General features: G+C 40.6%; 1 protein-coding gene across 1 annotated transcript; it reads right to left on the bottom strand.

Annotated features, from left to right (window-relative positions):
* Nucleotides 1-7,067: 7,067 nt before the first annotated feature.
* Nucleotides 7,068-40,522, bottom strand: PDGFD (platelet derived growth factor D; the record flags this gene model as incomplete). The annotated part of the gene is made up of 5 exons (XM_010153587.1): nt 7,068-7,269; nt 12,164-12,223; nt 35,444-35,485; nt 36,135-36,315; nt 40,318-40,522. Coding segments are annotated over 5 exons (690 nt in total), but the record flags the coding sequence as incomplete, so codon positions are not given.
* Nucleotides 40,523-59,167: the final 18,645 nt, after the last annotated feature.

The raw sequence follows: 59,167 nt of genomic DNA, 5'->3' as shown, positions 1-59,167 counted from the left end.
TTGTGGCCCTTGTCTGGACACGCTCTGGATACGCTCAAGGATGAGATGATCCAGAGATGATGAGATGAGCTGATGAGATGATCCAGCCCTTGTAACCAAATTATTCTATTAATCTATGATTGATACTAAATTGCCATGATGCCTATATGTCTTCTGTCCTTCCTGAAAGGGTATTAACATCACTATCCATGCGGGCAGATAAGGTTTGAAAGTCTGACTTTGATCTGTTATGAAGTCAATGTGGATGTGTGGAACCAGATTTCAGCATGACACCAGACTACGCTGAGGAGAGGCCACATTAAGAATCACCTGTATGCAGACAGAATATAAGGCTTAGCTCCTCAAAGGTGTTAAAATACGTAATTCTCACTCAAGACACTTGCCCATATTATATAGGGAACAGGAGCACAGACTTCTCAGCAACTGACCACCCTTCCCTGGATGTCAAGCAGAAACCTACATCTCCTCGGGTCTCTAACCAAAGGCATGCAAACCAGTGCCAATTTTGTGAAAATGTCTAATTCTCATGTTCTTTTTGGCACCTACAGAGATGTACTCATGAAAGGGGCCTGCATTTCATAGCTTGCCCTTGTTAATATTCATCAGAAAATGATAGAATTGCAGTGTGGTTGGAGTATTGTGTCAAGTGGGCATCCAGAGCTCAGTTCTATATCTTTTTTCATATGTGTCTTACAGTTCAAAACAAATGTTGTTGTGCTGCTGTTTTGACAATTAGCTTTTAATAAATCCACCTACAGAGCATGGAATACCTCAGAGAACTATGAATGTATTGAACCCTTTCTCCTCACCATTCATGCTCTACTGACATAAAGGTGTGTGCCCGGGCACTGTCAGGTAAAGCAGAGGTATGGTACAAGCAGTCCAAGACATCCAGAGCAGTGCTGAGGCTGACTGAAGCTATAGCGTGGTTGAACATGTGTTGGAAAACGCAGTTCCATACATATGATAAACAGTCACATCTTCTACTGGTTAAACCACTTAAATGCACTGATACTGATGAAATTTTTCTTCTCCATACCGAATGATGACCAATCCCTGGTGCTTTTAGTCTTCAACACATATGGCTGATGGTTTTCACTGTTTCACTGCACATGCTTAATGACACCACAATAAGCACTTTGTTAAATTTACCTGAAAACTTTGGGAACTGTCCAAGTTTTTATTCTGGGAGCTGGGGAGAAAACTCTACAATTTGGATTTACTGCAGAATCACAATGCCAAGACAAACCTCCTCAATACAGCAACTATTATTTTAGAGGAACAAGAGATCAGAATTTCAGTGGGATTATAGCTATCCACAGGAAGCAAGGTTCACAATATATAGGTTTATTATAGACTGGCAAACCAATTATCAGCTGTAGTATGGGTCAAGTAGCAAAAGCAGACCAAACCATCAGTGTTGTAAATAGACAGAGCTTCATTGAAATCAGTGGAATTGAAAAGCTTATTCCAGTGATAAATAATATGCTGCACATTTCACTAGCCTTTTAAAAAAGGTTTTAGTAAGAAAAGCTTTCGCTGCAGTGACTGATAATAGTGTCACATAAAGCATGAGGGAAAACCTTATTTGTCACAGAGGGGGAAGAGTACAGATGTAGATCTGAATTAGATTGTGAAATGAATGAATGTGTGTGGTTTGCATGCAACAGACAACTAAGTTCTCAACTGAAGAACATAGCTGAACTATAGCTCAACTGAAAAGAAATATCCTGTTTTTTCAGCACAAGGAATACTCTAAATTAGCAGCTATTTTAGAAGGTATTCCATCTACCTGGAATATTGCCATTTGCTGTTACTGAGCGGGCATTCAGCATTTCTGATGCCTGCACTCCCTGTCTAGTGCGCTGAAACGTGCTGGCAGCCATCCCAGAACCTTTCAAGCAAGAGTACATGGATGTTTGCAGTAATTTATTGGCCACTGTTTGCAAACCCCTGAGAAATTACATTCCTGAGTTAAAATTTTAACTTCTTGCTAGACCACTGTAAGTAGTGACAATTAAAAACTATTATAAGGACATGACGAAACTTGCCTGATCTTGGGAATCTGTTTGGCAATGGAGAGCAGAAACATTCCATGAAGACTTGTGGTCTCATATTGCTGCTCCCCTTCCAGAGAGCAGTGTGGCTATGTCAGCAAGTGCTTATTTAACTGGTAAAGCTGTCATTGCAGACAGATGTTATTGTAAGAATGTCCCACCTGATTAATTTCTTCTGATAGCCAAAGGCTTCTTGCATACTATTTCCAAAAAGGAAATTGATCTCAGAGGCGTGTGTAGTCTTGCTAATTACCAGAATGTACCTATCTACATGTGTTCCTGATTCCTAGGTTTATTTGTGGGGGGGGGGGAACACCAAAAAAAAACCCCACAAAAAGCCAAAAACAAAAAACCCACCCGCCAAAACAAAATAAAACAAAGCAAACCAAAAATACCAAACAAACCCCCAAAAACCCCTCATTCCTTTTTAAAGATGACCCCTTTCTCTAGGTACTATCCCCCAGACATTTGAATCCACTTCTGTCTTCAATGATGAGAAACAGTGAACTCTTTCCTTCTCATTACTTTCTTCATTTGTACACAAGCCATTTCACAGGCAGAGGTCTTTTTTAAAATTATAAAGCCTTTTTCAATGGCATGTAAAACTTCAGAGTGAACAACAAAAGATAAATGCAAACAACCATATGGGAAAAGTTAAAAAATGTTTAATTGATGGTTGGAACTGTTTACATCAGTATCTCTGAGGAGCTCTTCTAATATCAAGCAGATACATTGACACTTTCAAAAACTTAAACTGTAGGATGAAGAGGTTTCCTTCAAACATGCCTGGATGCTCCTTATGATTCTCTAAAAGAATAGAAACCTATTTGTCTGGAAGATCAAAATAATTGTAAAGTATGCCTGTTTCCTTTTTTATATCTACCTGTGATCTTGTTAAGAACAGTATTTAACAACCCAATAGCCAGTGATATCCTGTTAGAGATGCTCTATATTTGTAATAGCCAAATCACTACGACACTGAGATCAGCTACAACATATTACTGCAATGCAAAAGGAATTCCTTAAAATTATATAATTTATTTGGTATGATCTGCTTTTTTTTCCTAAGTCTAGGATGAGCTTAAGGCTGAATATTCAGACTTTCAGAGTTTCTAAAATATAGCAATGGTTAGCAAACTTTTTGAGTATATTTACAACTGCTGCAAAGGTTATTTGAAACATCTACTTGTCATATTTTCATGTAGGAGGTGTACACTGTAGTTTATAGCTTTTACAAGGCCACTCATTTAAGGATTTGAAAATGTGAATGCTGAGTGTTCCCCTTTCTTTTCTCTCCTTTTCTGCCAGCCTGGGGTTCACAGTGATTCTATAATTAACTTTTACTGGAGTGTTTAACAGCATACCTCACTGAACATATGTAGAATTAAATTTCAAACCTTGTGTTTTTATTGGCGAGACACACCTGATACCAGTACCTCACTTCATTGGTGTAAATAGAAAGAAATATATTTAACTCTATAATAGAGTTGTATCAGTGTTGTAGAGGTGTGAGATCAGATTCTGTAGATGGAATGGAGTTATCATACATATAGATTTAATCAACATACACTCCATCTTTAAGGCTCTTGCGGAGGCATCCAGGGAGGGATCAATCTGTACATATGTATAAATACATGATAGGTGGGAGTAAAGAACACAGAGCCAGAGTCGTCTCTGAAAGGACAGGAGGTACTGGACTCAAACTTTAACACATGGAAACCTACTCATATTTTAAAAATACCAGCACCTTTTTTTCTGTTTCTTCAGGGGGTGATCAGACACAGGTTATCCAGAGAGGTTGTGTAGTCTCCATCCTTGGAGATGTACAAAACATGTCTGGACATCGTCCCAAGGAACCTGCTATTGATGATCGTGCCTTGAGCAGGGGGGTTGGACTAGACAAACTGCTGAGCTGCCTTCCCACTTCTTCCGGTCTGATTCTGTGAGTTTTAGCTATGCTAAAATACGGTACTCCTTATTTCCTTGACCCTGATCTTTATCTTTGCAGATTATTGATTGCCAAATTAAGAAAACATACCATTTAGATATCATTTATCAACTATACCTGTTATCAGAATTGGTATTCAGCAACACTACCTCTAAAGCTCAATTTTGTGGCAAAGTTTGGTATGGGCAAAGAGTCGGATAGCAGCGAAACCATTAGTGATTCATTTCTACCATTTATGTAACGTGTTCTGAAAAGGCTGTGAAAGACAGGCAGAGATTACATCAAATTGTTCTTATCTGCCTCAGGGCTGTTCTAACTAAGAATAAAAAATAAACCCTAAACTGGAAGCAGAAACAGATAGATATCTGAAATAAATGATGATATAATCTATTGCTTTCTTTGCTGCAAGGTTATCCCGGTGCCTATAAACATTCCTCAGAGATCCACAGTGTCTGTGTTTAAAAACCACCAAGCATTTCTAATTTAAGGATTTGTTAAAGCTATTCCCTACTCCTGACATCATTCAAGAACAAGCCTTTAATCTTGTCATAAGCTTATGACTAAATAAAAATTCTTAACTGATTTTTTAAAGGGTTTGATTGTGGTGAAGTACTTCTGTCCAGAGGGCTGCTAACAGTCAGGGAATTTGGCTTTTAGCTTGAAGACAAAAGAAAAGCTTTTTTTCTTATTCCTGTAACCAAAGCAACAACAAAAACCCTATTAAAATAAATCAAGTGTTAAAATAATACCTGGAAAACTCTTTATGTTTTTTACATTGTTTTGCTAAGCAAGAAGCTGAAATTAATTTATACTAAATGTAACTCAACTCGTGTGTTGAGTGTTTGGATCTCTGGGCCTACAAGGAAGCTGAGGGGGACTTTTTTTTCCTGAAGTGACAGACAAGGGGTAATGGCTTTAAATTGAAAGCAGGGAGATTTGGATTAGATAGCAGGAGGAAATTCTTCCCAGAGAGGGAGGTGAAGCACTGGCACAGGTTGCCCAGAGGGGCTGTGGCTGCCCCATCCCTGGAGGTGTTCGGGGCCAGGATGGATGGGGCTTGGGGCTGCCTGGTGGTCTGGTGGGGTGTCTCCCTGCCTATGGCAGGGGGTTGGAACTATAGGATCTTTGGGGTCCCTTCCAACTCAAACAATTGTAAATGAAGAAACATTTACACATCTGAATTTTCCAAGCACTATCAGATCTGATTGACACCTCTAGCCTACAAGGCCAGCATTAATAAAGCGAAATGCTGTATTATTTATCAATGTGGTCATTTAAATATATGGGGTACTAGGCCAAATATGATCTGAGAATTAAATTAAAACTGGAGAGCAAAACCAGTACAGAAGCCAGGTTTCTAATCAGTTTATATTAAAATCAAAACAGACCTTTTATTTCTTTTATATACATGTCTATTGGTGTCAAATCCAGCCTGGGAATAAGAAACTCACAGATCATGTTTCACAGACCCCTAAATGAGATCAAACTCTACCTGACAAGTGACGCAATGGCAATTAGTTGACATTTTTCACAAAACAGGTTGCCTGAAATTTTTGACATGCCAAAAGGGAATGAAGTAAAGAGGTTTAGTTTTCACTGGATGGGTGTTCAGGGCTTTATCACAGATTCTTTTGAAGTGCTGAGCCCAAAACCAGATACAGGCAACATGTCTTGGAAACTGTGCACGAAGTTGGCTGTGTATCTACTAATACATTGTATGTGCCTGAGGTCATTCTCCTGCACAAAGGAAAACGGCCATGGGATAGACCACATCCCTACCATTTACCTCTTACACTCCAAGGCAAGGTGGCCATGTGCAAACTACCCACCAGGAATGGCAGCTGGCCTCTGCCAACTCCTGATTCATGCCCAGCACCTGGGAGAATGACACTTGGCCTAGGCCAAAACTAAGCAGAGGCCAGACTGCCAATTTAGCAATATGGTGATTGGATTTCAGGGCCTGGGAACACTCCTTGATGTTATTTTCCCTAATACAGATGCGGCCGTATATCCCTTTTAAGATCAAAGCCTCATCATTTGACGATGACATATAGCATTGAATTAAAATCCTCTCTCCCTGCTTAGCACTGGCTTAATCTGGGGGTGGTGGGATTTGAGATGCAAATAAATGGTGGAATGCACAGAATCAGAACTGTGATTTGGTCATTATAATTTTAAAGTTATAAAAAAGATTGCATAAGAGTAGATAACTTGGAAATGGAAGACAATATTAACAAGAGAACTCAAAATATTTTACTCCAGGTCTTCTGTGAAACTACAGCAACTGACATCTTGGAGAACCCTAACAGACCTCCGAGATCTGTCCTTCGACATAAAGAGCAATTTCATCAGGCCCTTCAGTGCACGGTTACCCCAGAGCATGACTGTCTCTTCTAAACAGTGTTTCTTTAGCATTATGGGTTTGTTCTACTAGCTTAACATCCCTTTGCTTTACCATTTGGTGGATGGTTTGAACTAACAGAAGGAAACAAGAAACGTAACCCAGAAATGTGTGCTTTGCTCAATTACAGAAAAAGATGTTAAACCATAATATGTACTTGCCAACATAATGAAAAACAGAGAGATGTTCACATCCTGAAAAAACAGCTGCACATACAGGTGTCTGCACCAGATGCTTCTCTAAGCACAATGTGATAAAAGTGATTATTTCTCACTCAACAGAGTACAATCCTTAAGCAGGGTATTTAAAGGAGGATGATAGTGCAGGTGATTAGGAGCCCCATGCCTTACACACAAAGCAATGTTTAAGAGGGTGAAGCTGAGAACCATCTGTCCTTTACACAGGGGCCTAAGTTTCTGTATCTGAATTCATAATAACGATGGGCAGTTTTCAGTCAGATTTATCAGGCAAGATCCTACTCAGTCAGAAAATGATTAAGGACTAAATGACTTATTCCTGTTTTAATAGGTGGTACCTTGCCCTGTGACTCCAGCAGGAACACGGGCATGAGAATCTAATACCTGACCAATGGACATTTCTATGAGGAGTGAAGAAATAGCCTGGTCTTGTCCCAGAGTATGTATAAAGTATCTTTGCCTACCTTTGGACTTCCTGTCATGGTAGCTTCTGCCTCGATAATGGTGGCCACTGTCTGTGTACAAATTCTCAAGATCTTCTTGCCAGGAGTCAGGGTTAAAATGTTTGAGCAGATCCTCCACCGTGTCAAACGCAGCAATGGTCTGATCCAGTGCTTCTGCCGTGAGCGTAGGGTCAGTCACTGATGGAGAGGGATAGGATACCCCCTAAGAGTGACATACATCTCAGTGTATTTGGAATAAATTGCAGCACCATTTAAAACATTTGAAAACAGTTATTGAGAAACGAGTCTCATTATTGACTGAAACAGCTACTTTGGGCCATCTTTCCAAGTCCTTACACGGGCGAGGCTTTGTTATGCCTGTGTTTTCTTTTTGCAAGGAGAAAAGACACTAAGGAACTCTCAAGCAAATCCTGGATGAGACGCAGTGAGTGGAAGCACCGCCACTGATGGACTGTCAACATGCACACCCACTCCTCAAAGGGGATGACAGTTTGCACATATACAAAAATGCAATGGAAATGTCTTTTTCAACCAGTGATGGCCATGACCACAGAATGCAGGTGCTTTTTAGTGCTGAGGTGATGCCTTCACAGCTCTGCCAGTTCTGTTGGTAAATCCGTAATACGCAGATCAGAAGCAACAGCAGAGAAAGACAAAGGCAACAAGTCCACTAGACTGTCTTTCCCTGGTCAATTTGGACAACAAATTTGGCTTGGTTAAAGACTTGAAAAGATGGTCCTTTATTCCCAAGAATTAAATGTATTATGAAACACCAATGAATGCTAATTCTCCCACCCTTTTACCAAAAATACAAGTTATTAAGCAAATGAGAGAAAATGCGATATTTGAATCTCAGCAATGTAACAATGAATACTGCGATTACCAACATAGTAATATCCTCACCATTATATCACAATACTGAAAGGAATATTATTTCCCACAAGAAAGGGCCAAGTACCATTCTCTGAGTGTATTTCATTCCCATTGAAGTTATGGCACAACTTGACTTTGACAGAAAGATTGCAGCAGTTTCATTTTTACTGGAGAGGACTTTAAACATTTTTAATAATCATTATTTAAAATCACAATAATCACTACTCTGATATCAATTTTTGCTTTGTCCAAGCACAAAGGGTAATAGTATGTGTAAAATATGTAGAAGACAAAATACTGATGCAGGTCTGTTATTTTCTGCAGGACCACAATAAAAATACCTGATTTTATCCAACAAGAATCATAATATAGAATCATAGAATCATTTGGATTGGAAGGGACCTTAAAGACCATCTAGTTCCAACTCCCCTGCCACGGGCAGGGACACCTTCCACTAGGCCAGGTTGCTCAAAGCCTCATCCAGCCTGGCCTTGAACACTTCCAGGGATGGGGCATCCACAGCTTCTCTGGGCAACCCATCCCAGTCCCTCCACAGCCTCTCTGTGAAGAACTTCTTCCTGATATCTAATCTAAACCTTCCCACTTTCAATTTAAACCCATTACCCCTTGTCTTATCACTACAGGCCCTGATATAGCACAGAAGTTGTTTGGATTTTGGTCTTATAAGTTAAAACATTGGGAGAAAAACCCTAGAAACCCCCTTGAAATAAAGAAAAACCTCATGAAAACCCAGGTCTGAAGTAATTTAGCAAAAAAATTAACAGCTCCCCAAAATATTTTTTTTGCCTCCTCCAAGTAAATTCATATGTTAAACTATTTATCTTTGTGATTAAATTCACTCAGTTGGGTAGTAGTGGAAAGGTGAACTCATTTGAGTATAGTTATTCACTTTTTTGCAGAATTGTGTCCTTCAATGCTCTCTGAAACAGTTTTAAAGTATATATGTCTTTCAAAATACATTTGTCTTTAATGGTAAGTTATATCACAAAAGTAACAATCCTTGATATTTTACTGCATATCTGCTGAAATTATGGGCAGTCCAAATCATTAAAAACAAGAAAGAAGAAATAGCGAACGTTACAATATTGCAGTCAAGAGAGCACAGCTGCGCTTTACTGCTTATCACCAAGAGGACAAGAAGTGTCAGAGGGCCCACTTGTGACTGCAATGCCTCTACAATGCAGTGCTAAATAAGACACAGTGCAGATGGCTGTAAAAATTCATGACCCACTAGAAGAGAAGGCATACCTCAAAGCACCTCTCCTGACTTCTAAGTGGCTTGGAATAACGACTGTCAGATAGACGGGAGCCCCGGGTGTTAAAAATCTCACGCCAGTAGAGTGAGACCAGCATTTTTATCTAAAACAATGCTGCAGGAGAGACTGGGCGGTGGGTGGGCATCACACGGTGTACTAAGGCAGGCTCTGAGGTTACAAAAGAAAAATGCACCCAAATGCTACTTGCTTACCGAGGAGAGCTCAGTGGGGCTCATGGCTCATATGTGACAGCAGCCACAGAGGGAAATGTCAGCCTCGACTACCTTTCAGAAGTGAGGGAGATGCTGTGAGGATGCCGAAGAAAACAGCAGCATAAAAATCAGGCCATAGATGTGTGGCTTAGAAAATGAGAGGGTTTTTTTCAAATGTTCAACTCTGCATTTTATTACAGAACTGCAGGTCAGGCTGTGAATTTGCAGCGCATTTCAAATTCATACAGGCTGCAGGGATTCCCCATTTTCTTTTCATATAAAAGCTCCTACTCAAGAGATTTGTGCAACCTCATTCACACACAGAAGAAAGCTTAACTTTCTCTCAGTGACAGCCAAGTCAAGAGGAATTATTTCAACAGCTCAGATAACCCACTGGCAGTGACATCATGTGACAGGCCCAAATGCAACTTCAAAGCTGCCAACCCAACTGCCTCTCTTTCGTCCTGCCAAGAACAGTACTAGCTTTCGAAGAGCTTGTGCTCGTCATAATCTGGCTTCTGAGATCGCATCCGAAGAAAGGACAAGAGGAAGAGTGAAATGCAAGAAGCAAGAGCGAAGCTTTGCTGGTTACAAATGGTGTTCCTCATGGCTCAGTACTGGGGCCAGTTCTCTTTAATATCTTTATTGATGATCTGGATGAGGGAATCAAGTGCACCCTCAGCAAGTTTGCAGATGACACCACTGACATGCTTGAGGGTAGGAAGGATCTACAGAGGGATCTGGACAGGCTGGATTGATTGGCTGAGGCCAACTGCATGAAGTTCAACAAGGCCAAGTGCCGGGTCCTGCACGTGGGCCGCAACAACCCCCTGCAAACTTTATGAGAAAAAAAAAACAAACCCAAAATATGGTTCTGTGATATGATCTCAGACAAAGAAGAATAAATTTTCTCACCCCCAATTTTTCATTTTTAGAGTTGTAATGTACCCAGATCTTCAAAGGAGTGAGTCTCTAGGTTGCCTGTGGGTTTGAGGGGCAAAACGTAGATCTGCCATGCCTACTGAGCATCAGCAGAACAGTATGTGATCTTGTCAGCCATGGACAGGTCTGAGTTTGTTTTTCTGCTTCTCAGGACCACAGCAGAATCCCTGAAGCTGTCTCCTGAAAAATTTGGGTCCTCAGACTTTTTCCTTGGTGCTTTTGGGAAAAATTACTTAACCTCCCTATCTTATTTTCCCTGAGGATAAGAAAGGGCAAGTGGGTGCAATGTATGCTCAGTAGAAAAAGTTATGTTTAATTAGATAGTGGATAGCATGGGAAAACGGATGAAACTGGGGTACTATTTGTGGTTTAGCTCTAGGTTTCTGCGTGACCTTGAGCATCAAGGGCTACTGTAATATGGGTACTGAACTTTCTCACCTGTGATACATTAACAACAAATTTCAGAAACAAATAGATGTGAAAGACAAATAACAGGTTTCTTTTCAATATTAAAAAAATACTGGATTATTGTTGGCATATTGTGCACTTTAGGATGCTAAGGAGGAGAACTAACATGGCGTTTACCATATACTTGATCTCATCTTCACAGTTACCTGATGAGGGAGCCCTAAGCTTACATTTTCAATCATCAGCCTACCATATTTTTAAACAAAATATTCTAGTACATAGATTTTTTTCCCAGCACCATATTAGAATGAAAAATGAGTTTATATCTTTCAGTAAACGAGTGTTTCAACATCTCCGGCTTGGCACATCCAGTTGATCTCAGCCATGATAACATTACTACTCAGGACTTTCAGCACAATTAGTTCAAGGCTATCAATGCATTGTAAAATGAAGCGCAAGTGTAATTTACAAACTCAAGTGTAAGCACAAGTGAGAGTGGCTTAACCTCTTTTAATTTCAGCATTACAAAATTTTCTCTGTACCCACTAACTGCCTTGGACACTAATCAGTGGAATTTATCCATATTCTATTTACTGCTCCTCCACTGGCAACTCTTGGCAGCTACTGTAACAAAGGGGCCATCACAAAACCTTCTTCCATGAATGCTCCAAACTTTTTCCTCATTGGTTTCAAGTCTGCTTTTCAGTGCTTATACTCATCTCATGTTTTAAAACAGTTTATAAGAGAACTCCACATATTATAAATTCTGATGCTACACTGCCATTACCCACAATGTGGACCCAAAATACAACTGTAATTGGGACATTTAACTGGGACATAATTGGGAAAAGAGGTGACAGTTTTTTGGACAATGACAGAAATGTTAATGACAGGAAAAATAAGATTTTATACTGGATTACTTGTTTTCTCTTTTTTTTTTTCCCAAGTCAAATTTCATTGCTGAATATGGAGACTTTAGAGATACTATTACAGACACTTAAAAAAATCTCAGTATTGACAAAGAAAAGCTAGATCCATTTTCCTGATGGTGTGTTTTAAGTATAATCATTTACTTAGGTCAAGATATTTTACAACTGAAAATTGTAAGGAGTTTGTACCTTCCATTTTCATCTTGACAGGATGAGTTTGAAAACAAGATATGTTTACCAATAGCTGTCTCATGCTTACAACACCTGATGGCATATCCTCAGTCTTTTTTCCTTAAAAACACACTGGTTGATTCCAGTAGGAGTTGGATAAACACTTATTTCATCCTCTGCCAAAGGTGAATACATGGTTTCTCTGTGCAGACACCACTTTAGTGAGCTGGATTCAAGCCATCCTATCAATTCATCCATGGGCAAAATAGTAACAAATTACTTACTGAAATAGAGCTTGTGACTGACTCCCAGTTGGTTTCTGAGGCTGCATGCTGGAAATCATCCTAAGGGGAAGAACCCACAGGAAAAACCACCATTAAGGCAATGTCCTAGGTTAACTGCAGAACCAAAAAAATGTCTCCATATTCAACACCTGTCACCTTTTTCAACGCTCTTGCATGCAAGAGGCCCTTGCGATGCACCATTCCTAAATAACGCTATTTGCATTCAGGTTCCTCCCTTTTTATTGTTTATAAACTAGCTCTTTCCAAGCTTGCTGGGGCAAGATAAGTATTATTATCTGTACTGTGATATACACTGCTTGCATAGCAGGACCTAATCTGGTCAAGTCCACTCCATTTATCTTCCAACATAAATATCAAACAGCACCTCTGTATGTCTACAATCAGAGTATTAAGCTGTTCCCCAAACTGATCTGTTCTGGAAAGAATGTGGACATGCTAATACCCTGGTACTATTTAGCCAAGGTGAAAAGTAGGGTAATCTAATCCATTTGAAATGTAGTCCTAACATGACTGTACTGCTTTCAGTGCTTGCACTGAAGAGGACTTGCTCATCTGTGCAGAGCACTGAATGGACTGTGTCCTTTACATCAAGAAACACAGCCACAGTACATTCATATCAGAATTTTCATCACACAAAACCTGTGAGCATTTATGAATAATTTGAGCACAGGGATGGGATTCATCTCATCTACTTCTGGACATAACAAAGCAAACATCTAAGCTAGTCTCTCTTGTTTCCATATACAGTCAATAAAACTAGCATTTTTAGGGTGCAAATCATCTGATCAATTTCAAAAGCTGAATTTGGGATTAAATGCTTTTTTTCTCTTCATTCGTAAAGGGAGCCTGGGAGGACTAACTTAAACACACAGGTCAAAATTGCAGATATTGACATGTGGCCACCTGAATCCCAATCCACTTGTCTAACCAGTGATGGGCAATCATTACCTAAATAATGAAGAAGCCATTTCCTTAGTCTTCTGGCAGTTTTATTCATTTCTAACTGGAATAATTAAACCATGAAAAATGGGAAAAAAGGCAGCATTACAGAATGGTTATTAAACACAAACATGCAGTGAATAGCTAATGATTGCCATGAATATGCAGGTAAGGAAATTGGAGTGAAATGTCAGCATACCAAGATTTTAATTTCTAATAACAGAATTTATAATGAAAGGATTTAAAGAATATGGATCAATGCCTGGGCTCACCATTTTTCACTGACTAAGTATGTGCTATGCATTTTTAAAGTTGGCAACTGAAAGGGAGAATGGAAGGGTAGCTGCTCAGCTGCTGCTGTCTAGACTCAATGCCGCATTGGATCATATATTCAATTATTTCTTAGGAATAGAAATGAAAAAATTGATCACATAATCTGCTAATTCATCAATAAAATTCTACTTTAATCAAGAAGGAAGAGGACCACTTTCAGATCCATACTCAATACACGTGGTATTTTATTATTTTTCATTTGCTATAGAAAAATATTGAAACGTGTCAAAAGTCCTAAGATTGTTTATTCAACACTGTTAGTGTTTCTTCCTTAAAGTGTTCCTTTCTCTCAAATTTGAGGCAGCAAAACTGCATTCAGTTCTGCAATACTTAAGATTGGTAGAAGTTAAGACACCCCATCACAGTACAGGGATACTAAGTGGCCACTGAAACTGCAGGGCTATTAAAACTTTAATAATTAAAGTGGTCATTTTCTTCCAGGAATACAAAAGCAGAACATTATTGGTAAAATTTTTTAATGCAGTTCTTTTTTATAAACAGTAAGGAGATCTGCAAATGCTATGATCAGGTCCTAAATAATTCAGGACCAGGGGGCTACCTTGGCCACGTTCTCTACACATTTGGTTGCCTAGTTCTTGACAAACCATGATTTAAAATACAGAAAAATGGATTTGAAAAGCTCATGGATCCTCTGGTAATGGTTGCCAGTTGCAAAACTTGGAAATAATTTCCTCTCTGTCATTAGCTTCCATTTAGCACTTCCAGAAAAAAGTGGCATTGAGTTCTGAGGCATTATTATGAAACAGGAACAATCTGCCTCACTGAATGTCTGGAGAAGACCAGAGACAAGGAATAATTTTGTGTTTGAAGTGATGGTGCCCTTGTATTATCTAATTGTAGATATCAAAACTGTTTCTTTAGTCTATGATTCTTTGAGGTGGTTGATGCCAGGGAACCCCTCCAAAATGCTGAGATAGACGTGAACCACCTGCTTCTTGGATCTCAAACCTGATGACTACACATTTTGACTCTGTGATTATATTTCATCTGCATAAACTATTCACAACTATATGGCTTTGTTCCACCATCACTCAAGGCAGCTGCAGTCATTCTGGGCTTCTTGGAGCTTTCAACCTCTACAGTTTGAGGATTATTATTATCTATGGCTCCTGCTTGCAGCTATTTCAAGCAATAATATCAAAGTGGTTCTCATCATTACAAAACACTGTCCTCCTTTCTCACCATTGTCCCTAGCAGAACCTGAATGACAAAGCTATTTTTCATTGCTTTCTCTTCAGTTCATACTACCTTGTTTATGTGAATTTGCATATTATCACTTGGCTATTGTTTCCTTCATGAGTTCAAATGACATTAAAGTCGAAACATTTAAAAAAAATTACATCTTTTTTAACTGAATACTGGAAAAATGGGGTGGCAATAATTTGACTACATCACCCTGACAACAGTGCTTTTATTTTTGTATGTGTGCCATGGTAACATAACAGCATTACATGAGACTTCAGCAAAGCACTGCATTAACTGTTCTACAAGCAGCAAAAATACAGGCAAAGCAACAGCGCTACCAATCACCTTCTGATAGCAGCTACTTATATTGAAGAAAACTACTTCCATACCTCAACTTCCAAAACGGCACCTCAGCAAGACAAATCCTGAGTCAGTCCTTAGAGTTAAATATGTATGGACATTGATATATTGTTCTTGGCTCTGTTTCAAACGAAGATAAGCTACTCTTTCCTTCCAGGCTGACTTTGTCTATAACCTGTCTCCCACCACCGATCTCCAGTAAGTGACAAGGAGTCACAGGGAATACTCTCTGTTTCACCTAGGGCTTTCACAAGTGGAGATTGTGAGGCAAAATCACTGCTATCAAGGATGTATGAGGCTGCAGAGCCAGACAGCACTGGTTACTGAGGGAGATGCTTTGCAGCCTGGAGATCCATGACCTTGCAGCATCACAGGCTCCGCTGGGCTCATGCCATGGGGTTTGGCAAGGTCAGTAGGAACAGGGAAGAATCAGGAAGAAACCAGGGATGAGGCTGGGAAGCTTGCTAGTTTGAGAAGCATGTTGTCCTTGACTCACTTTGCTGTACCACAAATATGGCAAAACATGAGTCCTCCCAGCCATGCCAAATCACTGCCAGCTCCTCAAATTAAAAGCAAGAAGCCCTTTCTACCATTTCTGTGATTATTCTTTTTTTACATACTTTATCACTCTAGGTTAGTTCTTCGTCATTTTGGTGCTTGTATGAGGCATGACGTCTGGGATAGGCAGTAAATGCCATGGGATGGGTACAAAACACCAGCAGCTCTCTCCAGTGAAAAGAAGCATCCCCATATCTCTGTAAGATCCTCTTTAGACTCTTCCTCCTAATCTACAGATGTCTGGGGTAATTGGATAAGGTTTGGTAGAAGATTGTTTATTTGACCAACCAACTATAAACTATGGCTAACAAAAGCTGAGGTGATGCTCTCCACTTCAGGGATTGGGAAAGGTTCCCAAAAGAATTGTGGTTAGGAAGATCCCAGAAAGCATCCTAGACTGATGTTTAGGGCTACTGGTTTAATAACGTCCTCTCCTGAAAGAGCAACCTTCTCTACTGCAACCTTGTCATGTGTGAGGGAGAAAAGTGAGGGGGGGAAAGCTAAAAATGGAGGTGTGTTTCTGGGGCAAATGATCATGAGAAAGAGGAAGAAACAAACTAAGGAAAAACTAACACAGAGAAGGTGAAAGTGTTGGTGTCTGTCTGTGGTCATCTGATTTATGACATTTAGATGCCATAGCTATAAACTATATACAAGAGAAGCAGCTTCTAGGTGTTTGCAGAAGAACAGAGCTAAGGGATATACTAAGGTACAAAGCAGATTCTGCAAAACCAAATCAGAGGTGAAATGGGGCATGTTCAAAGAGCTCCAATACAGTCACAAAAAGAAGTTGGGATCTCTCACTGGAACATAAGAATTAGGGACTAGGACAGTGGAAGGTCTGTAATGAAAACCCAGGGAAATTACAACTTGAAGAAAAAGAGATAAAACTATCCTAACATTTACATTAATAAAAGGAAAGTCAATAATAGCTATTTTTAAACAATAGTCAACAAACATCTATTGCATTCAGAGCTGTTTGCAGACAGGTAGCTGATAAGCAGATAAACTAGTTAGTAATAATAAATTATAATGATCTGGAAATAAGGTCTTTATTTTTTCCCTGTAACAAGCAATAGTACCAGTATTTTGTCTGATAATTAAATTATTATGTATTACATTTAATATACAAAGCAACATGTATTTCAAGCAAATAAACCCCAAAGAGAACACACTGTTTAACAGCAACAGTGTTAGGTAAGTAAGAGGCAAATAGAAGTCAGAGTTCCTTTAAAAACAACGCTGTGATAAATAATCAGGTTTGTACACTTCCACTGATTAATATGATCTCACATGTCACATTTTAGTACACTCCAATTTCTATTCTTAAAGATAAACAAAAGCACAGATATTTACACTTTGAAATATCTTCTACCATATTTTCAATCCATCACATTGCTACGTTTCATTTTCATATCAGTTATATTTATTAGCACTTCTCCTAAGGATGCTGAAAGACGCCTATTTTCCAACAGCAGGCTACTCAGTAAGAAGTCAGAAACTGCATTTTTCTTACCTGTAGATAATGGCCAAACCATTGCTCTGTTAAGTTCTGGTGACCAGGCTTTAAAATAAAAAATGCTGAATTTGGAAAGCATGCAAAAATGATTATTTGTAATCTAGAAATCCTGCCTTGCAATGAAACACTAAATGGAGGCCAATGTCTTTCAAGAAGGCTTAGAGGTAACTTAGCCTTGTGTCTCCAGATAATAACCTGTAGTTAGCTACAAGAGGGAGTTACCAACATTAACAAGCTCTTCTATGTAGCAGTGCAAGCACTGAACAAGATCAGGTGGCTGTAATCTGAAGGCAGTAATATTCAAACTGGAAGTATGAGCAAATCCTATCACTGGTGACAACTATTACTGGAACAGATAAGAAATGAACAAATAACTTTAACCATATTGAATTCTCTTTTATAATTTCTGGTGTACTCCCATAAAGGCAGGCCATCCATGACACCACTATTTTAAAGTCAGTAATAAAAGGTCAGACAGCCACCAAAGCATCTGATCCCAAATGTGATCATATTATTCTTGCCCTTTAAAAAACAACATAGATTGAGTCTCTGAAGCCCAGTTGCCACTACATATCAGTAGCTACAACCTTATCAGTTATGACTAAGTTAAAATCAGTGCAAAATGACATATAAAATCACTCTTGATTTGTCCTGACACATTTACTAGCTATAACTGAGCGGGAAGCACAAGATACTTAAAATTCCAAAAGTTTTAGCCTGTAATAATGATTTAGATTAAATGCAGTTTGATAGATTTATTTATGAAAAGTTGAAGTAAAACTGAAGCAGAAAAATATATTTAATAAAAGTTATGTTTGGTCAATACTTCTCTTCATCCTTCACCCAGTTTTGGAATTAGGCATTGCTGCGCACATGAGTGCCCAAGACACTGACATTTAAATGATCTCTCTAAAAGGTCAGATAATACTTGCTCAAATGTGCCGATAGTTATGCCTTTGAAAAATCAGATGTCATCTAACACTGTACTGCCCATGAGCACCCTGTTTGATGCACATACTCACAAGGGAGTGCACAGGATTCACGGCCATGCTATGCAAATTGTGCATTACCTTTAGTTTTTCCGTTTATCACAGAGGCCTGTCCTCATATCTCCATGTACAATGGATTTTGTTTTCTAGTTGCTGTTCTGATGAATAGTGTTGCTAAGCAATTGTAAACAAATATAAATCAACTAATATTAATTGTAAACACTGTGCAATCCCTCCTTTGCTGTTTTTATCTGAACGACAAATTTTAATTCTGCAATTAAACGCTGGGACACAAAACTTGTAAGGCTCTTCCAGATCATCCCTTCCAAAACCCTCAGACTGGTTGGCTGTTTCCAAGCTAAATTTATCTTTATTGCACTTATGTAAGTGCCAACTTTGTCCTTTTTTCCCCCTCCCAAGTTCGCTTCCTGCAGTACTTCTGAAGAGATGTTCTATCTCCTCTCAGCATCCGTTTTATTACACTAAGCAAGCCACGTTGTCTTGGCCCTCACTAAGAAACGTCCTCTTTTCCCCTGACTGTCCTGTAGCTGTTCCCTGAACACAGTCCAAGAAAGATATGGTTGCTCCGTACTATGGGGACCAAAACCCAACAAAGTATTCCAGAAAAGATGCAACTACCGCCTCATTGGTCCTATGCCTTGTACATCCAGAAACTTCCCTCTCCCTTCTTTGCTAACCAGTGAGATGACATTTAACAGCAAATAGTTCTGTTATTAATCTCTACATGAGTGACCTCTTTGCTCTCTTTTTTGGCTGTTGCATTTCACTGCAAAATCAATTCTCCGGTGCTCAAGGTCACCCAGTTCTCCTGTCTGATACTCCTGATTTTCCCATTCATCAGCAATGCACTTCAGCTCTGTGTGTGCTGCAAAAGCCATTAAAATGCTACTCTGACAGGTTGTGCTCTGGTCCTTACAAAAAAGATTGTAAGACGGACCCTTTAGAAAGTCACATTAGCGAGCTTTCCCTGGCTGGATACTCCCTTTTGCACTGCAGCACACTATCTATCTCCCCTTTGAATGCCTCGTGGCTCCTTTCTTAATTGCCATCTCCTCCAGTGTAAGTAATTGTTTCCTGCGTGGCACTGGGTGAGATGCTCCTCTGAAGTCCAATTAGATTTGCTATACAGCATTTCCTTCCTCTCCAGACTACCCTCCAGTCTGGCATGAGCTCCTTTCATAGAGATGTAGAAGTTTTTTCTAGTTTCCTGTATCTTTAACCACCTTCTCTGCTGACAAGTGCACCGTAAGCTTTCTAGGTCAGACTAATGAGCATGCAGTTGCCCCAGCCACGCTCCTGACATGGATGTTATAGACTGCCACTGCGTTCGCCATTTCCACGGGAGCCCTGGCTCCCCTTGCTTCACTCCAGGGATGCAAGCCAGCTGCGTTAAGGTAAGGCTGCGGCTGCTCCCTTTACATAACTATTACACAGAAAGAGAGACTTGCTTTCAGCAGTGACTCTTCATGCCTTATGGTCTGCAGTGTCCATCTCTTGGCAGTGATAATGGAGGGTGCTGAAGGCAATCAATCTCCTTCTTCACCTCAGTTCGGTGTCTGAACACACCTGTCCTACGGTACCCGCTCAGTTTGCAGAGCTTGCTGGTCCCCCTGTGATGCCCCACGCTGGCTCTGCCAGGGCGATGGGGTGCAGAGAAGAGAAGGGGTCCTGGTCATGGCAATGCTGCCCGTCAGAATGGTGTTGGGGAGGTGCCAGGTGGAAAAGAGCTTGGGAGGAGTGACCCCAAGAGCCAAACGCTTGCTCCCAGTCCAGAGTCCAGTGCCTTTGAGAGGACTTCGGCGAACTTGTATCATGCCAACCGACACGTGTTTGGAAGCAGCCTCCCTGGTAACAGGTGAATCTGCCTGGAGCAAAACTGAAAAAGCTGACACGTCACCTGCCCGGCAGTGTCCAGGTGGGCAAAAAAGTCTTTCAGAGGTAACAGAAGGCAGTGACAGCGTTTTTTTCGGGTCCTCCTTCTTCGTGTGACTCATACCAAACGGGAATGTACCGACATGCCCCAGTACTAGGGTTAGAAGGGAAAAGATTAACGAACTAAAACCTCCTAAGAGTTAACTATTCATTCTCTGTCTTCTTTCTGCTTGAGTTTCTAGCATTTTTTACATAGATTTAAGCACACTCTATAATCAGAGGAAAATAATCATAACAAGTACAGCCTAATTTCATTTAATATTCCAAGTTTTTCATTGTTCTACTAGGAGGACCTGCTAAGTGCTCTGACATGCACAATCACATTTTCAGATGCCATTTGGGAGAAACACAGGAGGAATAATAATAATAATGAAAAACTCTAATGGAGCTAAGCAAATTAATTCCAAAGCTGAGGACACAATGTGAAAAGGTAACGGTTAGGGACATTAGCTGTCCTAGCAGCAATCCCAGTCTATTGATTTTTTGTGAAGGATCCATTTGTTTTCGAGCTCTCTCCCAGAGGATGCCATTTAATTCTGCAGTAAGCATGTTGCAGGAGCATGTGTTATGTTTCACAGATAATGCAAAGCAAAACAATTTGTTCACCCTCCTGCTTTAAGTGGAAGGCACTGCATTTTGTAGGACAACAAAAAAGGACTGCTATACAAACTTTTAAAAATGATAACAATAATCATAAAAATAGCAAGAATACATAATCTCCAAGGAATACAGAAGTCAGTTTTTCTTAGCTTTTCTAGCTTTTGTGATGGGATCAAAAGCAGTTGATTTATTGCAAACAGCAAGGGATACTCCTTATTTGGAACTTCTTTTAACCTGAGTTTCATCAGTTAGAGTAAGGAAAATAAAACTAATCAGGCTGGACTTCCAGTCCCAGACTTATTCTTAAAAAGTGCCATTGCTCTTAAAGCTATAAATACAGGTACCTTAGGAACAGTCACACTTCTCATTTCTTTCATGCGTTAGTCTTATAAAGGTCAGTTATAAGTTACACTATGAAAGTCTAGATAAAAAGAAAACACTTTACATTTGCCAGACTTTTGTAAACAATCTGTCTAAACCACATTATCAGTTTTGGGAGAAGGTGTGTACTGGGTCAAAATCAGTGTGTGCCACATTTTATTTAAATTCTCACTAAATTCAATCATAACCAATTGGACTAAGGATGTCTGGAGAATTACAATAGGCTACATATTTAATTAAAATCAAGAGGAACCATTTATTTAAGTTTTATAGTAACGACCTGGAAAATGTAACAGAAGTTGAAGCTGGAAAAAAATAAATAAATTAGGATTTGGGGAAAAAAATAAAAAGTTCAAAACACCATTTAATACAAAGACATATGCTGGGACTGCCAGAGGTCACAAGCAGAGGCAGGAAAGAAAAATAAGCTTTCATTTGGAAGAATGTAAATGGAGAAAAAGGTACCAGCCATAAACTGCATTTGATTGCACACATGGACTCAGAAAGGAATTGGTGCCAGCAGCCTGGGCTGAGAAAAGAAGAAAAACATGAAACTAATCTGCAGTGTGACATGGTGTCATGGCCAAGGGGATACCTCTCCACCATGTCACCGTCTCCCAGGGGACTACAGGCAGTGGTGGGGCCTCTCTCCACTGGTGGGGAGGGTTTGAACATCTGCATGTCTTCACCACCTTCCCACAGGTGCAGGGCAGGGTTGTGCTCCGAAGAGAGAAAGGTCTGTGGGTGCAGGCAGCTTCTCTAGAGACCAAAGGTGGGTATTCTCCAGACAACAGGCACAGCCAGTTACTTTTAACCTATTTCGGTACGGTATCATTATCAATACAAATTGCAGGAGGTAGATTCATCCCCCACCAATAAAGACACCAAGGTGACACCACACCCATGCCATCCTGGCCTCATAGAGCAGGCCAGGTTTTTAGGCTGTCCACCTCTATCAGCCACACAGGTTTACAGGGAGAAAACATGGGGAGAAAGAGCTGGTACCCTCTGGCAGAAAGACTTTGGTCTGTGATTCAAAAAGTGAGTCTCTCCTGAACACCAGATCTGTTGACTTTTTACTGATGGTTTTAATCCAGCCCTCCCGGCCACCCTGTCCGTCTTTGTTCAGGATGACAAACCTTCCTGGATAGCCACCACACCACTGGAAGACCAGCAGCCGTGCAAGCCTCCAGATTTCAGCTGCTGGCATTACAAGCCTTTTCTCTGCTTTTAATCTATTTCCTAATGTACCTGGAAAATGTACTGAACCAGCACTGAGCCAGTGCACAAAGTTGTTGCTAAGGTGGGAAAGCAGAGTGTTTACTTTCACATATTTGTGATGGAAATAAATTACATATAAAGGGAGCAGTGTGTCCTATTTTCTGCTGCCTTATATTCTCTGCCTTCACTGCTCTTTTTTTTTTTCCCTTCAGAGCTTAATAATACCAATATTTTCTGCATAAACTTGTGTGTGTGTAGAAAAAGGGTGGAAGGCCTGAATGAGAATGTGACTAATATATCCAAGCTCTCTGCTCACCTAGAGCTAAGATAAGGACATAAGACCTTGTGTTCATCATGTCTGCCCAGAGGACAGGCAGCTCAGAGCTAATACAGACATGTAGTACAATGCACATTTTGAAACCAGTACCTCATTTCCAAAGACCTGCAAAAAGTCTCACCTCATCTGTAAAAACAGCAATGTTTTTCTGTTTGGTGTAGATACTCATACCTACACAGCATTCACAATTTCTATTAGCTTCTAGGAAAAAAGCAGGTTTTGGCAGCCTATTTCCATCACTAGCAGCCTCTTCAGCATGCAACACATACCATACGGAGCAGTTGGACTACCTGTCCTCATAGTGTCCAGGTTCTTCCAAGAGTTTTTTTGTTTCAAGTTATCGGCCAGACCTTGGTGTAAGATAAATTCTTGTGGCCCAAAGATTTTACCCTGGCATACTGCAGTGGAAAGATTAGCCTCATTCCTTCTAGGCCCTTTTACCAATTTTAAGGGTTTGCTTGTTTTCTCAAAGATAAGATTCTCTTTTAAAATTACCCGTGAGTCTGCAAACACTGAATACCAGGGCTCACAGATGCCATTAACGTCCCTCATGGTGTTGTCAGGCAGCGAAGAGAAAATTAAAGAAAAGGCCAAACTCCATGTAAGAACTTTTGGGCTATATCTACATTGATAAATGAAATGAGGTAGAGATTGATCAGACACGATATGACATATGTCCTAGGACATAACTATTACCCTACAGAGTGGCCTCAACAAACTGCATATTGGAAACAGCTCAAGGTCCATGCTGGCCCCAAACTAGCTGTAAAAAATGCAATAGTGCAAACAGCCTTGTGATTATGCTTCAGCTCACACCAAGCCTGTTTAATAGTCTTCGCAACAATTTGGGATGCATATATTTCTTTATTAAAGGGCTTGATCCTGCAAAGGCTTGTGTTTATGCTTCATTATATGACTGATGGTTGGGCAACAACAGTGCCTAGAAACAAGAACACGCAATGAGAAAATACGGTGCCTGATCCTACAGTTTGAGGGAAACTTCCATTACAGAGTATTTTTTTCCACACATTTCCTAAGAAATACATCAGGACACAAATATTGATTATGAAGAATCATTTTTATAGCTGCCAAGATTAGAAGTATTATTAAAAAAAAGGCTTCTGCAGCATAAGAAGTGGATGTAGAAAATAAGTTTCGTCTGTCATAAACCATCAATTTATACAATTAGAATATTTCCCCAAACAAAAACTACTAAAATGAAAAAACTCTGTCAAGGGTCACAGAAAAATTGTATTCGATTCTGTTGAAAATTATCTGACCACAAGATACAAAAATTCCACAGATCTAAAAATATTTTTTAGCTTCCAGTGCTGCAGATGAGTTGCAAAATCTGACCCTGTGTAGCTACTGTCTCCGACCTCCTCTAATTAAGCATTGTCTGGTCATCAAACTGACAATCAAGGAAAAGAGAACTACATTTTTCTTGGTATTACAGAAGACAGGAAATGTGATTTTTTTTGGGAGGGGGGGATGGCGTGTGTGTTCAAAACCAGTTCAACATGGGGAGAAGTGTGTGGACTGAAAAATAGACAGGGAACTGTAGGCAAAGAACTATGTTAACAACCCAGGCACTGGGTTTGAGGAGGTGTTTAGTTCAGTAGCACAGAGCTCAGCACCAGCTTATTTTACAGAACAGTGTTAATTTAGCCAAAAATTTTATAAGAAGATTTATCCTACCAAGTAACAGGAACCCTGCAACTAATAGAAGACGTGTGTGTGAATATGCATGTGTAAGGGAAAAACAGAAACACTCTGTGACATATCTGTCATCTGTATTATTATGAAGACATGCATGGACTTTATCAAGTGCTCAGAGCAAAATAGGAGGTTGTAAATTTAATAAAGATGTATGCATAGAAAATACAAATCAGATTTATACAGCACCGTGACTGTCTTCGGAAATGTGTTGTATAGCATGAAGGTCATTGAAGCTAGAAGCAAAAAAATAGTGCTGGCCTGCCAGCACACCAGCTTCTCCAGGATGGGGGAAGGACATACGATTTCTTAAACTAGAGGGGACCTCAGGTAGGTCTGGCAGGCAGAGAAAAAACAAGCATCGAATAAAAGAGCGTAGCAGACAAAGCCCTTTGTTCATCAGCCTCAGTGTGGCCACGCAGCTGGCACAGAGTCCCAGACCGCAAGCAGGAACAAGATAACATGCCTCTGTAGCGCCTTTCAGAAGGTAATCTCGTGGTGTATTACAAAGGCTGGTTGTGCCTGTCTGAGGTGGGAAGACCTGAGGCTGTGAGAAGGTGTCAGGGCAGGCAGCGGTGGAGCCTGGCCCGGAGCCGCGGCTGTGAGGCCCGCACCCTCTACAACAGCACGTTGCTGTGTCCAAACCTGCAGGTGATGCAACGGTGGACATGGCCATCTTCATCGAGGACATGGAAAAATCACAAATAATGTCACAACCCAGCAAGGGAAAACTTCAGCCTGGAAAACCACAACCTAACGTGTTCCTAAATTACACGCTGACCAGGAGGAGGAAGCTAGACAACTTGGGAGCTCAAAGACAGACTGAGCCGACAGATGAAAACACATTAAAAGACACATCCCCAGTGTTAGGACAACCAAGTTGGCCACTGACATACAGACCTGCCTAAGCAGGAGACTCTCCACCCATACACAGCCCTGATGACACCTGAACCACCGATCCACCTCCCTTCACTAACACAGAGACAGGGTAAAAAGCTGGGAAAATCTGGAGGAGTTCTGAAAAGAACATTAAAAAAAATCTCTGGGGATTGGATAGCCTGAACTTTTGGGAAATACTGAAAGCTAAATATGGACATCATAGCTTGACTAAGCAATAAGCAAACAAGTGTGAAAGAACTCCACAAACGTTTGAAGGAGATAGACACCCATGACAAAGGGAACAGACTACTTCATCATAAATTAGGGAGGAATACAATTGCAGGTAATGGTGTGGCATTAAAAAAAGAAAAAATAAAAGTGATTATCAAAGAAAAAACGTCATTCTGGTGGTGATTTATTATTCTACGGTTTAATCTCTCATGAGGTATGCTCCTATACCTGTTATATTAAAAAATGATATTAGATGAACAACCCATAAATTTATAACACAGAAAATTCTTGTCCTTAGAGAAAAATGGGCTGAATGACTGACCTCATATCTTTAAATTATCAGGTTCTATGTTTGGCTGCATTATACATTATTGAACAAGAAAAAGCGCACTCTCTCCCCCCACCCACCCCAGATTTAGACTTGGAAATCTTAAAGCAATCAGTATCATTTGATTCAGGGCTGAACGTATTTTCCAGCAGTTACAGCTGTTGCAACAAACAAGGCAAAGATTTATTCTGTAAGCTATTAAGCATGCATTATACTCAATGCATTGTTTTCCCTGGCTTGCCAAAAATGACAACACACTGAACGTCTCTAAGATTGAAACAGAACCTGCAACCCAAACTTGGGCTAGATGAGTACAAGAGAAGGGTTGTGCTGCTAGGCTTTGTGAGATAACACTGACACATGGTCGAATAAATAGTATCGGTGGAATACAAGACATGAAGTGGAGCCTAGAAGCCCACCTCTCCAAAAGACGGTGAAGACATGCAATTCTTGTTTGGACTGAAAAGACAATTTGCAACGAACACCTGCTGGGATGGGTTTTCACAGGTTACTCATTGCAGGTTGTAGGTCCAGCACATTTCACTTCACCAGTCAATTCCTCTGGAAGTCTGTCAGAAGGAAATCCTGAAAGCAGACTGACTTCCTACTCTTCTCCAACTCAGTTGGTACACATTAATGTTAAACAGTAGAAAATCTAGGCAAAGGCTGCTCAAGGAACAGGGCCTGGGAAGAACAGGCCATTTCCTCTTCCCCTGTGGCCACCACAGTAGGAGGGACCAGCCTTGCCACACTGAAGCACCAGGAGTTAATTAACACCTCTGCAGCATTGTAATACAACCTTAGTGCTTAAACAACCCTTCTACTGAATCAAACATGGCATCTCCGTTCTCCCTAAAAATTTGCCACCTATAACTAGATTTCTATAAAACACCCTCCAGAGTCACGAAACCAAAATAAAAGGCAAGTTCTTCATATATTATCATCATTCCACATGCTAACATTCTTCAACTGTTGTTAAAGTGGCATTAAAGGATAGATTATCGATTTACAGAGCCAGCATTATGTCCTCAAGTCAACAATCTAAAATAGTCCCACTGTTCAACCAAACAGCTCATGTGATGGACAGGTTAATGAGTGCTATTTAAAAAGTTTGACAGCGTGAATTCACATCATGTTCATGCACACAGGTATGCTGTTTAGGGTAAACTTAGGTGAGAATGGTGGGATTTAACCTTCCTCTTTAGTGTGGACGCAGATATTTCCACTCATCTACCAGCAGGACGGATAGGGTGTTTGTGTCATGTCCACTTTGCTACCGAATTTCTTATCTCTCCTTCTGGTGCCATCCGAATGGTCATTTCTAAGCAGACAAATTAAGCTACAAGGTCTTTCCATGACTTCTAATAGGAGTTATTGAGACTGCTATTGGTATGTCCCTATTGCAGTGTCGTATTTCCATGGACAAGCTACTGATATTTCCTGCTTGGTTACACAGACACGGGAAGCAAAGCCCGGTAACAGGATGGCCTTTACCCTCTCCCAGGTTATGCTCATTATGGCACAGAAAACGTATCCTTTCATTTAATGCATTACAATTTTCAGTGCTGGATCCAGCCTAACTTTCTGCTACCTATGCATACGTAATATTAATTAAGAAAATTGCTTTATAGATAACCTGAAAAAGCTGTCCAACATACGCGGTACATAGCATTACTGTTATTAAGACTGGCAAGCTCTAAAAAAAGCCTGAAATCATAAATCCTTTTTTAAACAAATTGATTTGCCCAGAGTATTTTTAATACAAAAATATCTTGAATATCCTCCGTCCATTTTTTAACCATCAGTCATTCACAAGAATTCCAGACCGTTGGGAATCATTGATTTGTTTCTCTAATTATCAATGGCTATTCAAGCTTTTTCTGACAACTTTGAGGATGGGTTTCATTTTCTACTTGTCCAATAGCACACTTTTGCCACTGACTGGTAATTAATGAGCTCTGGCTCACTGGAAGTCTACCTGGAGTCTACTACTCTGCCCTTTTTTTATCTAACAGAGATTGCTTGACCCTAACTGACATTTGAAGAACAGGGAAAAGATTAGTTTTCATACAGAATTTTTAACTGTATCCAGCTATGTTAGGCCTAGAAACTGATTGTGAACTGGGACGCAGCATGGGCATGCAAGCTGAAGGGATAGACAACTCCCCATGAATCTTCACACATCCCCTCACTTAGCCAAGTACAGTGCCAAGATCATGGCTGGTTGTTATGAGACTGGGGTTCCTTTCATTCATTTAATTAAAAAAGTCACTGTTCTGCCAGCATTACACACTTCCCAGCAACTGTAACATTCCAGCAGCCCTCATCTGCTATTCTTAGACACTCTGTAGTTGTTTGATCTCATTGCTAATATGGTTGCCTACTTCTTGGAATTTGCAATTTCATTTTGCTTTTACTGATGCTGAATAAGGCTTTTGAGCTTGTACAAAGAATAAACTATGATTTTCTGTTTGTTTATTTTAACACAGGTAACACTCTTGTACTGCACATACGGTCTTTTTTCTGTTTTCATCTTTGTATCTCTAGCTTACCTTGGAAAAGTAGGAATTTCCTCTTTTGGTCACTGGCTTTCTCAGGAATTCTTAAAACAGGTAAGTAGGCTGTCCTAAATGAACAATGCCTCTAACTGTTGTTAGAGTCAACTATTTGGGCAGGATACTGGTTTTGAAAATAACAAGCCTTTGTTTGTATAATCCTTAGAAGATGTAAATGACTACATTTTCTTTTCCTTGGCCACTGCGATGAGTTCAGTGCATTATCGGGTTAAAGATGTAGCATTTTCAACAGGAATTAGATGTCGACAGGATTGCTGTTATGTTAAGACAGATTGATGATGATGTCCTGCAAAGGAGCCACACTTTAACTGAGCTGTCAGCAAATCAGGGACAGAGGAGAGCAAACGGCCAGTTCTCCACCATGCTGTTCAAACAGCAAAACGGCCAGGCACACATGCTTGCAGCTGCGAAAACACAGACAGTAAGGTCTATTTTCCTTTCTGATTAAGACAATTGTTGAAGTCTGACAGCTTCCAGGAGCTTCTGTGTGCTTACTAGGTCCCGCTGCTTCTGGGTTTGGTTATCTTCCTTTTCCAGAAGGTCTGTATTTCCCTGGCCACAACTAAATTCCTCACCCATGTTCCTGGCTGACTCTTTTCACCTTAGATACATCCCCAAACTCAGCCCTACCCCTCCTCAAGTTCACAGTCATATGTTTTGTCAAAAGAGGCTGATGTAGTGAAATGGCCCTGCTTTGGCCCTGCTTTCTGTCCGATCCACACCTGCCAGCCCTCCACTCCTAGAACCAGTCTTTCCCATTTCAGTTCCTGCTTAAAATATCCAATTTATTTGCTTCCTTTCCTTTCTAACCATGCTGCCACAACTCCTGCTTTACACAAGTCCCTCCTTCCCTTCATTCCCTTGTTAAAAATGTTTCCTTACTTGCCATTCACCCTTCTTCAGTCCAATTGAAACTGTTTTCATGTTACTGTAATGAACAAGTGACACTTCGACACCTTCCTGGTAAAGATGGAAGGCTTCTGCCTCATCTTTCATGATGTATCTGCCAAGTTTGACATCATCAGTCACACCCTCTCTGTCCTTTGGACTTTTAATTCTTCCTTTCATCTTTCAAGAATTTTTGCTTGCTTGGGTCTTCTTCTGCCTCTCTGACCATCACGTTTTGGTGTTGCTCCTGCTTTTTCTCTCTCTCTGCACATGCCTCTTACACTGTATGTGCTTGACTTACCCATAATTGCTTTTATTTCTGAACTTGAATTATATTCAATTTTCCTATAGCAATGATCCTCTAGCAATCCTTCCCTCTAGTACTTCTAGCATGCCCTGATGCCAAGCTGGTAGATGATTCCACTTCTCCCTGAAACTTAATTTTGTTCACCACGCTCTTATCAGTGTCATTTCTGACTTACAACCGGCTTTAGAAATCAGGACACAAGACAGGGAGACTCCTGACGAAATTTAAAATTCAGATAGTCACACAATACAAGGATTGGGACCAATCTTTGTGTCTAGGACAACAGGACTAAACACAGAGGGGGCACCAGACCTTCAGAAGAGACCTGCCAAGTGAAGGCCTGTGTTGGAGTGCAGTCTAGGGTTGACTGGGAGAAGATGCAGCCTCGGCTGTTAAGCGCAAGGCCAGGCCAGGCCAGGCCACAGCTTTGGCCGCGGCCCCCAGCCTCCCTTTGACTCACACTGCATTCAGCTGCTGGGTCACAGGCCTGAAAACCTGCAATGTGAGGAGATGGGGCAGGCAAGACAGGAGCTAGGCAGTAAAGGTGTGGGGTTTTGGAAGTGTGATAGGAGGCTGGAGGGAGAAATCTCTCTTAGTTAGATGCAAATGTTGGAATGAATCTTTTAATTAGGAATTTCAGCTGGCCCTGGAGCAGCCAATGCTGCCGTCCAGGCATGCCTTCTCAACCCAGGTACATCAGCTTCCTTACTGCCGAGATAGCTGACCTCCCGTTCTCCTTCTTTTGTATCTTCACTATTTTTTGTTCTACTCTGAGTATGGGGAAAATTGGAATGTTCCTGCCTACCACACCGCTTGGCTTGCCTAATACACAACCTTCCTTTCTTCATCAAACCCTGTTGAAGGACAGATTAGGTCTGTGAGATGAATCAAGCAGCAGACAGAGGCTTGCTGGACTCTCACCAATCTTCATTAAATGTAAAGCTTTGATCCCAGTCCCCTCCCTATAAAATTACTCTGAGATGTTTCATGTGTCCAAATTCACTGAGCCTCTCCTTTTTACATGCCGTCATTTTATGTTGCTTTTTAAAATATTTTAACACCTTCCTAAGTAAAAAAAAGAAAAAAAAAGTGCATAGATAATGTCTGAAATCCTCTGCTTATGTAAAGTTGGGGAAGGAATGTTAAAGATTTTGAACAAGTTTTATCTAATTAGAAAGGACTTAATTACTTCTCTCCTGAAAGACGAGCCTCTGGCTGATAATTTTATGAGGATGATACGCCTTGAGCAAAAACACAGAAAAGAGTTTTCTGCCAGAATTTAAGAAAATACAAGCTTCATCATATAGATTGTTACAAGTTTTGCACATGGGTAGTATTTATAATAAATCTTTGCTGTCTAGCATAGACAGGCAATCAAAACTGAAATCAGAGAGAGAGCAGCAGCAGAACAACTGATAAAGCTTCCACATGTAAGTTCTTGCTTCTTCACTGTAAGATCTCTTTCATGTTCAACCACTTTATTAATCAAGACATTCCCCTCACCCCACTCCTCTCCTTTTCTACCCCCAGCAATTTACTGGGATTCCTTCTGTGGATTATCTAAACGCAGGGAAGGCATTCATGCACCATTATCACGCCTGTTGTCACGAGATATATTATACGGGTTTTCAGGCAGAATATTTTGTCTTGGAGACAGAAATGAAATGTCTATTCTGTGAAAGAAGTGACAAGCTACAACAGAAAAGCACAGCAGCAAAGACAGGCAGCTTCTGGGCTGGAATCAGCCTGTGATAAAGAATTAATCATTCTTTATGGTCTTTAAGGATCTGCATTCACACTGGTGTCTGAATCTTTTTGTGATCACGTTAACTCTTACAAAGAAGCATGTTTACTGACTTGTTTAAACCAATCTGCTAAAATACAGAGAACCAGTCTCTTAATACAGAGTGATCATCGTGTAAGGATCAGGATCAGGTTTTTATTCTGCGCATATTAATTTTCTGTTTGTGCTTTGCATTTTTAGTGTTTTCTTGTGAGCTTAGCAGGCAAGTATCAAAAAGTTTAAGTCTAGTATTTGAACTAACTTTGACTGGTCAACATTTTTTGCATGGGAAAGTAATTAAATTTTATTAGACTGCCTGTGGTGTCTTGCCCCATTTTGTGAGCAATGCTCTTTTTTTGATCATATGAGGGGTGACCTATAGCATGGGTGTTTAGGAGAAAGCTACTTCTCTGTAAAATTCCACATGATGGATCAAAATCCAAAGTTCCCCCCACCCCTTCCACTCCATTGATTTCTTTATGGCCCCTTCATTCAAGAAATATCATCTCAAACAAGCAAAAATCACTCATGATCTAACACATTGATACACATTGTCACACGTAAGTTTATCCTGGGACAAATGCATTTATGTTTTCCTGTTTAGTACCACATGTCCACCATTGTTGGTCTATAGTTCCCAAGGAAGATTGCTCTTAATGTCATGTGATGTTTCCTAGTTATGAATTATATTAAAAAGAAAATAAAGGTAAAAGCACATATATATGTGTATATATATGTAAAAACATGTATTTGTAAATATATTTTTTAACTTTACAACTTTGTATATATGCATGCTTGTACATATACACATGTATATTGAAGACCTTGTTTCCAATAATGATCGTAGTCAAACTTCCAAAAGATGGATTTCATTTAGGATTAATGGAACAATTAGTAAGGCAATAACAATTTACTGTTACAAACATACAACAAAAATGTGCCTCTTACAATGAACTTAGTGTTTTTAATTAGCAAATGGAATCCAACATTTTCTAGTTCTCCCATTAAAATGAAATTAGATGCAGGGTTGGGAATTTTAATTCAAAACATTCACCTTTACTGTTGGAACACGTTTCTGAATGAGTTCCTAGAGTATTTTAGTGAATATCCATGCTAATGTACTTGTAAAGCGTAGGGTCCTACCTTGTTAACATTCCTTTCCAGAATTAGGGCATCAGAAGAATTTGACTTCAGAAGGAAAAAGGGGATTGTATAAGATGACTTCAATGAACCAAAGATTATTTCCATGTGTAACAGTATAACTTAATTTACATTCCTACATCTCAAAATAATGGATGCAGCATTTTTAGTAATTACTGAACAGTTACTTGCTGCATGCAAGATCTCTCATTTGAGGTAACCGAGCTGAGAGCAGCGGTGGAATGAGGTTTCACATTTGTGGCAATATGGCATACACACATCTACTTTAAGGCGTGCAACCCAGCAGCCTCTCTCCTGACAGTGCCTACGTCCCCTCTAACAACTGTGTAAGCAACCTAACATGACTTACCTGCCTCGGTATCACAGATTTCTACAATGTTTGTTGTAAACACTATGTCCTTAGAGTAAAAAATTATATAATGAGTGAGGAAAAAGCCAAAGACTGGAATATCTCAGTGCTTCCTATACTGCAAATTAATGTGTTTCTAAGGCAACTTAATCAAGAAAATTAAAAAAACTTTGTGAAATAAGCATTTCAAGTGATAATGGCAGGGAAGAATTTCAAACAAATTTGCAGCTAAGTGAGGCTCATGCCTAATAGCTGTCCAGGGCTTGCTCCAGACCATTTTTGCTGTAGGTCTATGAAGCTCGAAGGAAAAGACAATCTTTAGGGAGGCTGGAGGGAGACATTTCTCTGTGTGGATCCCCAGGGTAAGCCAACAAACTGCACCAGCGACAACTGGGGACTGAGTGTGAAATGTCTGTAGCCACCAGCACCAGCTGCACGTACTTACCAGCTTCTCCACCTCACAGGCATGGACAGCACAGGGCAGGTGTGACTTTTTCCAGCCAAAGACACTTCCAACTTTTACTCAACTTGGGATAAGCATCAGAGCACACTCAACTCACTAGTAAGCTCCTGGAGTCAGCTGCATCCTGGAGCTCCCACACCCAGGGAGTCCTGTGGTTTCATGGGGAAACAGTGGATCAGGGACAGGCAATAGGCAGCAGCATGTGGGATCTGACCCTTCCCTCCAAAACCACTCTCACTGCTCCCCCTGCAGCCTTCCTAGTCCCTCAGACCCACGGCGGGGAGGGCAGAGGCAGGACACGGGGAGAGGAGAAGGAAAAGGAAGAAGGTGGAAGGAGCCAGCCTTGGCAAGAGAAAGTTGCTAAATGCTGTGTTTAGATGCTCAGACTTTTTTCCACAGATCTGTTCCATAGCCCATTGTCCCTTATCTTATAATGGGACAGTTAATTATTCCTACAGAGCATACATCTTCCAATCTTGTCCTATTGAAGAACATCCTTGTATTTTTTTTCAGTCTAATTTTCCAGAGTCACTTTGAATTTTAATCCCACTGTCTTGAGTGACCAAGCCCCTTCATCTTACATGGGTTGTTACCCTGTATGCCATGTTTCACAAGGGGCAAACATCGCTTTCATGGATACAAGCCAATTTATGTCTTATGTGGAAAAATAATCCCTTTTTGTTTCTCTAAATGGTACTGAAATGCGAAGGTAATGCAACAACACAAGTATGTGAAGATAGTGAAGTCTGTTTCTGCTAAGCTCTGCGGTGCAGAGTGCTGAGCGAAGTAAAAACTTGATCTGCATCAAATGAAGTGAACTTAACTGACTTCCTTGAAGATTCATAAATAAGAAGGCCAGAGAGCAAGGCTGTGAGGCTGGCTGCATGTGTACGGGCAGAAATTCACCCAGCTGTTCTGGCACCTTGCTCGGGAGATGAAGCTGATCAGTAAAATCAAGGGAATTCTCCAAATCCCTTGCTTCAATTTTCTCTTGAAAATTATTGATCAGTGTCCGGAATACAAATAAACAACTGCCGTGCAGATCCAAACTCCATATATGAGGGAAAAAAAGAAGTTAAAGAATTGCACACATCCTGTGCACCATTTTCCAAGAAAGTCCTGAGAAGTAGCCTTGTCTTGGAGGAGGTTACAAAGGAAAGAGAAAAAGCAATGTAAAGGTCTTTCATTTCATCTGATACATAATACCATATGTTTTTGCATGCTTCATTAATGCTCCCTGCTTTGCTGCCTAGAAATGCACAATGAGTTCAACCTTCAGGGGTCAGCAGTGCTCAGCATATCTATGAACTGAGCTCCAAGTGACTGTGGGGACTATCGACTGAGGGCTGACTCTGCTGAATATTAATCCTGCGATTTTAGGTTGGATGGTTTGGAATCTGAAAACCAGCTAAGTATATATCATCCCCCATCTCGCAAATGCCACTAATCACCTGTACATTCTCAGAAATAAAACAGTATTTCAGTCAGAGGGTGCACTTGGAGAGTATACTTCTGAATAGACTTGCTAGCCTGTAAAATTTCCTGTTTACTCATGGTTTTGAAAGTAGATAAATACCATAGCCTTTTTTTGAGCTTTCTAGTGCAAAGACTCCTGTGTTTTGAGTGATAACATTCATTTTTGGAAAGCCTAATACCATCAGACTCGCTGTACGTGGTCTGGAATAAAGCTTGCTAAATGCAGCAGAGTTTTTGTGGCTGCACTGAAATACGAGCAGTGTAAAGAGAGGCTGCTTCACTGTCTCATTTTTATGCCCAGTGGTCTTTCATAGAGTGTTCTGCCTAAATTTTAGTCTTAGCAGATTACCTTCAAATCAGAGTAAATTAGAGCTCAGGATTTACTCACAGGGCAGTGCTTTACTCCATTAGAAGCCTAACAACTTAAATGCAAGGGAGCACAATCTTTGTATCTTTAGAGCTGTCTTGACAATGTGCTGTTTATGGACTCTTTTTAGCATACACAGACATAAATGAATGCAAAGCCAAGAGGTTGAAGTGAAATGACTAAAAGGGTGGATCCTTCCTGTTACAGCATTAACATTATTGCTATTCCAGGCTTTCTTATTATTATTCTTATTCTTAAACACTGGATTGAATAAAAGGTAGTAAGAGGTGTGATGGATATGAAAATATAATGATGACAGCATAGCAAATTAATGCTTACCATTTCCTGAGTGTTTGCAAAATCTGCATCTTTCGAGCTACACTGCACCAAAAGCATTATAATATTAATCAGGACAATACAAAGGAATACATATTTGTATCAAAATCTACTCAGTGCTCCCTAAAGACAAAACCAAAATAAAAAAAGGAGGAGATTTTCATCTCATTGAAACAGTACCTGATACATTGCTAATGCCACTGCATATACAAAGAGGCATGTTCATACATGGTTAAAAATACAGCCTGAGTCTTAGTGCATTGTCTTGCGTGTAGAATTTTATTGCATGTAGAATAAACTACTCTGCATCTAACTCAGAATCACAGCCATAACCTCTCAAGGTATTTTTATTTGACCTCAAATGAGTCAAAAAAAGGAATTCAAATAAAGGAGTTCATAGAGCAGCCATTTCTCTGCTATTTATGCAGCACCTGTCAAAGCACTGGCTGTGCAGCCTCAGTTCTGAAACATGTTATTAGTGTACATCTTGGCCTGGACTTGACTTTATTTTATATTTAATGACAGGATGTCAAAAATACTTTGATCGGTATTAATGTAGTTGCTGGAATGAAAATACTTTCAGTCAATTAGTGTTTTGATCCAATGCAGTTAGATACACCATCCATCCGTCAAGTACTGATGCTCTTTTACACTACAATCTGTCTCTCACCCATGACACAGGTAGGTGACTTACCACAAGGGAGTAACAAATCTTAAATCCAGGTTTAGCCACAAAGTAGTCATCAGATTTGAAGGTTATCTTTATCTGATTTGTTCTTGATGTTATTCTTGGAGGTACTTCCTTGTGTCCACACCACCGTCCTCGTATAACTGTGCTCGTCTCTGATACATCTTCCACTTCCACAAAGTCATACCTGGGAACCAGTTTGAAGGATTAGTTTTTGCTAACTCTGGTTACAGAAGCTGGTTGCAAATGGACAGGGGCACAGCTGAAGTCACAAAGGCAACTGTCCTCCATTCTCCACTGCAAAACATCAGACTAAATATTACAAACCATGGACATGCTTGTGTAGCACAAAATATACTAAGCTGCAAGCTACTACCTGAGTGCTCAAATGGCTGGGTTTTGGGCTCCTGGAACATGACAGACCATATTTTCTACCACATTACATTAGCAATGAGAGGCACTTGCATGTGCTTAGCACACTGTAAACATGCATTGCGTACAGATAAATAATTTAGAGATCTGATAAAATATTATTTAAGGCAGGCTGCCCAAGCTAAGCAGCTGCAAGCCCTTGTGCACTTTCTGTTGGTCCCCCAGCTCCCTGCACTAGCAGCCACTGGCTCCTGCCTGCTGTGTCTGTCAGAGAGATGGAGCCAGGCTGCTGCCAAGCCAGAAGCAAAGGGAGATGCTGGAGGGACACAGGGCAGCGCATGCTGCTGGAAGGTGCTTTTCAGGACCTTCTGTGTAGGTGGCATGGTGTTCCTGCTAGATGGTTTGGAAAGACTCATTTCAAGTTTTCATGCAGAATAAGGCAGGCTGGCATGCTGGGTGGTGCGTCCGGGACTCCTGCGCTCTGCGCCTGGATGCTGTCACCGGGGGAAAAGCAACAGCACGTCTGGCTCTGTGCAAGGTCACCCCTTGCCCAGGCACACACACCACAGCCATGGTGTCCCTGAGCCCCAAGAGGGCTCTTCCTGAAGCAGCAGACACTGAACCCCAGGGACGAGAGGACACAGTGACAGCACTCACACAGCCCCAGCCTGCACGTTTGCTGGCTTGGATCATTTACTGGGTTCATTTCTTGAGCTGGAGAATAAGGAAGTCAGAGAATAAAGCCCTGATCTCACTACATCTATGAGAAAAATGGTCTCTCGATAGCTGTGGAGCCAGAACTAGGCCCCACACATTGCGGCTAGCGAGGGGGAGGTGATGACAAGAGGGGCAGGTTGAGCGCAGGCAATGAGAGATGGGGAGAGCTGCCGTCACCACAGTACAGTTCAGCCTTAAAACTTCAGAGGTATTTACCAGGAAAGCTTGTTATTATCAAAGCATGTGCTGCTTCCAAAGAGGGACTTTAAGACTGTTAACTGATTCTTACTAGAAATGTGCTGCTCCCCACCCCCAGGTCTGCTCGCCAAGCACCCGCCTCTCTACCCGGTTGTGGGAGCTGAGTAGCTCTCTAAATAACAGACTTGATTTTCTTTTTCTGCTGAGAGCTTGTGTGAGAAAAATGCAAGTGCTACGCGGCTTGAGAATATCAGCACTGCCTCTTTTATATTCACTAACCCCAAATTGCATAGAACATAAAATAACAGCTTTGCCATAACCAAATCACTTAAATCTGCCCAAACTCTGCTGAAACAAACATTTTTCCTAACACTACAAAGTTTAGTTACAGACAGAGTTGAACTTGTCTCAGGTTCTCTCCACCATCCTCTGCTTCCACTCCCCCATGGTGGTGGATGTGGTACCTGGACAGAGGTCCCCACCGCCCACACGAGCATCCACCACGGCTCCCCAGGCAGCCCGATGGCCAGTGAACGCTCACCCTTACATGAGGGGTTGCAAAGTTTTCACCATAAGATAACCTTACGGGATTTAGTGAAAATTGCCCTGACCGGCCTCCGCTTTTTGAGGTGAGGAGCTAGATTAACTGCTACCAAAAATGGGACAAATCCATGGTATTTCTGCTTTCAACACCAGACTTTTCTGCAACAACCATGGAAATAGGTACATTCTCATTTGTTTCCATGCATCCATAAAGCCTCAAAGGCTGGGTAATTTAATTGCTTTTCAGAATCATCTCTTATCAAGTGCCTATGGAAATGTTAACGGCACTTCTAGAAAATTCTGTAAACCCTTAAATATTTCCTGTCCTGAAATAGCTCTTCTAAAGTATACCTTTTCATTCCTCAGCCTGAATGAATTTCAATTAGTTCAGTCTTAATAGTATGCAAATTACAATAATTAGCATTAATGAAAAATTGAAAGAAAACACTAGGAAGTTTCTGGAAAAAAAGCATAAGGTCAAAAGCAAGTACAAAATTAAGGTAAGGTGCAGAGGCCCTCAATTACTTGTCCAATATGCACAGCATTCAAGCAATGCTTAACTCACAGCATTCATTTCAATTAACACATGCCTCACTGTCTCCCTAAAGTAGCACCACAGGGATCATCAGGGACTGAAGTTGCAGTAAGGACCTAGTTTTGAAAAACATATTGAGCATTAGCAAAAAATCTAACTACGCACACAGTGCTTAACAGGCTTAAAGCCATCACGAGCTGTCTGCCAGAGAAATTCCTCACTCTGGAAGTAATACTGCGCAAATAAAGGTCTTCCAGGAACGCCAGAGAGAGCTTTATTACAGAAAAGAATGTGATATTTCTCCAGCTTCTATAGAAACTATGGATGATGGAAGGTCTTCGCTTCTCTCTGCATCCTAAACGAGCTCCTCTGGGAACAGCAGGCAGACTGTCTTCCAAGACAGTCCAAACCCGTAATGGCAGTAACGGCTTGACTTCCCCTCACCGTGCCACCACCTTTAATGGCTCTTGACAGAAAATACTTCATCTGTTTTTCCACAGTAAATTAGCCCTCTGTTTCAAAGTTGCAATGCTTTAAGGTCAGCCACAGTTTATCCACTCTGTAAATTTTAACAGGCTGCTTCTGTATGCATTAGGCTCTCAATCTGGGAAAGTGTTCGCGGTGCTGGGAGGTAACTGTCATTACTGACTGCTGCTGAGCCCGGACCAACGGCACCAGAGCAGAGCAGCAGCTGCCAAGACCATCAGGGCGCGGGGAAGGAGAGCCAGTTTCAGGCTTCATTCCGTTATTGCTAAAGGGAAAGCAAACCTGCAGAAATGGTTGTCTCTATTGGTAACGTAGAAAACTAACAAAGCAAAACAAGAAAAAAAAAAAATCCACCCTGTAACAACCCGCAGAGGTGCCAAACCCTATAAATGCAAATTAATTGACAAAGAAGATAAGATAAGCAGAGGCCGGGTGTGCAGAAATCCTAACAACCCAGTTCTCTGCACAGATAAGGCGTAAGTAACTACATGATCAGGCAGAGTGCTGGAAGCTGACTTCAGCATTTTATGTAAGAGCATCAAATCTGCTTTCAGAGAGCGCGGGAATCCTGAGCCTGCTCTCTGCCACAGAACAGATAGCTGAATAAAAGAAATGTAAACAAAAAACTCCGTGTATTTATACCATTTTAGTGAATGCTGGCAAGATTCACCTCTGTGCTCTGCTAATGCAAAGCTGTTTATCCACCTAGGTTAATCAGCCAGATCTACTGAGCTTATGGTTGTTTTTGCTTAAAAGGGGAAACCAAAGCAACTAGGATATAGCAGAGTACGCTTATGGTTTTGGACCTATATTTAAAGGATTTAAAAGAAACCGTACCAGTGAGGAATAACAATAAAGACAAACAAATAATTTGAAGAACAGGGTTATATTTTTCAATGCATTTTTATCTGTCCCTCACACCCTAAAATAAACACATATCTATTCACTCACACTTCCCAGAGCCTTCCACATACTGAAAAAGATGTTTTTTGCCTGGCTGAAAAATGACAAAGGTGATAGAGGATGAAATCCTATTAAAGTAGTACCTGAGTCATTAGGTAGCTGGATTTGAGCATGTAAGTGCCTTGTGCTTAATATGTTACAGAAGGACTAAAACCTGCCAAAACTGCCTCAAGTCCAGGACAGGTCAGTTTATCTATAAACCCAAAGACCAATTTGGGTTGGAAGGGACCTTTGCAGGTCTGTCCTCCAAGCAGGGGCATCCTAGACCTGGCCGGAGATACCCAGATTTTGAGTTGCAGTCTCATGCCAGCGGCCACTTCCATAAGCTCAAAGGTGATATTAAGGAGCCCTTTGCAAATTCCAGTCTCCACTCACCTGCAGATATCATTTTCAGGTTCCTCCAGTCCAAACTGATTATCAAAAGCCAGCTGGATCCTCGTGCTCTCCGGGGAGTGGAGCCGCCATGTCAGCAGGAGGTTCCTGGGGTAACTACTGGGGAAGCGAGGACTGTGGATGCAGCCGTTCCCTGCCACGCTGATGGTCTCTTCTTTTCGGTACAAGTCTGTGAGGTGATTGCTCTCTGTTAGTAGTCACAACTTGTAGAAATTAGTATGTTGTTCCAGTTACAGGAAGGCAAAAAACACAACAGTTTATAAAACAGCACAAATTATTTGCATTTAATGTCTATAAAAAGTTGGGTCTAGGAGCAGTTATTATTAAATAGGAAATACAGTGTATTTTCTCTTAATTCAACCCCCTATAAACAATAAGAACAATAGTACTCAACTATATCAACTCTTTATTTTACGATAAAATATATAATTACTTTTACATTGACATCAATTATATAATTTCCCTCTCACCATTTTGTTTTTAAAACAGAATTGAAATTTTAATAAAAGCTGCAAGATTTAGAACAATGAAGTGAGACAGAGTGAAGTAAAAAGGTAAACAACCCTGCTTCCCAAATCTAGTGCTCTGTGAAGAGATGCCCTGTGAACAAATGCAGCAATAAAAGGCTGCAGGAGAATGCGTGCGAGTGAGTCTAAGTTTGTTTATTGTGCTTAAGTATTTCCTCACAGAAGCATGTGTTAGGTCACATTTTGATTTTATTTATATGGTGTGAATCGTTTGCTGTCAATGGATCATTAACACAAATAGCTACTCCATGCTTACGCTGATGTAACTGAAGTCAGAAACTGTCCCACCGACCGTCGTATTGAGTAACTTCAAGACAAATAGCAAGTCCTTACTTAATTAAAATTCCACAAATTCTGCCTGAGCAAATACTCAATTGTTCCTAAAGTTTACATATATTGAGGTAAAGTCAGCGGCTGTAAATCCCTGTCTCCAAGGACAACAAGAACCATGGCAAGACCCAGCTCTCTACAAGTCAAAATACCTTTTCAGTTGCACCATGCACTTGCATTGTCCAGCTGTTACTGACACTGGAATTTTGCTTCCAGCACTAAAGAACTGCAAACAACTATTTTTTGTGCACTGACAACTTTAGTGTGGTGAAATTTCAAGGATCAGAAGGCTCCAAGGCAACACACAGATCACAGCAAACTTCAGTTCCCAGTTAAGACTCTCAGCTCTGAGCCTCCACCCGTGAAACAGTTCCCTGTGTTCCCTGTGTGGTGCGTCGGGGTCTAGGGCTCAGTTCAGTTACTCACAGAGAGATTTATGACATCATTTAAGATACAGTATGCCCACGAGGACAGGGAGGCCCAGCAGCACATCTAGCAGACCCTAGCAAAAGTCCTGTGAAAGCTGCCTGCATGTGGGCACGCTGAGCCCTTTCTCAACATATCCCATGGGAGCTACACCCAGACAGGTCCTGAGTCAGTCACCCAATGGCATTGACCAAATTTCTACAGGAATTCGGACACTTGCTTCTGAGTAAACACCTGAACACTACTGTCCTAATCGTAAACTGAACATCACTTCCAGTACTCTGCTGAATGTCAGGTCATCCTCCAGTTCTGCTACAAGCAACAAAATTACAAAACTGGTCCCTTCTCCTGAATTTTGCTACAGAGTAAGAGCAAATGGCAGGAAAATTTCTCTCAAGGCACTCCATGAATGCTGGAAATACAAAACCAGAGTAAGCAACCAGCCACAGCCATCTGTCACACACAGTAATCAAAGTTCCTCCTTTTAAAATAAAATCTAATGTTCCACTGAAGCATTCTAATCTCTTTATATAAAATAAATAGATTTGTTTCATAAATTCTTAGGGAAAACGGGAGCCCAGAGAAAAGCTACAAACTTCATGCTAAGTATATCTATTTTTCAGGTTGCTTTTCACTGGTTCCTGGCTGTAAGTACCTTGCTGCACGTATCTGCAAGCAAAGCGTGGTTGTGTGTCAACAGTTCATTGTACCCTTCTGACAGCGTAATTATTCTAGCTTTCAAACAACCTGAAACTTAGAAGATAAAAGTCTGTGTTTCCTGTAAAAACTACCTCCAAAGATCTATTTGTGACATCTGTCTAAGATGCTTTCCTTCAAGATGAAGTGTTCTCATACCCTCAGACACCCTTCCAAAGCAGATACAGCCCTGACTCCATAGATCACAAAACACAGAACTAGCCAGTTTTGGTTCGTTGTTTTGACAAAAGAATTTGCCTTGGAAAAGTGACAATTCAGTGAAAATAAAGACCACCCAATTTTCATCAGGAACATCTACTTTCAAGTCTGTTTTCTATTTCTGGAATGAAACAAAACGTCCAGCCAACACTATTGAGTTCCTACTGAAATGCTGAGGACCTTTGGACTTTGCAAACACCCAGTACACCCAAGAGGACAAGTTATTTCACAAGACTATGTTCAAAATGTCCAAGAAAAGGGATAAAAATAGAACAGTTTTGATGAAAGCAAATTCTGCACTTTTGAAGGAAACCACCGTTTCCTATGTCAGAACAGAAGTTACAGTAGTAAAACATGGCAGAACTCATCCTACACCTGAGAGCACTTTGCTCTTCTCTTCTCGACGGCAAACTCTTGCCATTTTCCCACTATCAGCACATATTTCACTGTGCCATTCAGTGTGGTTCATGCCTTTGAGGGAGAGGTTCCCTTTTCCCAGCCAGTCGTAGTACAGTCTTTACTCTGGAGCTGTCAGATGCTGCGATGAGAGTGCTAGGGACAGTATCTTTTAAATGTGCTCACATGTATACCCCCAAACAAAAAAATCTGTGCACTTTACTCAGCACACCAGCTGAGATAGTATGTTACCGGTGTTCTTGTACCCCAAGAAGAGAGGTTCTGTCCTGGGTTTTCATTTAACTCAAACTCTGAACCCCACAGACTGGGGTGCTCTGCCAGCAGGTCAGTCACAGTTGACCAAGAGAAGTGTGGAAATGTAACGGCTGGTGCAGCTCTGCAGTATCCAAGTTGAACAGGTAAATGGAGAAATAAAGCTGCACATGCTGAAAAACTTAAAATTCAAAGCACAGTGACTTGTTACTTCTGTCATGGTAAATGCAGTAATTATAAAGTCATTATAGAGGAAAAGCTGGGGAGAAGCATTGGGACACAATGCTCAGTACTGTAAAATAGGACATATAAAAATATTACAGTATGAAGATATGCCTTTTCCACAAAGAAGGTATGTTTGACGAGAAGGCCCATGAATGCTGCTTCTATAACTCACATTGGATGAAACGCAAAGCCACTCAGAGCCATCACCTGACACTGGAGTATACTCTTACAACAACTTAGACAACTTATTTCCCTCTAACCTCTTTCCCCATATGCTAAATTACAGCCTGAATTGGTGTAGCCAGAACTGGCACCAAAAGCACTAGAGTTTTCTAAGGGGACTTTCAGTGAGATTTTCAGTCAACTGGTTTACACAGACACAGGAACACAGTCAACCCAAACTCGGTCTCTGGAGGTTGGGCTCTCATGAATCATCAAGCATCTGGGAAACAGCTTGAGGAGATGCAAGCAACTCCTGTACTTCTTCTAGCAACTAAGAAGTGAGATTAAAATGACAAGGCCTTCCCAAGCGGGCAGCATTGTTCTCATCAGATACATTGTGAGAACTCGAGGAAACCAGACACTGACCATGGGGAACATCAGGAAAAAAAGAAACAAGACCTGAGAAAAGATGTATGCAAAGCAAAAGGCAGTGCCTCTTGCAAGGCACCGAAGTGCCCGTGTTGTGATGCAATACAATGCAGTATTATACAGTGTCCTCGATGTCACATGCTAACTGTATTCCATAACGCTTTACAGGAGTAAATAAAAGATGACTGTGGGTAATACAGTGCCTGTCACATCTACTAAAAAGGATATAAAATCATTTCACAATGAATAAAAGTAGGTGTTAAGTCATAAGGCAAAAAGGCCATTTAAGCAATACATAGCAGGAGGATATTCTAGATGGCAGGCACTACGACGACGTCCTTACACTGGGGGAGGGAAACAATCTCAGAAGGAAGATGAGTGGGAAGGAAGCTGGGAGACATCCTTCGCAGTGAGACAATTCCCTGCAGAGAGTCTGAACTGACTGGAAGCAGATTGCTCTATATTTTATTTATCTGAATTAATCTCTCTTTTCTTTTTCTCTTAAGTCTCTCCCAACTACTCATTTTAAACATAATGGTATACATGATAGTCCAGCTGTCCCAAGTCAGATGAGCTCTCATTTAAGAGCTCAAAGCAGCTGCATTTTTAGAAGTGCTTGCCTTCCACCCCCTGCATGGAGGACAGCTGGTTGTCAAACTGGGAACTGGGAAGTTAAGCTCAATATTCAGAAAATTGTGCTTGCCTTAAGACTTTCTCCACCATTGTTGCCAAGCACATCCAATGTTTATCCTTCCCAGTTAGGGAAGTATGGTCTCCTAATGCCATCAGCAAGATTCAGAAATACAAAACCTATACTGCATTTGCCTGTGTTTTCTTGTAAGCTTTAGTAATGTATGACACATTTTTGTTAAAGCTACTTTCAGTCCTTACATACCTACTACAGAAAGAAGTTCGCTTTTATTAGCGTCATTCAACAGACAATGAATTCCTTCACTAAAATAAAATTAAAAAACAAACAAACAAACAAACAATACCAAAAGCAATTGCTGCTCGCTAATAGCTCATGTGACATCTGTTAATGGATATCCATTGAGCAAGGAGAGTCTGTAAGGGTCAATGCCTTCAGAAAGATGAAGAATTAAGAGAATGACCTTGTCTAAGGACCCAACCAAGAATATGGAATATTTAGTTCAACATTTCTTCAGTTTCTGGAATTTTAGCCTCACTTCCTAAAGTGTTGTCCTGTATATAAGTTCGCTTATGCCTTTGTTGCCCTTGTAGAAGTGGCCAAACTCAACAACTTCGACACAGTGTCAGAGGCTGAAAAGATACCATGTTCTGGCATGTTTTATGACAAGAAATATACCCTCTTAAATCCCATGGAGTGTAACCTGATGAGCTCATCCTCTGGTACAGCTGAGGAAAGAGTTGCTGGAAACCACGTGAAGTTCATTTTACCACTCGTGAAACTATTTGTTGTTTCAGGAAAGGACCTTGGGAGTTTGCACGTGGGAGTTTTCCAGATATAACCCTCCTCCCCCACGGCTGCACTCTCTGAAACAAATACAGCGGTCACTGGTTTTCCACCAGTTTTTAAACAAATGAGATAACCTTCGGGGAGAATAACAGCTCTTCAGTTCCTTCAGTTGAAAATTAGCCTGATCTAAATAGTTGAATCCACAGAGTGAGAAGCAAAGAACAGTAAAACATTTTTGAATCCAGGCCACAAATCAGTTCATCTCGGGGACAGGCATGCCAAGCAAGCTGTATTTATGGCAGCCCGTTCAGAAATTCATTGGCTTTTTTTTATTCTGCCACCCTCCTGCAATAAGGAGAAACTTTGTTAACCATAAGGTTCTGTGTAAATCAGAGGAAAAGATTACAGAGTTCATGGTCAACACAGTGTATTCCGTAGGTGGTCACAGCTTGTTGGGAAGGTATAAAACTGTAAGGACATTTACTCTTTTTTTTTAATTTGTTTTATTTTAGGGATCAAGGCTCAAGTACGAGAAGCATTTTAACACCACTCTATGTATTACTCTTTACCCAGCAACTGAGCAATTAGGAAGTGGACCCAAACACCACTGGAGGTAATGAAAGACTCTCAGATTGGTTGGCTTTCCACTAAATTTCAAAGAAGCAGCTCTACATACCTGATCCTTCGCTTATCAACTGGCCCTTTCTTTTATCAGGAGCATGAAAGACACTTCAGGCATCATCAGAGTTCAAATCCAAAGCATGACCCATTCTGTCACTGAGGCAATATCATAAGAAGCTGTGTGCATGTTTCAGCCAAATTCAGACCTCACGTGCACTCACTCCGCTCCCTCTGAATCCCTGAGCTGTGTGGAGATCTTTGCTAGAAGAGTATGTCTTATATCAATGTAGGATATATCAAAACAATGAAAAATTGATCTGTAGTTGCAAGAAGCAAAACCAGCCAGTGCAGAATACCAGTGCAGAAGAAGGCAGAGAATGAAAAAAACTCAGCAGTCTAAAATTCAATTCAGAGCCGTCATGAATTTTATAGCAGAATGGTTAGTAGTCTGCCTGTGCTTCCGCACAGAGCAACCCCACGAGTCTTGGCTTTACACAGTCTATCTATGGCTTAACAGGACCTCAGCAAAGACCACTCATGAGAATATTAAGTGGGTGACTGATAAGGAAGTCCAGTCATATAATTCACACACAGCCTGTTACAATGCTTCTCATTACAATAAGCATTATTTTATTTGGATTTAATAGTATTATCTTTACTGTGTAATGATCACCATTGTAACTGCATTTTGAATGTGGTATTAAAGAAACAGTCCCAAAGCGAAGAACAGGCTGGACTGTGTTTTGGTGGGATGAAGGCTGTGACTCTCCTTTGCCCTCTTGGTGGGTACCTTGCTCAGATTTCTACAGATGAACACAGATTAAAAAAAAAATATTTACTTATTTTTATGGGGATATCAAACCCTGTGACTTTTGCTTTTTGCAGATATTTGACTTCTTGATAGAGATTTTGTTCTACATGAAAGAATGTGCTGAATGTTATATATTAAAGCAAAAGTGTTGAGAGAAAAATAACATATGTTAGGGCAACATATAAAATCTTTGTTAACTGTTAGTTCTTTCATGGGTGTTAGTGCTGCAATGCATCTCTGTTCGACTCTTAAATCAACGGCAAACTGAATGTACTTTTCTCTTGGGATTCCATAATTAAGTATGAAAAAGGATAATGTGTGTATCAAGAATGTGTAGCTCAAATGACATGGAATAAGTCTAATGCAAAAACCACCATGATCATGAGACCAAAACCACATAAAAACTTGAGAAACCATGGGAGAAAAATAAAGAGGAAAATTACTCTCCTGGTGCTCTGAAGAGTTTAAGGGAAACCTGGTAACTAGGCAGAAGTTCGCAGTGAGCACCAACACCTCCATGAGAAGGCTGGTACGTTAACAAACTTCTGTAGTGCTTTGGACAAGATGGTACCAATTATAGACACAATTGCTATTAAGCATGAACATCAACACCGGACTTTGGCTCACACTGTTTTACTAAGACCTAGCTTTTGTGGATTCAGGCACTCCTAATTTTCCTGTTTAGGAAGTAGCTTCAAGTAAGCAGACCTCTGTGGGAAGCTTTTTTCAAATCCTCCCAGTGCAATGAAAATATCCTCCTTTTTCATTTTTCCTTCATTATTTTTCAAATTTTTATGGCCAAGCTAGGACTATTTGCCAGAGAAGTCTGGCATGACTCAAGTCTTAAAAGATAATTCCTTCTAAGATATTGTTTTAGAAGCTGCTTCAAGCACTCTTAAAACTCCACAAGATGTGGAATTTCCTTCAAAAAAGAAAAACATCGATAAAAGGAAGGAGAAAATCTGGTCAAAGGGGGAAAGGCTTCTCATGTTAAACATGTAGCAGAAAGGCAATCAACTACTGAGTGGAAGGTCGTACATTAGAACATAAGACAGTAAAAAGAGAAGCTGTTTCAAAAGACAAATCAAGGCAATTTTCTCTTGTACGTGAGTTTCCTTATACTCTATGTCAGTACTGAAGATCCAAAATCTCTGGAAGGGAGTGAAAAGTCACTTCTTATAATGGAAAGTTTGGCAATAGTATTCTAGCAGATATAGCTTCCTTGGCCTGAGTGTGCCATGAGCATGCTTTTAGTCTCTTAGGGTCCATATATCAACTGATTGCTCAAAGATAAAAGCTGTGGGGAGACGTCAGTCCCTTTAAGGCAGGTGCCTTTAAGACTGAAGTACCTGAAAGTTACCTAGATCCTTAAAAACATAGGCAGATCTCATTGTATTAAATATGATTGTTGGTAGTCCCCTCCTTTTTCTGTGGTAGCCTAACAGTTAAATTTCTAGCAAGGAAATAGAAGCCTATATTGTGAGTCTTCTATTTGAGAGAATTCAGACCACTCCTTTTTCCTGCCAATGGAAGAAAGGGTGCTAAATGGTGTTTCAAAGGTGGGTTGTCCATTTTTCAAGAAATAGAGGTAAAATGCAGAAGTAGTTCTGGGAGCAGGGATCAGAGCCCAACACTTAGCCACAAAGTAAAGATTCAGCAGCTTTTCTCCTTTCTGGCTCCAAAACCTTCTGTCCTGGGTCTCCAACAGTTTAGACTAGAGCACACCACGATTCCTTTTTTGTCCCAGTTTTGTTCTGATAGGAACCACAGCACTGGGGCAAAGAGGGCAGTAGACATTGAGGTCTTTTCCCAGAATGAAGGCAGAACCAAGTAAGGCCATAGGAATGGCTTTCCATCATTTAGATAAAACCCCCGTGTTGAGAAACATTTCCCCAGGCTGGAAAGTAATTTAAGTTGTACATACTGAAAGTACTTAGTACTTAAAGCGCAGAGGATCGTTCCTGTAAGTGCTTAGGACTTTCTCTGGAGGTTTGGCATTGGAACACTGCAGAGCTGTCATGTGGGTAGATACTGCAATTTAACAAAGTTTCCAGGCACATTCACAAAATTCTTGGCTGTGTTTTCTTTTATTGTTATGATCTTGCACCAAAGAATCATCTAAAGATTTCCTTAGTCCTGCACCAAAGAATGAAACTACATGTGGTGAAACAGCAGAAGAGCTCATTCACTGCCAATATGGGCAGATGCCACCTTATGTGGGATCAGTGGCTGGGAAGATGATGCTGCTGCACATCAGCACAGCCCAGAAGCTCAGGTGCTGCTATGCCACAGGCAGAAAAAGGCTTTCACACCAGCTCAGCCACATCCTGATCACTGTAAGCTGAAACCAAAATTGGAAATGGAGTTGGCTCCAAAGGCTCAATTTACACCCCACCAATTCCCAAACCCTTTCTGAAAAAACAGCTGTTGGGCTGGTTACCAAGAGGAAGTGATTGGAAACATTCCTTCTAGGCTGCGTGGTTGTGTTTGACAAAACAAGAAGAGCCTAAGAAGTTGTGGAGCTAAGCCACCATTCAGGCTCAGCCTCTGCTGCTGCCCCATGCAGTCCCTGCTGCATCCATCCCACCTGCACTCAGCCCCAGAAGTACCTGGCTTTGTGTATGTAACCGGGCTGGTGAGAGTAAGGATGGCAAGTAATGAGAATCACATCATTTTAATTTCCAGCTGTCGAATTTACCAGTCGTTCAGTGACACTGAGTGCAGGACTTTGTTCCTTACTGCTTCCTCATGGTAGTGCCCGACACAGGCGAGGCAATGGAAGCAGTGAAAAGACTCACAGGTAAAGGTAATGAGAAGGTCAGAAGACTATTGCATTACAGGTCTCTGTTTAACAGTGGATATCTCATTGTTTTTGCTCTCTGTCTACATGAACCTAACATGCTCGTTATTAATTTTGTGGCAGTTGGAGATTCTGAGCAACGTTATGTTGTGTCCTATGGAAACAAGCGAGAGAGAACCTCTCCTCTGAAAAGTTTAGTTTACAAGATAAAGGGTGGAAAAACTAGGAAGTCTAGAGAAACATTATTTATATCATTCAGCAAACAGTGATGAGACAAAGAATTAAATTTTTCTTTCCAGATACTCCAAAACCCTCATTTGTCAATGTTCTTAGAAAACCAGGTTTTGTTCTTTACCCAGAAGATCCTTAAATGGGATGGGAAAACTACAAATAATAGTAAGTAAAACAAACCAGTAGGCCACTTCCTCCTTTTCTATCAAGTTAGTTAGCAATAAACCAAAGATGTGTATGGAGGTTTTCTTCCTGACAGAAAAGTTTTCTGTCCATTTCACCCATTAAGTAAATTCAAACTCACACAATTTCAGTTGAAAAACATGTGATCATAGCAGAACTGCTGCACATGTTCATAAAACCTTTCGTCGCATGGTTTCCTACTCTTAACGTTGGTTAAGTCAGAGCCACAGCAGATACTGCATGAGCAGATGAAAACTCATTGAAACCTGTTTGGAAGAAATGGTATTCAGGACTCTGCTAAGAGTCCATGGGGAACAGACATTATATATCTTTATGCTCTGAACAGGACTGAGTATACTGTTGGCAAATCAAGAAGTAATTAAATAATCCCTCACTTTCATGGGCCTTTGATGAATTCTCACTTTTAAATGGAAAACTGCAGTCTCCAGTGTAATCACACTGGACGTAAAGCCAAACTTCAAAGATGTCCTTTGACTGAGGATTCAGTGAAACACTTGACAGAAGAAGAATTGAGCTGTTACAATGATGAATTCAGCCAGCTTCGGCTCAAGATCTCGCCAACAGGAACACGAAGCAGCACATTTCACTCCTCCAGCTTTCAGAAGACACACGAGACAGCATAACGTTAACCAGCTGGCACCACCAGCACTCCCTCACCTTAAAGCTTCCAGAGAAGCATGGTGAACTGGCCAGAATCAGTTTGCCCCTGCCTTGCTGAAAGCCTAATGTTGTGGAGAAACGCTGGCAGATGTCAGGGCAGAGGATTTAAGGGACAAATCTCAGGCTGTGTCTTACTGCTCTTGACCTAGATCACGTAGCAGCAAAGCAGAGAAGCACACAGCGGTGGTATATGTGTGACTGGACACCAGACCATTTCACTGCTGTCTCACCCCAGTTCTGTGCTGGTATTGATGTTGCACATCTAGATCAACATCCTGTGCTGAGCTCCTGTCCACTAGAAAGGCACAGCTGTGTTTTGACTATTTATGACAGCTCCAAGCAGCTGTTTGGCCAGAGAAGAGCCTGATAAGAGTCTTACATGACTGAGATAAAAGGAGTGAGAAAGTCCAGTAAATACAGTACTCTCACACTGTTTCATTCTGTGAACACTCTGTATCAGAGCTATTCAATGAGAAAGGTACATACTGCACCTTTCCTTAGGAAAACTTTTCTCCACACTATTGCTTGTAATGCATAGGGCTACCTTGGCACCCTATGAACTACCCAAACAAGTGACTTCTCAGCTCTGCATATCTTCACAACATCTAGGATTACAGTACAGTTAAGAAAAAAAGTTTAGCATCAGTCCATCTCTACTTATAGCAAGAGCAGAATATACAATGCCAAGGCTTTTTTATTACATTCAGCAACCCTGAGCCAGGTATTACCAGACATAGCACCAAGAAAAGAAAAAGAAAATCACCATAGTACAGCCTAAACCCACACTTTGGTCAGTTTCTAGGGGAAAAAAAAAAAAAAAAAGAAGGAATAATAAATGTTTCCTTATTGCATCTAAAGCTCAGAAAATAACAGATACAAGCCACTTCACTCTTGCCAGGTTGAAACCTTGCCCAAAAGAGGAAAGATGTAAAAGTTCATATGTTTGACACAAGAAAAGCAAAAAAATTCAGCTTGGCAGAACAGATTAAAACAGGATTTATGACAAGTTTGGTGTTAGTAAAAATCATATATTTTTCTGGTTTCAATTTGTTGAAAAGAACTCCAGAGCCCCCGTTTTTTTTTTTGGTTGTTGGTTGTTTGCACTTCCAACCTGCTTTAGTCATTCCCACTGAGTTTATCTCAGACTTTTCCATCAAAACCAGAGAAGAACAGTTCATTAAAAAATCAAATTTTAAACCTTTCTTGATTTAGAGATTTCAGAAGTCCTACTTTGCAGCAGAAACTCAAGAGTACTCAGTAAGAAGGAATGGCAACAACCATTTCTGTGTTCCCTAGGGTGAAATGTTCTGTGTTTTTTTATAGCCTACACTGTAATTAAGAAAATACCACAACTATGACCTTTAATATCTTCTAGCATAAACTATAATTAAATAACTGACATCTTTGGTAAAGAGCAGCTGCTCTGTGCTTTACTAAAATCAGTTGTGAGTAGTGTAAGTAGTGTTTTATTTAGATTGCTCTGCACTACTGTCCTATCAGTTGCTGACCTGTGTATTTGTTAACTTGATTTAAAGTGATTATTTTTTTGCATTCTCAGGGTGCTCCTCATCTCATACCACCTCCATCTTTCTCAAACCTTCAGTTGTGATTTGTTACCAAAACAAACTTCCTACACTGTAGATGTTATGTCCGGTCACGAACACTGGTTCGCTCCACGCTCAGCCATCTCTCCTCTGAAGCTGGGATGCTGCAAGGACTGGTGAGATGCTGGACACAGCTATGCCAGTAGGGAACGGGAACGGACACCAGCTCAGGGAAGCTGCAGGAGCACTGGGGGTATTGCACCGAGGCGTTTCACCACCGCTCCTTCCCACACACCAGATTTGCCAACCCAGTCTTTGCCCTTTTAGTGCACAAGACTTCGGGCAGCGTTTCAGAGCCGTTGCCCTCTCTATGCCCCCTGAGAGCATCTTGGGCTATGGACAGGATGGAGCATGCTATGGCACGGGCTGTCTGCATGCACGATCCCTCTTTGAATTACAGGTCCACACGTACTTTTCAAATCCACGCTGACATGAGCAAACACAACCAAGATTTGTGCAGAGAATACGTGGCAAGGAGAAGGTGGTGCTCCCTCCTCCGTGCCTGGGTGCAGCAGGGTCAGCGCTGGCAAGCACTGGCAGAAGGCGTTCCTGTTCCCAAAAAGCAACAGGAAAACAAGAAATCCGAGCAGACCTGCAGGTCCCAGCTTGCTGAGGGTTTGCCCCATAAACAGCTGCAATGTAAAGGCCGTGAGTCTTCCTGATTCATTCGCTTTAATTAAGGGACTGGTAATCCCCCACCTGCCAATTCAAGTCTGCCGATACACACATTTACTTGGTTATTTCATACATAAAGCTTTAAATAAAATGCCTTTCTTTTTTGTTCCTACTTTTTAATGGATGCAGAGAACCATTCTGTCAAGAAAGAAACAAACGCTCCACTAAACCCATCTCAATGGACAATTTGTTTCTTCAATGCCGCATTTAAGTAATAAAGAAAGAATAAACATAAAATTGTCCTAAGAAATAAAATGAAAACACCCTTAAAAACACTTGTCTGAGGCATATTAGGATGCTAATAAACTCAGATCAGACAGTTCCAGATGAAGCTCGCTCGCCAAATCCATTTTCATAAAGCATAATACAACCTGGAACTGTATCATTTGCTTGTGTAAATCAGCAGCATCCTTATAGTGATCACAGCTATTTACACCAGCTGAGGATCGGATGAGAGCAGTAGAGAAAACACTAAGAGCAGGATGCAGAATCTGAGAAGGAGGCGGAGCAGTAAATGCTCAGCACACTGATACACTGAACTCATGATAAATCGATCTAAATGAGCTCACTGATATCAGGGAAAAGTCGTGTGCCACTCTGACCCAGTAATTAGAGTAAATAATGGCTGTTTTTCAATACAATCAGTATTGTTCAGATGACTAAAATGGAGGTGGTCTGATTTACAGCCCTGGAGCTGGGGCTGAGCAGTGAGCATGCAGTGAAGCCAGCTGCTCTTCAGCAGGCAGGACCAAGACCTCCAAGCCCCCTGCCATTACTGGAGAGCAAATGAATAACGCCCAGCTCAGCCCTTTAACAGAACACAATGATCAATGCCCAGGCACTGTAATTCCTGTTATTTTTTTTCCTTTCCTGGTCACGAATTTTGAACAAGATTTCCACGACTGCACACAGATGTTGAAATATTAGTTAGACATTAAAATGCATAGATTACCATTTATAAAATTACTCTGATGCCGTACCATTTGTGAATTTTTTAAAACCAATGTAATCCCTTTAATAATGTGTTACTGAAATAAACTCATATTTTCTGGACTTTAATTCAAAATTCACTTAAAATCTTGTCAATAGCAGATTCCTGGGCATGGTATTTGACTTGTGCATTCTTCCCCCTCCTTGAATCATCTGAAATGTTTCCATATGCCCATAAAAAGACTGGTTTTAAGAAGCAAATCCTGAAAGAAATGCCAACTAGTCTTTAAAAGCCTATGAATCAATTAGCTATGTGCTGTGTTCTTCACAGTCTCCAAATACAGGTGCCATTTATGTCAAGATGCAGAATTATCAGTCTCTATGAACTATAACAATTAGTCAAGAAATACAAGGGCATAAGAGTCAGCTCAAAAAAACCCCCTGATTTGGGATGATCTAGTTCCAAGAAACTGTATGAGCAACCACACTTTTTTAAAAGGAATATTAAAGGACAAAAAGTCAAGCCAACTATGGGCTTTAAACATGATACACAATGAAAAGAGAAGTTAAAAAACTGGGAATTTGTTTTCTTAGTTAAGAGTGTACAGCATGGATGTAGGGATTAATTGTTTTTGCTCATAAAAGGCAAGAACTCACAAGTTACAACTATTAGAGAGGAAAAAATCTGCAAAGAACAAGTTTCTACCAGAACATAATTAACAGCTGATGATGAGGAAGCCTGCAAACTGTATTTTGTCTCAGAAACCAAAAGAGCAAGAGACAAAGACTGTCAAGGTGTTTGATGTTACCATAAATCATAGAATCACAGAATAGTTTGGGTTGGAAGGGACCTTAAACACCATCCAGTTCCAGCCCCCCATGCAATAGGCAGGGACACTAGACCAGGTTACTCAAAGCCTCATCCAGCCTGGCCTTGAAGACAGGTTAAATATCTAAGGTTAGTGGAAGGACATGAAAGGCAGTATTAGTCTCCAAATTCAACAGTGGCTGATAAGAGAAGGGAGATTTCTTGGCTTCTGGAAAAGGCAAGAGACATCTTAGAGTTATAAATTATTAGCATCATCGTAGTAGCAGCAATATTAATATACAATGACTTCCAGCAGACTAAGACCAAGGGTCTGTTGTGGCAGGTGTTGACAAATATAATGGGAAACAGACTGTAATCCTAGGAATCTATGTATTGAATTGATACCACCAAGGGAATGTAAGTTACCTAGGGATTCAGACAAAATTTACAATTCAGAGAGACTTGACACTGGAATGCATTATTAGGAGAATCAATACATTTGTCATTACTCATATTCTTTGTACATCAAATTGTGGCTAGATCCAAAAACACCACTTGGGCATTGTTATCTCCACCACGATTCTGGCAGAACTGTACTTCTGAACTCCATAGTGCACTCCACAAAACGTCTGCCTCTCTTCCTAGGTGCCTGGGACCTTGGGCGCAGCACACCTCCTGCAGGGCTCTACCCTCCACGTTCTGCCACTGCCCACATCCAGGACGCATCAAACACAGACTGACTGGGCACAAATTACTCCTGATCCTGTGTTTGCAACAGTTAATAGTTATTTTCTGGCAGATTACATCAGCTGTTCATCAGGCATGCCATGGAGTATTGCATACTGTGACAGAAGTTAAAATGTTGATACTCCCAATTTCTGTGCGTGCTAAACTATATATTCACAGCCATTTTTTGAGAATTTGCATACACAGCTATGACATTTCTGCACACATGCCTCTGGTGATTTTTTTTCCCCCTAAATGAGCACATCTGACTAAATTATAATAGTTTTCCACACAGTTTTCTTAATGTTTAAATTGATTGATAGAAGAATGTGTTTTCCTCCCCTTACTTAAAAAAAAAAAGCTCTCTTACTGAAAGTAAATAATGATTAAAGAAACCATAAGCATTACTTCATTCAGAATTAAATCTACTTCTTGCAAACTACAGAAAAAAGTGAGGCATACAGGGCAGTCATTACCCAGAATCTGCTCACGGCACACATATTTTTTAAGTGTTGTCATATTTTTGCAGGAATTAATACAATTATCAGAACAGGCCTGGATCTCAGAATGTTTTATTATCCCCCTCACTGCCATTACCAGCCTGAATAAAAGAAATCAAACACATAGAAACTGAAAAAACTCAAAGAACAATCAAGTTGCAATTAGTTATTATGAAAGGCTGCCTTGTTATAATATCCTTTATTCTAGATCCTGCTTGTCATTAAAAAGGGAATTGATTATTACAGAAGACACCCAGGGGCTTAAGCACATACCAAACAAAAAACAGTGATCTGGAGAGAAAAGCCCCCACTGTTCTTGCCAAGCAGAACTGGGGAAGGATGGTATTTATGGATGTTCATACAGCCTTTTCCTTAGGACATTATCTTATTCTCCTTGAAGTTGCATTAGTTTCATCGGTAGCAACACTGGGCTCCGATTTTTCTTTCATGCTGGATTTTGTTTCTGTGCTTCTTTTCTCCCCATCCCTTTTCCACGGTTGGGAAAGATGTAAAGCGTATAAACAGATGGGATTTTGCTACACTAGTTAACATGTTGATCAATCACATCATCTGCTGTGTGAGCCACCCTTTCCTTCCCTCCCCTCCTTCCACAAACACACAAGGAACACCACCAGACTGTGTATCATTGGTCACGATGATAGGCCATACATTTCTCAGTTTTCTCCCGCCTTCGAACATGCAAAGGTCTACACGAGATTTTTGCACCTAACTTCACAGGGGTTTTGCACTTAACCATAGATATACCGTGCTCAGGAAAAAAACAAACAAACAATCTGGTGCTGGTTTCTGCTGTGCAGTGTAAGATCTAGGACATACGTTCCCACAGCTTCTTGGAAGTCTTCCTCCGGGGCTGGCAAAGGAGCATGCCATAACTGCCTGGGGACACCTTCAGTGACAAGATGTCTCTTTACATCATGGCTGTTGCTCTTAAAATGTATGATGCCAGTGAATTGTAGTCCTCAGGATTCAAGGCGTTTCATCAGCTAGGCACCATATGGATATGAAAAACCCTGTTGCAAAAGCTGCTGTGGTAAAAGGCATGATAAGAAAAGTAGTGGAGAGGGAGCATGAAAAATAGATCACTACAACAATGATAAGTGATAGAAGAGTATATAAAAAGCAAGTCACTGCACTGTCATTACTAACTATACGTCTAGCATTTGCCAGTAGAAAAACATTATGTGGCCTGAGGGTAGAAAAGAAAGTTTGCAGGAAAAGGTAATTTTTTTTTAAATTAGACTAGCTGAATTGGCTTAAAAAAATCAAAACATCATTGGGCACAAAGTACTGTCACTGGTGCTCTCTTCTTCATGGCTGAGTCCTGTTGGTGAGGTTTAGAAGGGGATTTTTTGAAGCCTCACTCCTTCTTATGAGGGACAGGGGACTGCAGGAAGGGCAGGTGAAATAACACTCTCCAGACTACTGGGACCAGAGATAAATGTCTTGAGGAAAATGAAGAAGGGCCAAAAGACTCCTGACTTGAAAAACAGACAACCTTCCTACATGCAAATGAAATGTCAGGGTTGGCCTCCATTTTTAAAGGAAACCCATGAATAGAATCATACCTACTTTATTCTGAGCATTTTTTAGCAGTAAATAACACACACAGATTGCAAAGCTCTTCTAGCTGTGATGCTGCTGTTCTATAAAGATGCTTAGGAAAGACATGACACTGCTCCCTGCCTTAAAGCTGCCTTCTAATAAAAGCAGGCATGAATTCCAAATCGCATTCAGAGCACATGAGGGAGAAAAATCAATGTTTGACCAAACAGACCAAGGAAAACAACTCCTTGGCAAACTAACAGTTTTTTTTAGACTCCTATGCGCCCAGTTCAAATGCTACAGAAGTCAGTGCAAAAACTCCCTTGGGGTCTTGGTAGACTCAAAAAAAACAATTAAAAAAAAATCATATACAAAACCAAAACCTTCACCATGAAACACAGCAAGGCAAGCAATATACACCTCATATTCTCTGCACCCAGTGTTTTAGTGTGAGAATCAGGCAAAGCTGCACAAGCACCCTTCAGCTGGCATATACATTAGGGAGATAATTTTACCAACCATCAAGACTTGAACTGAAATCACTTCTGTTTAACGTTGTCTGAAAGAGCTGTAGCATCTAATATTTAAACATCAAAGGAGTTGAACATACACCAGCAAAACTATTAATCTTTAAAGGCAGAAGAAAGCTGGTATTTTCAATGCACTAAGAGATTGAAGATTTCCCTGTATTATCTTACTATTGTTCAATAATCTGTGTCCATTCAGAGGTAGCAGCCCATGCTTAAAATGTTGGAAAAAAATACATTCCAGCAGTGGCAACAGCATGGATGCAATCAACTTTTTACTTTGATTCTTTTGAAGGAAAAAGGCTGAAAAAATGGGGCTGTATTTATAAAAAAATCAGGGCAAACATAGTTAGAGAAAGGGAGGGAGAAAAAATGCTTAAAGCTTTTCTTATACAGTGACATCCTAACTTGAATACCAAGATTCATTCCATATTTATAAAGTTGTGTTTTCAATAAACTGTTTTATCAAACCCATAAAGGAACAAAAAATGCCAACATTAATCATCAATCACTTGAATTTCACATTTTTTTTCCCATTTTTGTGGAGGGTTTTCCACTAGAAAGCAGTTGCTAAAAACCTGTATTAATCTCTGAAACTGCTTTTTTTAAAAAAACTTCCAAAGTTTTCTTTTTAAAAGACGCATAAAATACAGGCAAAGATATGAAAGAAAAGAGAAGTGGACAGAACTCACATTATCAGAAATTATGGATGTTGTGTAAGCGTTACACACAATCTAAGAGCAAGGACCTGCTACTCTTCAGAATGCAATGTTTTATACAATACTCATTCATTCCAGTGAGGGAGAAACTATACGCAATACTATTTCGGTCTTCTTAACTCCATGATCAAAATGTGAAAATCGTATGTGTAGCATTGCCTTACGTGTGTTTGAATTATGTGACTGAATTCAAATGATTCAGAGCATTTTTCTGATAACAATCACAGTCTTCTGCAACATTTTTTATGATGTTTTCCATGTCTGCATATTGCAATTATATTACAGAAAGAGATTCAGAACTGACTTGTGACCTAAGATCTCAAAATCCAACC

This window comes from Eurypyga helias, unplaced genomic scaffold, assembly GCF_000690775.1.
Source record: "Eurypyga helias isolate BGI_N326 unplaced genomic scaffold, ASM69077v1 scaffold10026, whole genome shotgun sequence".
Lineage (NCBI taxonomy): Eukaryota > Metazoa > Chordata > Aves > Eurypygiformes > Eurypygidae > Eurypyga > Eurypyga helias.
Note: the sequence above shows the minus strand (reverse complement) of the source record. Positions and strands in the feature narration are given on the sequence as shown.